Source organism: Cupressus sempervirens, chromosome 5 (assembly GCF_028749045.1).
Source record: "Cupressus sempervirens isolate cs-2001-9-10 chromosome 5, ASM2874904v1, whole genome shotgun sequence".
Taxonomy (NCBI): Eukaryota; Viridiplantae; Streptophyta; class Pinopsida; order Cupressales; family Cupressaceae; genus Cupressus; species Cupressus sempervirens.
The window spans coordinates 648,173,606-648,245,694 of NC_143122.1; positions in this window are offsets into that span (position 1 = coordinate 648,173,606).

Consider the following 72,089-nt stretch of genomic DNA (forward strand, 5'->3'; position numbering starts at 1 on the left):
TATGGAGAATGCTAAAGCTATCAGCACACCTTTACCTAGTAATTTGAAGTCTAAGGAGATGTATCCCAAGACACAATAAGAGGAGGATAAAATGTCCAAGTTACCCTATGCTTCAGCTATACGAAGCTTGATGTATGTTATGGCATGTACTAGGCTAGATATTGCACATGTAGTGGGAGTTGTTAGTAGGTATATGAGTCATCTAGGAACCGAGCATTGGAATGCAGTCAAATGGATTCTTAGATATTTGAGAGGAACATCCAATAAGTGTTTACACTTTGGGGGCTCTACTACTGATTTACAGGGCTATGTTGACTCAGATTTGGTAGAGGATATTGATACCAGGTGGAGTACTACAAGTTACATCTTTACTATTGGTGGGGCAGCCATGAGCTAGATTTCTAGATTAAAAAAGGTTAATTCTTTATCCACTAATAAGACAAAGTATGTAGCTACTACAAAGGTAGGCAAGGAGATGATATGGCTTTAGTTCTTCTTGCAAGAATTTGGACATCCTCAGAAGGATAATTATTTGTTCATAGATAGCCAGAGTGCCATTTATCTTGCAAAGAATTTAGCTCTGCATTCAAAGACCAAACATATACAGTTGTAGCACCATTTTATTTGGTTAGTTTTGGAGGATGGACAATTAAAGCTAGACAAGATACATACAAATGATAATCTAGCAGATATGTTAACCAAGGTAGTAACAAGGGAGAAGTTGCACTCCTCTTCAGCTTCGATTGGTCTTCTAGACTAAATATGAACACAAGAATAGCAGAGTCCAAGGTGGTTTGATCTAGTGGGAGCTTCATGGAGTAGCGACAGAACTATAAGATTAGTCTCCAAGTGGGAGATTGTTGTTTAGTGTAGATCCTGATCAGTCTCTAAGTGGGAGATGAAAAGATAAATTTTGGGGCCCTATTTTATCAAGATTTTGGGCCAACATGTAATTATTAATTATAACCCTAAAGTAGTTAAAATACTTGGATAAAAGGGCTTAGGGTTAGGGATTGTTTTATAAGGTGTGATGTGAAATTGGTTCTTGTGGAAATATTGAGTTGTAAGGGATTATGAATTGTAATTAGGTTGTAATCACTAGATCATAAAAATATTGGACTTGTTTTTTGGTGGACGTAGCCTAAGGATTGGTTGAATGAGGTTAAATCTTGATGTCTTGTGTTCTTTTCTATGTGATCTATTATTTTCTGTTATTAGTTATGTTTGCATGTAATTTTTATTTCTGTCCATGGTTTAATCTTAACACTTAATACTAGGAAGCAAAAGATAGGGACAAACCTAAGGATCAACTAAATCCTATAATCAATAGGGCTAAATCTTAGTTCTAAGCCAACATTAGTAGATTCCTTAGGACTAACTTAACTTTGGGCTCTACTAGGCCAAGGCAAGAAAACCTTAGGGATTAATCTTGTTAATTTCATATACTTTTCCTTCAAAGATTATTCTCTATAGCAGAAATGGTCAATATTCTTGTATGATTTGCTAAATAAAATTCCTAGACATAGTAGCTAACTGTAACCAAAAGGGTAAAAACACAAACCTATGTCACCTTTTATAAAGAAATGTGATATTAGAATGTGATAGTTCAACATTAATGACAAAAAAAATGTTATTTGTGTTTAAAATATGAAGATGATGTAAACTAATGAAATGTGTAGAATTGTATGAATTTTATGCCTATAATTTTTTATAATTTTTTTGACTAATAATTTATTCATTTTATTTTATTTTGAAGTCCCTTTTTTAACTGTAAAAAATATAGGATGTAGTTCCCATCAAACAAGTATGTGCAAATCACCTTTTTTTGTTCTAATTTGAAAATATTTTATAGATGGCATATATAGCTAGTGCACAAAAAAAGAAATAATTAATTTTGATGTATATTTTCTTTGTTATAAGTACTCAAGTTCGACCTTGTTAGAATCCAACAGTTTTTTCCTCTTGTCAAAACTTCCCTATCAAATCTATACCTTCTTGAAAATAAATTACATATTCGTGAAGAGGATTCTCTCCTCTAGTGATAAATATATATTTTTTATTTTTTTGATATGATTTACTATTTTTTTATCATTTTTTGAGAGAGCATCTTCTAAAATGTTGAAATATCGACTTATAATATTTTGAGATTATAACATATTATAACTAATCAAAACACTCAAAAATTTATATAATGATGATATTGAATCTGAAATCTATAAAAGAGTATTTTTAGTTTTTTTTAAAAATTGAGTTTTGATAGAGAAATGAGATTTGACCAAAATAGGTTTTTGTATCACAAATGGTGACACAGATCTATGCTTTTACCCAAAAACTAAATGCAAATAAGTAATGACTAGGAATTTTAGTTATTATTACATAAAAATGATAAATTGATTTCTTTTGTTATGTATTTCCTGCACTTAGGTGAATCATCAACTTGTTCTTGCTCTCTAATATGATCAATGTCTTATCCATGGATATATAGACTCAATAATCAATCATTTTGGACATATTTAATTAACTTGTAATTAAATTTGTCAACAATAAGCTTTGAATTTCATTCTTACCATATCCTTTTTATAAACCCTAAACCTTATCAATTATAGAGAGTGATTATTTGATTATTTGAATCAACAATAAACAGTAAGAGATATACAATTTGCATGAATTGGATTAAAATGAATGAAATTTGTTCATTTCAATCTCAAAATTATAGATATATAAGAAAGGAGACAAATGTGTGTGTGTGTGTGTGTGTGTGTGTGTCTATATATATATATATATAGAAAATTCTTCTTTTATTGATTTCCTGTAAAATTTTCTTTAAAAAACTAACAAAGACTCAATGAATACTCAGAGACTAGCCATTGATACTAGGTATTCACCATATGTATTCATGTATTCAAGAAATGATTACTTTCACTAGATAAAAGAAAAAATAATGGACAAAACTGTAAAAAGGCATAAGAAAAATAAAAGTCTATAGATAGCCAACCTCCACTTTACATCTTCAAAATCCATTTATAGGATTGCAAACAAGCTACAGATGGGAGGAGGAAAGATGTCTAAATGAGAATGGATACCAAAGGTGGCAAGATAGGAACAAAAGATATACAAAAATATTCTTCAGATGTTCAATTAGAAAAGGTGAGGTAGTTGAGAAAGTCAACAAGTGAAAATTGAAGTCATGCTCTTTGACTTTACTCCCTTTTTTCTTTATCTATTCTCAATGAGTAATGTCTTAGCTACTTCCTACTAGAGAGGCTTTGATCTCTCCCACCACTTTCCAAACATAAATTTCTCTTTTTGTGGGACACTTAGTATTTTTAACCTCTTCTAAGTCCTGAGTGGCCTTAGCATCCAATGTGGCTTTAGATTCAACAAAAAACTTTTTAAAGTCTACTTCTACCTTAAAAAGGGAATCAATCAATTTATTATATGGGACATCAGAAGTATCTTCAAAAACTTCCACTGTTTATCAAAGGAATTAGATCATTCCTGCCAATCTATCATTGTATTAGTGGCATCTAGAATTGATTGTATACAGGGCTATATTCCTTGAGATAAAACTTTCAATTTTCCTTGCATAACTTGTAACTTCCTGGTGAAGAAGCCAATCATTTCTTTGACTATATCCAAACTCTCCTTCACTAAGATTAGTTTATCAAGAAAATTTGACTTTTTAGCCATAAGTACAATGAGTCTCTCCAAAAATTGTGTATATGGCCCCTAAAGATTAAAAGTGGGTGATAGCCATGAAAGCAACTCATTGAAAAATTGCTCAGCACTTTGTAAGGCAATAAAAGAAGTATGAGCTTGTTGTGAAATATTCTTCAAAATTTCAATCCTATGGCTCATCGAACTCTTAAGGATAGCTGTCCTTACCTCACCTCACTACTGAGTAGATTGAGCACCAATGCTCATCCTCCTAGGTTCTAATTCTTCCTCTTCCCCCAAATCTTCTATTTGTGTTGGGGCTTTAGTTGTGTCCTTAGTTGGTTTTTGTTGGTCTTCATGTTCTTCTCCTTGTTCTATAACAATCACCTATTCTGCCTATGTAAGTTGCTCCCTGAGAGATGCAACTTCATATTCAAGTGCTTGGAACTTGGCCTCAAGCTCTACTGTCATTTTCTTGTATACATGGCTTTTTCTTAGCTCATCTTCATAGAGCTTTCCCACATCTATGTAATCATAAATGGATTTAGCAAGTCTAGTTTCCATCTCCTCTACCTTGAACTCATTGATAAATGAAAGATGTTTCAATTCCTTAGAAATTTCTATGCCACAGAAGCCTTGTAGAGTCCACACAATCATGTTACCTTGCTCAATGCTCTGTACATCCATTAATTTTGGCTCATTGGATGAAGGATCCATACTCCAAACCACAAAAGATTTGGTTTCTATGTTGAAACTAGTTCTTCTCTATAATCCATCTACACTAGATGCCTCATATGAAATGGAATTTTCCTACCTACTTATCTTATCAAGCATAAATGCTTGTTCTAAGTCCCATCTAGGCATGAATAGCATGCCACTCCTTTGTACAAGATCTCTGGCCTCCTCTAAATTCATGACCTCACTCTCAGGATCATAGGCTTGCAAATTTTCAACCAATTCTATTTTTTGCTCATCAGATTCTCCTAGTTTCATTTTCAATACTAGCTCATTTTGTTTTATTTTGTACAAAAAGCTCTTGAATTTAGTGGATTTGATGAATTCATTATCTTCTAGGAAGTATTGGGTTTGAATTATTCTATCATCAAGACTTGCTGCTACTAACTCCATGTCAATAAGTGTACTCTCAGCTGCATTTATTTTGTCTTGGAGGTAACTTTGCCTTTAGTTAGCAAAATACTAACTATTGCCAGGTAAGATTTGCAATGTCCTCTATTTTACCTCAGTAGGGATATGGAAAACCTTCTATCCCTTATGTCCCTTTGTGATCCATGATGCTTTAGGAACATCAACTTCTTCTATTTCTAGGGTCATAATAGGCTTAGGGCTATCTAAACACACCCTTTCTTCCTCCCCCATTGGTTCTTATAGCATCTTAGCCATAGTCTTAGCATGATCTATGATCATCTTCCTAATCCTATGAGGATAGGGGATATCCATATAAAATCCCATAAATTGGGGATTTACTCTTTTTAGTTCTCTCTCCACCCTCAAAACATCATCTAGCTTTGCTAGCTTATAAGATGCCTCACCCTTTGCAACTATGTTTGGAATGAAATCCTCATGGGATAATTCATTAGTACTAGGTAGCACATAATTTCTCATTTCTTTAAGGGTGACCCTCATCCAATTGTCATGGTCATACATCCTATAAGGACTAGTTGACAAATTGAAATGATGGAGGAAAGAATGGATTTGGTCCAGGGCTTCTTTCCCAATTGTAAAATCTCCAATCTTAAAATATCTAGACAAGAAAGTTCCCTTATGCACTTTGGACCCTAAGTACTCCCTACTAACCATGAACAACTACCATGTGAATTCAATTATTCCCAATCTAGGAGGGATAAACTTTGGTAGTATGTGGGGTGGTTGAGGATAACCATAAAATCTCATCAAAGATAAGGTTGGGAACAAGAAAATATCCCCCTAGTTATGGTCTAATCTTTTACCCTCAAGAAGTAGGGCATGTCTCAAAAGGATTTAAAATATCAAGCGTCCTAAAGTAACTTGGATCTAGCATTTTCATTATAACAACACTAAAATTATTGAAAAATGAGATAGAATCAGAAAAATGATAATTACTATCCCATACCTATGTCCATAGCTGAACTAGTAGAACTCCATTTGCATCAGATGCGTGGTTAATCAAATCAGAATTCACATACCCTACATTCTTGTAGATGATCAAGTGCATCAATAGTGAATAGTGATGGAATTTGAAGTCCTTTAATTCTCCACTTTGAAACCTAGCAATATTATCTTTCATCACATCCAGAATGTAGTTCACATATTCATACTCCCCACCATAGCAGGATTCTTCCACATCTTTGGCAATTATAAATTCATCTCCATAAACCATATTAGTTCTATCCTTGCCAACCACCTTATGGACACCATAGACTTTTTTTACAAAGTAATTTTGAAATTTGTCCAAAGGCATCATTTTTTCCACCTATTTTGGGGAATCATTGACTTCCTTTAAATCCATGGGAATATGTTGTAGCATAGATTTCCTAGTGTAGGCCTTGGTATTTATCTCAAATTTCCTCTACAAATATTTTAAATCTACAAGCTGACCCATAGCTCCATCCAATCCAAAAGTATCAATGAATGATTCATGGTTTAGAGTATACAAGATGGTTCTATCTTTCCTATGGAAGGATTTAGTGGCTAGATTGTAGCAATGTGTGTGCTAGAAAATGTGACCTGTTGAGAGCATGAATCAACAAGAAAACATTAGTTCAAATCAAAACATGTAACAAGAATTCATCAAAATGAAAAACTAAACTAATGCTTGCTTGAGTTTTGCAACTCAAAACAACCAACAAATCAAGTCTTCCAACCACCTCTACAGCTCAACAAAGGCACCCATAAGAGGCCTTGTTGGTGTGTTAAGATGGGGGGTATGTTTGGTGTAATCTCCCAAACACAAAAAAATGATGAATCTCTTGAGTGAATGTGAAAATGTGAGTGAGGATGCAATATGATCCTAAACTACATGAAATGAAGAATACTTCAAGAAATGGCTATGGAGAAAGCCATACTTGAAAGCATTCAATGTTGAAAATATGAAATGCAACAAGGAGACTAATTAGATATGAAAGCCAAACTAAGATGTAAATGAAATGGAGATGAGAAAATGCATGTAAACTAAACTAATAATTCAAATGCAATGCTAAACTAGCTACCAAATGGTTAGTATTCACCTAAAAATATCTATGAAAACTCAAACTATAATGGAAACCCTAGCATGAAAACTCAAGACTCAAAATGGCATGGTAACAATGCAATAATGGGAGATGAAAATGCTTGAGACAAGCCCTCTATTTATAGGCTTGAGGGAGGGCTTGGTGAGGTGGCATCCATGTAGATGACATGCAAGCCATTCAAATAGTCAAAAATTCAAAGTTTGCTCACACATGTGTGAGAAAACTTGAGAAGAAGAGTGGGAGACAAGAGTGCAAAGGGGAGTGTGTAGGCATGCCATCTCACACATGTGTGAGCACACTCTTGGGCTAATGAGAGGGATTAGGAAAGAGATTAAGAATGATTAAGTGGGATTAGAGAAGACGTAGGCTTAAGAGGATGAAAATGATGGTTATAGGCTAGGCTTCTAGGTTAGGCTTAAGATTAAATTAAATAAAATTTAATTTAATCATGGGTTTAGAGGAATTAATAGGATGTGAGGATTAAATAAACAAAATTTATTTAAAAAAGGGGATGATGGAGGATCATGTGTTAAATTAATTTAACACATTAAGGCTAGAAGTATTTAAATTAGATTTAAATACTTAATAGAATGAACTCATTTAATTAATTAATTAAATTAAATAAGTAGAAGAATGTGAGAAATATAATTAATCAATTAATAATTAATTATGATGTCACAGGCAATATTAAAATTAATTAATATAGTGTATAGGGATGATTTTAAGAATCTACATTTTGTCCCTCTTTGATGTGATGTCGGGACAACATCATATCAAAGAAAAGAAAATATAGGTTGCCCCAGAGAAGGATAGGAGTCCTAAGAGTTGTGCTGAAGTGACGACAAGGGAGGAGGGTACCCCCTCGAGGAAATGGGGTGAAAATGAATATATTTTGCCCCATTTTCTTGAAAAATAGACATGGGAAGGAAAAGGGAAAGAGAAAAGGCTTAAAAGATGACCTTGCATGACTTGTTGGTAAGCTTGACATGAAGCAGGGTGAAGTGGATAATGATTAATATAAATGCAACTTAACTACATGAATGCTTGAGATTCAGTTATGTTCATATGGGAGAGCACACCTTATTTTGATATTGCAAGAGGAGTTATGCATCAAATGCTATAGTAGCATAGATGACAATATTCCTTTGCATGGACTAGATTCTCAACACAATGGATGTAGGTTTCAGAGTCATGATGGAACAAATAACATATACACACTAGAGAGGTTTGGGCACACCCAAAGTCTTGTTAGGGATCTTGGTGGAAAGTGTGCTCACCTGTTGCCCCTTGTGAGAAATGCATAATCATAACTTGAAATTGATATAAATGTGCTAAAGAATCATGGAAATAGATCATATTGCAAAATGACACATGTAATCAAGTTAAGCCATGCAAATGATACCAAGATATTAAAGATCGAGGCAAAAATGGGGAGGCTATTGCTGACACACAGAGATAAAATCAACAAAAAGACCTTATGACCAAGTAGTCATTCAATCCACTGTGTTTGACATGAACTTGATTTTGATAGTGAAATTTGTTAAGCTTATGTAGGAAGGATTCATCCTGTAAGGCAAAAATTGATTGTTCGATTGAATTGTATTGAAATGTATGTGATTGTTTGTTGGCAATAGTGTGAAAGGAACAATGTTCTTAAATCATTTAGTCTCACTGTAAATTTGTGTAAGTTTGTTTGCAATCACTATTTGATAAGCTCAGTTTGATGGGTTAAAGCTCAATGTCATGAGAGAAATAGAAGAATGTGGATAAGATAATATAATGGATGAATTGAATTGGAATGGAAGGGAAATGCAAGGGAGAAAGTGATAAATGTTTTATAGAGGAAAGTGTGTTGAATGGAAGACTAGAAATTTGATCAAGGTATATGCAAATAGATGGAAAATGAACGAATTGATTATGGAAATGATTTGAATGAAATGATTAGAAGAAGGGAATATGATTAAAGTAGAGGAGAAATGAATTAATTGAATGGATTGGAAAAGGTAAAAATTGATGGAAGGTGGAATGGATTAGAACCAATGACAAGGGATAACCAAGGGATGGTAAATGGAGGAAAAGCAATGTGAGTTGGTGGATGAAAGGAATGGTGATAGGATATGAGGGAAGCCAAGAACCATGTTTCAAAGGAGCTCAAATGCCCCATACCCAGGATAGGAAAATGGAAGGAAATATGGTGGGACAAGATGCATGAAAATGGAAAGATGGTACAAAGGCTAGCATATGGAGGAAAAGAAGGCATGTACTCTTCCAAATCATGTATGAACCTTTTGGTATTATGCCTCTAATACTGATCACAAGCATGGGGATGAAAATGAATGAATAAGGGATATGGGAGGGAGGGTATAAAAAAAGGCTAATGATATGAAGGGTATGGATGAAGTGTGCGATATGAAGGTGATGGGATGGAAGGGGTGACCAAGATCAAGGAAATATGGAAGAAGGATGGAAGTATATAGGAGTATGGATGGAAAATGGAAGAAATGAACATGACAAGGACTATGGGATGCAAGATATGGATAGCATGTCAAGTTCAAAGATGTGAAAGTGGATGGAAATATGTAAGATAATGGATGGAGGATTCGCAAGGGATATGGAAAGTGCATGTGGATGGATGAAACGAAAGTGAAAGTCAAGATCAAAGATGGAAAAGGATAATGAACGGTGCATGGAAGCATGGAAGATATGTATGTAAGTGTAGTATGGCTAGAGCTTACCCCCAGTGTAGAGTGCAAGTGGAAGAGGAAAAGTGAATGAAGGGATAAGTGTAATTGGAAGACAATGGATACACGATAGGAGAATAAAGGGAGGACTCAAGCATCTATTTTTCATGGATGGTATCCCTTGATTATTTTTTCTTTTCTTTTTTATTTTCAAAGAATTTTTACTATTTTCTCATAGATGTTTGTAGGATAGTGAATGGAGGAAAATGGCTTATGGAAAGGTTTGGATTAAGGGAGTGGAGTGGGTGGGAGGAAGACATGGTTGATGGATGCTAGGTTGGAAGACTTGTGAAGGAAGTGAAAAGATCGTCATTGGCACACACCTTGAAGGGTGATGGAAAGGAGGAAATTGTGGGGGATAGGTAAGAGAAAGTTTGGATTTTGGGATATATGGACCCAAAATGGATGAAGGAGATGATGGATTTAGGATGGTGGATTTGAGTATATAAGGATCCAAAATGGATTTAGAAAATGGAAGCTTGGAGGATTTATGAATGAGGGAAGCCTTTGGATTAGCAAAATTGGATGTCATTCGGAATATTTCTTTGAGATTCATTGCTACATTAAGTAGCTTTGGGATTGAAATTTTTTTAGCATTTTGTATTTTCAGCCTTTGTGGCCTTTTGATTTTGTTTTAGATCATATTTTTCTTTTCTTGGAGATGTCTTTTAGAGGGGACATGTTGATCCTTGGGCTTTTGTGGATTTTTGGCTTTATGCTCTTTTTCTTTGGCATTCAATTTGCTTCCATTGGCCATGGTATGGGTGCATGAAGATAAATGGGGTGGAGAGCATATGGATGGTGAACATTGGAAGGATTTCAAGGATGTGTGCCTTTGTTGATCTTTAATAGGAGCATAAGGGGATGAAATGGAAAACATGGATATGGTGGAGGGATGTACGTAAGGACCCAAAATGGAAGGAAGGGATGAAGGGTTGGGAATGTGGATATAAGGTCCTAAAATGGACTTGGAGGATGAATGATGGGAAGCTTTACGTTGGGATGGAGGAAGTTTAGGTTTGGAAGGAGTGGAAGGTGTACCAACATCTTGAGACATTGTTTCTTCAATGGGATGCCTATTATTTTTAATACAAGATGCGAGTCCATGTGTATGGGGTTCATGAGTGGAGTGAATAGGCGTGAGAGGATAATGAGGGATACAGAGATTAGAATGAACTAGCGTTTGCAGTTCTATTACAATCACCTTGTTAGTATTGCTTAGATTAAAACACTATTTGAGTTGAGGCCATGATTTCCAAGTGATGTTTGTAGAGTCCCAAAGGTCTCTGAATACTTGAATGCCTTTCTTAAAGAAGAATTTAGCTTTGAACCTGGGTATCCTCGCCAAAGGGCTACCATTGTGTTGGATTAATCTATTCCACCAAATTGAATATGTGGAAAAACTAGATCCGTGATTGAAAGACTGATCATACAAAGATAACTTACTTGTTGCCAAGCATTCCAAATACAATTAAGAGTAGCTAAGCCATGAAGTTTGAAGAATGGGACAAGGAGAAGCTTATCGTTCCAATGAATTGTGCTCCAAGACTTACCAGCAGTGGTTGTTTCAATTCTATATTTGATTAAACTCTTCCAAGGAGCAGTCCCATCCAAGGCTTTGCTGATCCATTTCGCTAATAAGAAAATCCCTTGAGTGTAAGGGTCTATGATATCCAACCCTCCCTCACCCTTTGCAAGGATACAATGAGACAATGATGTAGTAGGCATACCTTTTTTATTACCCCATTTGGACAAAAAACAATTATGAATGAGCTGAGTCATTTGATTATAACAAGCCTTAGATAGTAGCCAACATGAAGATATATAAACATGGCTAGCTAAGAGAATTTTATTAGCCACCTGGATACAACCAACCATGGATGAATAACGGTTTGACCAAGTCAACAGTTTGGATTTGAACTTACATAAGAACCATCTTGATGCAGAGACCTAGGTGGACTTTTTAGTTATTTATAATCAGAGGGGCTTCCTTTAGTGTTCTCACAACACAAACAAGCTTCTTTAGGATTATTCTCCTTGATCCAATCAACTTCAAACCTTATCAGAGTGCACATACCATTCTCTTGTGCCACCATAGGCTCTACATCTTAGAAAACATCCCCAATGTCCTTCAATCCTTCAAATGGATTCATTTAAGCAATCTTGTCAACAAACTATCAAATGCCCTCAATCATCATTTCCTCTTCATTCAGAGATCTTTTTCATCATTATCTTGACATCCCTACATGAAAAAATTTAATGAAACATATAAAATATGAATTAGGTCTCTCCCACAAGACACAGTCACCACAGAAAGTGGGAGAGCCTAGGGCATCATGAAAAATCCAAACCAATTTGGTGATTGCACACAGTATTGTACAGGGACAGTCAGCAAATGACTCAAATTCTTGCTTTTATACCTCACAAAACAAAAAAATATTGCATGGAATTAAAAGTAATCTAATCCTCCATCAATTTAATGCATTCTTGATCACGTTTTCATTGAAAAAAAAGAGTTTTAACAACCTGAAAGGAGGACTATCCCCTCAGGATAGCAACTTGGCAGTTTTCAGAGAATTAAAATTTTATTGCATGAAACTTTGTTACATGTCTTCTTTTCAACTCAAAATTACCACCAACTCCCCTCTCTTTTAAAATGATTGATTACAATGTTTTTATAAACTCCTTTTCCCCTTTCCAAATTGTCCAACTCCCAAGAACCGATTACAACTCCCTAATTGTCTGTGATAGTTTTGAATAACCTTTAATTAATTTTTTAAAACCACTCTTTATTGCTTATTTCAGACTTCTAAGACTCAAACATTCATGAAACTTTTGAAACTAATGTAAATGGATGTTCCTATGCTTAAAAGACTTATAAACCCTTACTTAACCCTTGACTCCATCATAGTGCCCTATGTGGCCTATTACTAACATTTTGACAATTTGACATATTTTTCCAATTACATTGTAATTATTTGCATTTGATATACACTTTATGACTCTTTGATCCCATTTATCAACCTAGTACATTCTAGGACTCTATCCCCATGACACTTTATTACATCACATTAATGATCCTTAGGTACCTTCATTGTCCTTTCATCATGCCATTAATGACTTAAAATTTTGAACTTTAACAAAATGAGTAAAAAACATATTAAAAAGGACCTTTACAAGGTCTTATTACATTTAATGACCCAATATGGTCATGTTGCCATCTTGTGAACTTAATGTCTTCTCATGCCTCCAACCTTGGCCTTGATGCTTCTAATACCAATCTGATGAGGAGCAATCACAAACTTGATGATAAAACATACCATACTGAACCAAAAGCATAGGGAACCTAACAAGAATTGATAAGAAGACTGATTCACCATTAAAAACAACACATATTTTCACTACATATAATTATCTGCAGATTGCAAAATGGATGGCTCTCTAGCGGCAGCCAAAAAGCCACTTACATTTCCTTCTATTCACTCATTCTCTATCAAAATATTATCTTTTTTCCCTTATCGATTCTCCTCTCTATCCCTTTAATATCTTCCTCTTATAACATTTGAGGTAGTTATGAAGTCTTACAGGATGGTTCAGATTCTTGACAGTTACAAAACAAACTCATCAACTTCCCTATGGTAATTTATCGATAACATTGGTGGCCGAAATCCTTCTATTTTGGATACATTACATTGCAATTTTAAACAATAAAAATTTGTCATTGTATAAGGGAATTTTGAAGGCCTTAAATATTTATAAAACTTTGAACAAAAGATTCAAATGACGAGGTGCCTCTGCACCATACTTCTGCACTTCAAAAATTTCCATGTCCCACGAAAATGTATTGGTGAGATTCTGGAACATCTTGATCTCTTCATCTACATCGATGCCTTTGCTATTCTACTTTCCTTACCTCTTTCAGCTTTAACTCCTATTCATGGAGTTTGCAGTGGTTTCCATCCATGGTGCTTTACCAAACATCTCAAGTCCACCCTCCAATGCCGCTTCCTTGTGCCTCACCCAGGAGTCCTTTCTTACCTCTCACCCTAGGTCTTTTGGCAAACCTCGAACCACCCATCTCACCCAATAGTGGATTCTGGAAGATGCCTCACCTTCTTTGTGCCTTGCACCTTCTACCCAGCCTCATCCCTATTTGAGAATGGTCATGACAGACCTCTCATGTCTGCCCACACAAAAACTAACACCAACCTGTAACTTGATGGACAAGCACCTGCAACCATGAAGCTTACCAACAAGAATCAACATACCCAACATTGCTTGGTGTAGATTTTATTCCATCTACATGCTCAGAATCTTTTGAGCTCTGATGCCAATCTAATGAGGAACAATCTCAAACTTGATGATAAAACATACCGTACTGAACCAAAAGCATAGGGAACCTAACAAGAATCGATAAGAAGACTCATTCACCATTAAAAACAAAACATATTTTCAATACATATAACTATCTGCAGATTGCAAAATGGATGGCTCTCTAGTGACAGCCAGAGAGCCACTTACATTTCCTTCTATTCACTCACTCTCTATCAAAATATTATCTTTTTTCCCTTATCGATTCTCCTCTCTATCCCTTCAATCTCTTCCTCTTATAACATTTGAGGTATTTATGAAGTCTTACAGGATGGTTCAGATCATGAAAGATCATGAAATGGGCATCAAAGTTGAAAAATCACAGGTGTCTCAGAAGCTGCCATTACCAATGTTGCAGATGGTTTCTTCTTGTGTTGGAAACCAAACCATTAGAAGAGAACAGAGAAGATTACATGTTATCTATGAAGATGAAGAGGAGGAAGAGGAAGAGCCAATTAAAAGAAGAAAAACATCTCATGAGACCAAATCACAAATTTCTACCATTTCTTTTCATAGAGAAGAATAGGCAGGTAAAAATAATTGTTCTTCTTTTTTGGATTCTCACAAAGAAGAAGAAGAAATCATGTGGGGGCTGGTTTCAGGATTAGAGCTTGAAACAAATATTGACACCATTAACAAATGGAAAGAAGAGGAGGTTGCTCTAGAGGTTGAAAAATTCTTAGGAGGGCTTGAACTTGCAGCAAAGATTGATAATGAATTAATGAGAGAAGCTTGGTTTGGATGCAATAAGCTCAAATTGCTACCCACGCTGGTCAAGCTTCTTTTAACGCCAAAGTGCAAATTATTGCTAGAGTTGCTTCTTTCTAGAGGAATTCTTGGCCTCCTAAAGAATTGGCTAGGAGACACAGCATTGAGCACTGAGATTATGAAAATGTTGCTGAAGATGGGAGTTGTAGATGATAATAAAATGCTTTTCATGGAGGAAATGAAAAAGAGTGGTTTGGAAAGGAATGTGATGCTGCTCTTAGCATCACATTCTGATGGAGAGACTGAATTGAATAGAAGACTTGCAAAATCACTCCTTAATTCATATCTGTTGTAACTTATTTTATTTGCATGGATGAAGAAATGTGCCCAATTCAATTGAATTTATGTATTGGAAACATAAATGTTCATTCATGTGAGATTGCATTCAATTCTTTATATTTACTAATTTTTATACAATCATAAATGTTTATTCATATTAGATTTGTTTACTACTATCTATAGTTTAAGAGTGTGCTTTTTTCTTCTTTTTTATTTTTTTCTTTCAGTTGTAGCTAATACTTCTCAATTCAAGTGACATATTTATTGAATTAGAAATAATTTATTTTTGATTTATTAAGATTTGTATTCATTTTAGATAACTTGAAATTTAATAGAACCATAAATGTTCAATCTTATTGGATTTGCATTTATATCTATTCTAAAATATTGTCATGGTTGAAAACTATATTTGTTTGCCCTTATGAAATGTGGAAATTATATTTATTTGATCTTATGAATTGGTTTGATATTCTTAATATCTGTATATTTTCATGGAAGTAATAAATATTTGTTTGAATCTATTTGTTTTTGTTTATATTTGCATCGATTCATTTTTTTAAAACAAAGTATACTTTTCTATCAGTAATTAAATATTAAATAAAATTACAAGTATAAAGTTTTTACACTTCATGGTAAATGTTCAATGATTTATGAAGTTAATTGTGTTTTAGCTGATTTTTTAATTTCACTATGTAATTAATTTTTAATCAATGAATATTATTCCATTAATGTTTAACAGTGCTTAATTTGATTCAGTTATCAATTTTTTTATCAATACATCATAGTCTGGATCATTGTTCAATTGTTTCTAAGAAATGGTAAGTGTTCATTTATATTGAATTTGTTTATCATATATTCTATACATTTATTATGACTTTCTGCTTTAAATCATTCTTCTCAGTTAGATAAATATGTATTTAATGAAATGAAAACATAATATGTTTGTTTATATAAGGTTGTTCATTTCCAATTGATTGCTTTCATTTTTATTAGTATATTTTTTAATTTTAAAATAGAATTTTCTACCTATATTTAAATATTAAATAAAATATTTATGAATTTTATAAATTTAACTTTTAAACAAATGTTTATAAATAGAAAAACAATAAATATTTATTAAAATTATATTGTTTATTTTGTTATACAATACTTATTTGCATAATTTAATTTTTTTTAAAAATCTACAATGATATTCAAACATTAAATAAAACAATCATTTGCAGTATCAGGAAAATGCAAACACCCAAAACCCATATGATAAACCAAAATGCTCATGACACGCTAAATGTAGCAGTATTAGAATTATGCTATGTCAAAAACAATATCAACATTTTTTTTTCTTTATTCATATTGTAGTTCGATCACATCAATGAATAAATGCACCAATAAAAAAATTATAAGCAAAGAGCTTACAAATTTTGCAGTGGACCATTTTTTTAATTTTATTTTACTAATCTTCAATTTACAAGATAAATTTAAACTCAAACTACAAATTACCTGATTAAAATTGTGAAACCAGAAATTGCCTAGTTGAAATTGTGATTCTTAAAAGTGATACTTTCTTCGTGTATATTTCTAATAAAACTTGTCTTATTATGTAATTCACCATCTACCTTTAATCTAATCATTATTCAATTAAAAATATTAAATTTCAACCCTATTTTATCTTTTATTCTAACTTGCTTAAGTTTGAACAATTATTGAGTTCTTGAAGTTGAACCTAGGGCTCCAAACCACAAGTTACCTATCATATGATGTGATAAATTACATCATATTCTATTCTTAATCTATGAATCTTACATTCATTTCCTTAACATTACATTCTCTATTTAATTATGATTAATTTTTATATATGATCAAATTCTCTATTAAAACTTTAAATTCTTATATATTATTAGTGTCATCTATAGTGATTATCATATTACCCATTAAAGTCACAATTTAATAAATGAATAACACAAAATGCTAATGATATCCCTTAATTTTCTTTGAAGGCTCCATTAAAATGAAGCTTGGTGGGGACCAATTACATTGATTTCTTCTGTTCCTATTGCTCTCTCCACCTTTGCCAATAAAAGAAGGCATCCTTATGCCAATCTAGTAATTTTCCATTCTATCATCTCAATTGGTGAATTTCATTTCTTATGATAGAAACAATGGAATCTACAATTTTCCGCTTCAACTATAGCAACTTCAATTGTATTACTCAAAATTATCCAATCTAGCTTATTCTCTTGAAAGATTTTATTATTTCTTTTCTTCGGGGATGTAACCTAAAGACTTGCAAATAGACTTGAAGAACATAACCTTGACCATCCTCAGAATAGTACCATGACATTATTGGGAAGAAGTTTAAAGAATAACTCTAGTTTAGCACATAGCCATTTCCAACATTGATGTGCATAAAAACAATTAAGGAAGACAATGATTAATAGATTCTTCATAGCCCCACATAGCAAGCCTATTGATGGTCCATGAAATCCAATATTTAAACACCATTCTAAAGTTAGAGTCCTTCCTTGTAGAGATGCTTAAGTAAACATTCTTGCCTTTGGGTATGTGCATGATCATGGTGTGCCAAAAAGTGGTGATCTGAAAATTATGTAGTCTTGAAATGCCTCAGAGTATTTCAAAATCTATTCCAACTTCTTTCCCACCCATCATGATACTATACAAAAATAATTAATACCTTTATAAGGCTTGTTATATCTTTTGATACCAACCCAAAAATGTGTTTTTGGCCTGTTCTTGTGTGTTTTTTACTTCAAACATGTAGAAAATGACATTATTTCATGAAATGAAAAGGGTTTATTAAGAATGTTCTTAGCTTTCCATAAATGTAATTTTTTTCAAATTAAAAGTTTAGTAAGTAATTATTACTTATTTTCTAATGGAGTTACGTATAAAGTGTTGACTGACACACTACTTGAAAAACAACTATAACTTTCAAATCGTACAACATTTTTTGAATTCAAAAGATACATCATATTCTATGCTTCTATTATGAGGAAAAATAAAAGAAAAATTAAGTTTTGTAGAGTTTACAATTAGTTAAGGTGGTCAGACATGAGAGTTTTTTTATTCCAAAAATACAAAAGTAGAAAATTAATAATTATTTATTTATTTAAAATAAAAAATACACAAAAATATGTGTCACATCCAAGCATGAGTCTAATTCTTCTATCTAGAATATTATTTAAAAATATTCTCATTTGATTTTGATTAAGGTGGTTAGACATACGTCTACTTCTTATTTTTGTCCTAAACTTATTTTACTATTGCATCAGAATTTAAAATTTTGATCAATCATTTTTTAATTTATTTTTAGATAAGGCCTAGTAATTTAGAAACAAAATTAATTTTCCTAGAGATTCTTTTCTCTCAACATTTTGATATAAAGTTTATAACAAGTAGAAAATTGCACGTCAAGTTCACATAACCCTGATTTGTTAATTTTCTATTGCCACTTAAGAGCATAGTTTGGTTGACCATGATCCTGCACATACCCCTTTAAAAGAAACAACTTATTTCAACATAAAAAAATTGGATTTTTATCTATATTTTAGAATTCCTTCTTCTCAAATGTGGCTCTATATCCATATGTGGAATTATAATATCATATTTTGATCCCCTTTCATATGACTTGATCATTTCTTTCTTGAAATTTAGTTGACCTATTTTACAATATTGTACTTAGTTGGGCCATATCTTCTTGTAGAAGGCGACACTAGTACATTTGAGGTAATTTTGTGACCAAAATTTGTGACCATTTATTAAAATTTTTTAGATTGGTCCCAATATGGAAGGAAAAATATCTTTTTTTCTAAATCCATGCCCGTGTTGGTCAAAATTTTGACCAACACTTAGTTGAACATGTCAAAATGAAAAAGAGTTGCACCCACCCATTTCATTGTTTTGTTAAATAAGGGTTTGGCCGCCTGTTACATTGCATTTTGTTAAATTGAGAGGAGATTAGTGCAGAGGGTGGGAGGTATATCACTCGTAGGGCATCTCGATTTGGATATGAATACGCTTGGGATACGGATGTGAACACCATCTTTCTCATCTCCGCTGGTTTGAAAGATTCTACAGAGCGCGCACGGGGGAGCTGCACAAGTAATTTAGGAGAAGAGGCAAAAATCAAGGAAGAGGCAAGGAATCAAGGTGATTATCACATTTTTCTACCATTTTTTGCTCAATCTTAGCCATGGAACCAGGCAGTTGGATTCAACCTTTCAATTATGAAGGGATCCCCTTCATATGTAGAAATTTCTTTAAAATATGTCACATTGTTGCTAATTATGATCTTGTGAAGTCTAAATAATCTGTTTCTTAGTGGGAAGATTACTCTTTCCAACATTATACTATTGAGAAAAATTTATCCATGCTGAGATTGTCTTAGATGGTTGCTCATGATTATCCAATTTCTTCTCCTCTGGTAGGTGCAGTTGGGATATATTCTTCCTAGATGGGGGATGATGCTATTGTTGGTGTTTATGAGAATTTTCTTTCTAGTCATTCTCATTTTTTTGGCTTAGCATACACTATTGTCCTTGTTGGCACTATTGGTTATGTTGTTGCTTCTTTGGTTTTTCCTACTAGTTCTTTTCTTTCTGTAGGCTCAACAAGTAATAGTGTTCCATTTCAAATTTATGGTTTTGCTAATATTTTTTATAAGGCCTCAATTAGTGCTTCTTCTATGCTTCTTGAAGGTGTTTCTAGTGCTATCTATTTAGTGGATGTTGGTTCCTTTTCTATTGGTGCTTTTGTTTCCTTAGTTTTTGTTGGCTCTTTGATTTGTGTGGGGACTCCATTACTAGATTCCATTTTCTAGCAAGTTGAGGCTACAAAGGTGAAAGAGGATTGGATTATTGTAAAAAGGAAAAAAACTCTAAATTTGTCTTCTCTTTTGATATGACTATTCGATCTCATATATGGGAAAGAAGAATGGTAGCTCTTAGTGTCTTTTTGTTGGTGGTAGGACTTGACTAGCTTTTTTTCTAGTCTATCCTTCTTTTATTTGGATGGATATGGTCTTTCAAAATCTTGTCTCTTGTCATGAAAATCTATTTTTTTGGTCCATTTCAAACATGAAAGATGAATTAGCATTTCAAACACCTGAAGTATTGATAGTAGGGAGTCCATTTCATCCAGTGATGAACCTTTAACTGGGACACCAAGAACAATAAGTTTAGTCATCGAACCTATCATACCTATGGTATAAATTAATTGTTTCATTAATAAAGATTCAAGAACCTATCAAATATTTTTTTTCTTTTCAGAGATGTGAACCACAAATGACTTTATACATTATTATTTCATTCATTAGAGGTCCACTCACCAGGCAGGGGTGTTGCTCCACCTGCACTTGCTTTTATGACTTTGATTCCTTTTCCATGGGCCTCTTTAGCATATTCTGCCATTCCATCAGGTGTTCAATGAGCAGATTCAATGGTTATCTACAACACAACCAGAATTCAAATATCTTATCAAAATGTGTGGTACCAAATATTGTTGGATTCCATTCACTTAAGCATTTCTTAAAATTATTCTTTAAGAAATTGTGTGCAATTCAAATAGGCTTCACAAACCAACCTCATATGAGACACTAAATGATTTGAGAATTTCTACAGCAGCTGTCATGACTAGTAGATTAGAATCTAAGCCAATTATAATACCCACTTCTGGGCTACTTGTAAGAAATAGACAAAAGGAAGAAATCTTAAGACAATAGTCTATGTATGTATAGAAACAAATCATAGAATGAAAAATAAGATAAAAAATAGTAATGCAGAAGAATAGAGATATTGGAACTACAAAATCAATTGGGACAGATGCTTAAAAATATTGAATAAATAATAAATAGTCAATGCGCAAAATTGCAAGCATATGTCATGATCAATGAGTTGATATTGTTGTACATCAAGGGTGTAATACACCAAGATGATGGAAATGAACTTAAACATATTCATCTATCAATTGGAATTGCTCCATTTTGCTGATCTATGTGCTGATAATCCTATGTATTCAAGGTATGATACATTGAGATGTTAGAAGGGAACTCAAGCTTGATGGACTGTGAAGTCTGATTTGCGGTCTCTGTGAGCTATTATCATCCAAAAAATATACCCCCTTTCATTCATCTATCCATGGGCTATTTCTTGTGATTGTGATTGTGATTGACCTACTTTGGTTGCTAGTGTAGTTTTAGTCTTTTGCTTACTTAGATTCACTCCTCTATCACAATGTAATGTCCCAAATCTTATTTGATATACTAAAAGATTAGATCTAACAGAGTAAATATTATTCTAAATAGAATAGGAAAAGGTGGATTATAATTAAGGAGGACTGTCATCAACATTTATTTTCAAAATATAATTTGCAAGCCTCTTGGAGCATGCAGGGGAAGAAGCTGACATAGCTTATGAAATTATGCTATGCTCTTATTCTATGGAACCAATTTTTGTTGAGGTTGGACACCAAACATATTACCTCACAACCATGTTCATGGTTGATAAGGCACTGTTAGAAAAGATTTCTCAACATATTCATTTTGTTAGAAAAGAGTCAATGCACAAAAAAAATTCATCAATGCACATAAAAATTCAAAAATCATTCCTAATGGATATAGAAAATTAATGAAATAAGGGGGATATGATCATATTGTGTGACTTATAAAGATAGATATTGGAACCCTTAACATGAACTAATATACTACTATAACCTTGTTAACATGTTTATTTTTTTACAGCAAATGATCTATGATGCAGCCACATTGTTCTTCGGCATTGAGATCTCGGTCATGTTTGGAGATTTCATAGATCAAAATTTACAATTATTTTTGACTGATCTTTGAAGGATTCATAGATTAATTTACAATATTTTCAGTAATCTTCAAGGGCTTCAAAAAAAAATTCACTTTGTGTGATCTGTGAAGGCATCAAAGATAAAGTCATGATATTTTCAGTTATCTTTGAAGACTTCATAGATAGATATGTCAAATTTTCCTAAGTTCAAAGATTTCAGAATTTATGTATTTCATAGAAGGATAAATCCCACGGCTTAATTATATTATTAGTATCTCTTTTCTCAGAAACTAATTAGAGAGGAGTATATCATTGAATATATAGATTTTAGTGGCTTAAAATGAAATTCCATGTGGATGCATGGCCATGATTGATATAATGCCTAGATATCGAAAACATCTCGGGAACAGGGGTATTTCCCATCAATGTTATTATGATCAATCCTATCAATGAATTTCAATCTTATGACATTTACAATGTCTATTAAATGTCACACATCCTTAATCCATGTCATATATCCATCACAAAGTCAAACATTTTATCCTACATTTTATCCTACATCCTTAATCATCACATTTTATCCTACATTTACCTAATCAAATTGGCCAATCATTTACTAACCTTCCCTATAGGGTTAGATAACCCATTATTTAATCCTATATCATTATAATCCTTTACATCTCCCATTATTATTCTCACCAATGAGCATTCTCAATTAATTGATATTTATTATTTAATTGATTCATCCTTCACAAACTATGAAAATCTTCAATTTCCTAAGTCCTTTTTTCCACCTCTAATTTCTAAATTACTAATTTCTATTTGTGTGTAATAATGAATTTTTAATTCAAATATTGCACATAATCTTGACACATGGACTATAGTGCTGTCATGTTTGCAGTTTATACCTTGTCTATTTTGATTTGAGAGATACTTGATACTCTTATTTTATGTACTTTGAGATGACCTGAGGGTCAGATGTTATACTTTTATTCACCATCATAGATGCTTTACTACTATGTTGTTTAGTTTATCATATTTGTATGTTGATACCATTTTGAGATGATAGTAGATTTATCATGATATTTGATTATATGTTATTTGGACAGACTTTTTGATTATGTTATGTGATGGATTTTGTGCTATAGTTATTTACTTCATTCTTGTATCTCTATGCTTTTTCTGAATGTGAGTGATGTAAATGGATTAATTAGTCATTTAATGAATTATTGCTTCAGCTATTTTATTATATGTCATTGTAGTTGATCGTGTATTTTAGTGTGCAAGAATTATTTCCCTAACAGTGGCACATGGAGTTAGTGATTTAGCTATTCATATTTTACCAATGTTGTCCGTATATGGTCGACGTATCCGTATTTTAATTGTTTAAGTTAAAACCTTTCGGTGATTATTAAATTTAAACTCATTTACATTATGTGATTGGACTAGTAAACATGTCTATGCATTTAGAGGTTCACATTGTCGTGAAAGTTGTTAGTGATTTTCTATGATTTTAGATTTTCAGGCTTTAAATCTTCCCAAATTTAATTTCTGGAAACTTTTTCTTAGGTGAATTCCCTTTACAAGGAATAACCATTTTTCATTTGGATTGATTTGGAGTCTGGCTAGTCTAACTGACTACTTGCCCTAATCAACTATTCACTCGAAAAGTGAATAAGTATTGAAAAAGGGATTTTATTATTTACTTCACTTTTTGGAAATAGAAATTTGGAGAGATTTTCTAGAATCCTCTTTTGAAGGATTTGATTTTTTTTCATTCCCAAAGTTGTGAGTGTGGGATTTTTGCAAGATCAATCTCATTGGATCTAGCTCAGGTGGACCTTTCTTTTTTGTGATTTTTGCTAGATTCAATGAGCATTTTATTTTATTGTGTGGGTTTGAGTTTCTACCCCTTCTGTTGTCAAGTGGGGCTTTCCTATTTTATCACTTCTACTCTGTTTCAGCTTCTATTTTTGGTAGCCATTTATTGGGAGGTTGAGAACTAGTGTTCCCCTCCATTTTTGTTTGCTGGTTTTGCCCTATTGGTTGGGTATGAACATTTTCCCTATTTTTGGGATGGGGGTTTGTGGTTTTGCACCCTTATGCTGGTCATTTTTGCATACGATGTCTAAACTCAATTATTTTTAGATTTTTGGGGTTTTTGTACCCAAAGAAAAAATGGGTTTTAATTTCAAAGTTTTCCAATTTTTGGGGTTTTCACCTCATTTTGTGTGCCACCCTATTGTCTTAGGTTTTCTTGACATGAGTTTGGTCATGAACTTGGATTATTTGTTTGGATGTCATTTGAACCTTTGTTGCACTTTTGTGTTGCATTGGGATGCATTCTGCATCTATCCTCTTGAGTCTATCTTTGGATGGGTGACTTTCTACTTTTTGTTCTCAACCAATCCTTGTTTTATGATCTTTGTGATGGTGATGCACCACACATGAGTATGTGCTTGTACATTTTTCAAGTGACTTACGAGTCTCAATCTTTTGTAGTACTTCTAGAAGTTATGATCATTGGGGTTGGGTTGGGAATTTTCATGTCTACAGACACTCATCATTGGATGAGCATGGGTAGGGTAGGGTAGCATATGGAGGGGGCTTCTATTTTGCATCCTGGTGATCATTGTACCTGGAGGGTTGGTTAAAGAAGTTTTAATCAAGTGATAACTCAATAAAATACTAGGTGGTGATAAAACTTAAGATAATAATCTATGCTAGAGCCTTTCCATTGAGGGAGTTGAATTTGCATGTTCCTAGCTTGGGCTTGTTGATGTCAAGTGACTCTCCATGATGTCAGCCCCTACTTAGTAGTCCATTGAGTGTCTGACTAGGACCTGTAGTTTATGCATTGTCTATGTCTTGGTTTCAGTCATTATGTTATCTGGCATGCATGTTAGCCATGGACGTTGTGCTTGTGTGTGTTTGTAGTTGGATCATTATTTGCATCTGCATAGTAGGAGTGGACCTATGGGTGCCACATGGTTGGGAGGCATAGCTACCTATATCACTGCTAGGAATCAGTGTATAGAGATGATCTTTTGTCCTAGTGCGGTTGTTGCTGGATGCTTTCACTTGGTGTTTCAAGTTCTAGAGTATGATTTCTTATGATTTATGCTTTCATTAGGATGCTTGTATATCATGTTTAGATGATGTTATTTATTGATGCATTTCGTTATTATGATGAGTAGAATATGATAGATGATGTTATCTAGTTTTATAGGATTATCTTATGCTTTACTTGTAGTATGCTAGATTTCCTTATACTTATGTTGTAGCATGTCTTAGTAGTGATGTCCTTCTTATGATAGTACTGACAATCTATTTGATAGCTTGGGATATTATGCATGGGGGATGGCTAGGGCCCACGATGGTCTTATGATGCTATTATGGTTGGAAGGAACGACATACTTAGTTTGGTTGTGTTGTTCATTGTGATGTTATTTCTATTTATTACAATGTTGTTTTAGCACACTGTGATGTTTCCTTATGTACTTTCCCTTCACTTCTTGTTAGATGGTTAATTGTTATTTTCATCTTTCAATATTTGTTTGAGTGTCTTTCCCTCGATGTGGATGTGGTACTCCCTAGTGTCAATGAATTTATTTTCTATTTTTCTTCCTTTATTGTTTTATGGCTTGCTATTCTAGATTATCATTTGAAATTGTAGTTTCTCGTGCAAGAATGCAAGTCCTTGCATGGTGTGTTGGGTTTTCTCGCACAACTTTGTACTTCTTTTCACGAAACCAAACACCAATTTTAGCTATTGGGCTAGGTACTTTCTCATGTAGATGATAGGTTCTTGTGGGGTGTGTTCCACTTCCTCACACACGAATCTATCTTTGTGGGTCTTGCACAAAAGATGCATCCACTTTAGCTTCCAATAAAATCTGTGGTGGATCCATTTACCACTCAAATTTTCTATTTAGTCATGCATTAGATTTTTCCTTGGGTTCAATTTTTTCATTCTCTTAAATATTAAGAAATTATATATGATATACTACTATCGGTGTACATAGTGCTAGTTATTATTTTTGCTTTCAATCAATTTAAACTTGAATAGAAACAAGAAGTTAATTAGAAATCAAAAGGACACATTTGAATGTAAATTGAATATTTATTTGAATTATGACTATATTTCTAAAATTAGACACTCAAAAATTAAAATAAGAGAGAATAGAGATAACCTTCAATATCTAGAAACCCAATCAAGATGGAACACAAATAAGATTATAAACTGGAAATATTTAAAATGAAAACTAATATTAGTTGAATTACAAATCATTTGTTTTGTTATTTATAATTGTAAATTTTGATAAACTAAATAAAATTTTAAATATTTTAAAATATAAATCTATATTTGTTTATTTTTTTTTTATTGGAATAAGAATCTAAGAATTACAAAGCATTTAAAACATTAACATTATAGCATAAAACAACATAATTACAACATAATCACTAGAATATGCTCATGACATGATCAGACTTAACCATCGCTACATCAATGCTAGATAAACATGAGTCAATCAATAATGTAGAATGATATGGTGCTATGTTCATGACATCAGACTCAACCATCACTACAAAAATGCTGGATAAACATGAGTTGGACAACAATTCAGTATGATATGGTGGTCTCCAAATCACGATCGGCCAATGGGCTATAACTCCCAACTTGTTGTGTCATCTCTACACATGTTGCAAAGTCGAGTCTAGAATGGATGGGGAGGCTGTCTTGATTCTATTTTGTAGCAGCTCATGGAGTTTTTTAGCATGTATAGTAGATGTAATGTTCTGAATAGAGGAGACAAGCCAAGTTGTTAAAGTTAACAAATTAGAGCATATAATTTGCATTTCTATTTTCAATGGGAGAACAGAGTGGGAAAAGGTAGCTTGACATCGAATTTTCCAAATATTTTTTATATTAATCTGCCTGCAAGAGTTAGCAATCATGTTATGAGTGGGCGAGGATCCAAGAAGAGCATATTTCCATGAGAGTAGAGCTAAAAATAGTGGATTAATGATTCATCTTTACCACAAAAGGGACAGTGTGGCAGCTGAATGAGGAATTTAAGACGAGAGCCCACTAGAAGCTTGGCATGGAGAAGTTTCCAGGCAGTAAATTGTGATTGAGCATCAACTCTTTAGTTTTCCAAATTTGAAGAGAGAGCTTGTTCCATTAAGACTGACTTTGTTTACATTTCCAAATAGTGTTGAGATGATGAGAAATGGCCAGGTTAGGTAGAAGCTTCCTGTACAAAACTTTGAGAGGGAAAGCATGAATGCTACTACCATTAGGCCACCTCCAGTCCTTTAGGAAACTAGAGTGACTACTAGAAGAAAGAAGGATACAGAGATTAGAATGAACTAGCATTTGGAGTTCTATTACAATCACCTTGTTAGTATTGCTTAGATTAAAACACTATTTGAGTTGAGGCCATGATTTCCAAGTGATGTTTGTAGAGTCCCAAAGGTGTCTGAATTTTATTAGCCACATGGATACAACCAACCATGGATGAATAATGGTTTGACCAAGTCAACAATTTGGATTTGAACTTACATAAGAACCATCTTGATGTAGAGACATAGGTGGACTTTTTAGTTATTTATAATCAGAGGGACTTCCTTTAGTGTTCTCACAACACAAACAAGCTTCTTCATAGGATCATTCTCCTTGATCCAATCAACTCCAAACCTTATCAGAGTGCACATACCATTCTCTTGTGCCACCATAGGCTCTACATCTTAGAAAACATCCCCAATGTCCCTCAATCCTTCAAATGGATTCATTTAAGCAATCTTGTGAACAAACTATCAAATGCCCTCAATCATCATTTCCTCTTCATTCAGAGATCTTTTTCATCATTATCTTGACATCCCTACATGAAAAAATTTAATGGAACATATAAAATATGAATTAGGTCTCTCCCACAAGACACAGTCACCACAGAAAGTGGGAGAGCCTAGGGCATCATGAAAACTCCAAACCAATTTTGTGATTGCACACAGTATTGTACAGGGACAGTCAGCAAATGACTCAAATTCTTGCTTTTATACCTCACAAAACAAAAAAATATTGCATGTAATTAAAATTAATCTAATCCTCCATCAATTTAATGCATTCCTAATCACGTTTTCATTGAAAAAAAAGAGGTTTAAGAACTCGAAAAGAGGACTGTCTCCTCAGGAAAGCAACCTGGCAGTTTTAGGAGAATTAAAATTTTATTGCATGAAACTTTGTTACATGTCTTCCTTTTGACTCAAAATTACCACCAACTCCCCTCTCTTTTAAAATGATTGATTACAATGTTTTTATAAACTCCTTTTCCCCTTTCCAAACTATCCAACTTCCAAGAACTGACTACAACTCCCTAATTGTCTATGACAGTTTTGAATAACCTTTAATTAATTTTTTAAAACCACTCTTTATTGCTTATTTCAGACTTCTAAAACTCAAACATTCATGAAACTCTTGAAACTAATGTAAATAAATGTTCCTATGCTCAAAAGACTTATAAACCCTTACTTAACCCTTGACTCCATCATAGTGCCCTATGTGGCCTATTACTAACATTTTGACAATTTGACATATTTTTCCAATTACATTGTAATTATTTGCATTTGATATGCACTTTATGACTCTTTGATCCCATTTATCAACCTAGTACATTCAAGGACTCTATCCCCATGACACTTCATTACATCACATTAATGACCCTTAGGTACCTTCCTTGTCCTTTCATCATGCCATTAATGACTTACAAATTTTGAACTTTAACAAAATGAGTACAAAACATACTAAAAAGGACCTTTACAAGGTCTTATTACATTTAATGACCCAATATGGTCATGTCGCCATCTTGTGACCTTAATGTCTTCTCATGCCTTCAACCTTGGCCTTGATGCTTCTGATACCAATCTGATGAGGAGCAATCACAAACTTGATGATAAAACATACCATACTGAACCAAAAGCATAGGGAACCTAACAAGAATCGATAAGAAGACTGATTCACCATTAAAAAAAACACATATTTTCACTACATATAATTATCTGCAGATTGCAAAATGGATGGCTCTCTAGCGGCAGTCAGAAAGCCACTTACATTTCCTTCTATTCACTCATTCTCTATCAAAATATTATGTTTTTTCCCTTATCGATTCTCCTCTCTATCCCTTCAATCTCTTCCTCTTATAACATTTGAGGTAGTTATGAAGTCTTACAAGATGGTTCAGATTCTTGACAGTTACAAAACAAACTCATCAACTTCCCTATGGTAATTTATCGATAACATTGGTGGCCGAAATCCTTCTATTTTGGATACATTACATTGCAATTTTAAACAATAAAAATTTGTCATTGTATAAGGGAATTTTGAAGGCCTTAAATATTTATAAAACTTTGAACAAAAGATTCAAATGACGAGGTGCCTCTGCACCACACTTCTGCACTTCAAAAATTTCCATGTCCCATGGAAATGTATTGGTGAGATTCTGCAACATCTTGGTCTCTTCATCTACACTGATGCCTATGCTATTTTTCTTTCCATACCTCTTTCAGCTTTAACTCCTATTCATGGAGTTTGCAGTAGTTTCCATCCATGGTGCTTTACCAAACATCTCAAGTCCACCCTCCAATGTCACTTCCTTGTACCTCACCCAGCAGTCCTTTCTTGCCTCTCACCCTAGGTCTTTTGGCAAAACTCAGACCACCCATCTCACCCAATAGTGGATTCTGGAAGATGCCTCACCTTCTTTGTGCCTTGCACCTTCTACCCAGCCTCATCCCTATTGGAGAATGGTCATGACAGACCTCTCATGTCTGCCCACACAAAAACTAACACCAACCTGCAGCTTGATGGACAAGCACCTGCAACCATGAAGCTTACCAACAAGAATCAACATACCCAACATTGCCTGGTGTAGATTTTCTTCCATCTACACGCTCAAAATATTCTAAGCTCTGATACCAATATGATGAGGAGCAATCACAAACTTGATGATAAAACATACCGTACCGAACCAAAAGCATAGGGAACCTAACAAGAATCGATAAGAATACTCATTCACCATTAAAAACAACACATATTTTCACTACATATAACTATCTATAGATTGCAAAATGGATGGCTCTCTAGCGGCAGCCAGAGAGCCACTTATATTTCCTTCTATTCACTCACTCTCTATCAAAATATTATCTTTTTTCCCTTATCGATTCTCCTCTCTATCCCTTCAATCTCTTCCTCTTATAACATTTGAGGTAGTTATGAAGTCTTATAGGATGGTTCAGATTCTTGACAGTTACAAAACAAACTCATCAACTTCCCTGTGGTAATTTATCGATAACATTGGTGGCCGAAATCCTTCTATTTTGGATACATTACATTGCAATTTTAAACAATAAAAAATTGTCATTGTATAAGCGAATTTTGAAGACCTTAAATATTTATAAAACTTTGAACAAAAGATTCAAATGACGAGGTGCCTCTGCACCACATCTCCACATATCTTTCAATGAAACTCCAATTCCAAAGGGGATACCAAGATATCTAGTAATGACTCCATGTTTTATCTCTTTCCAATCATTGGGAATCCATGGGTGCTAAGAGTTGGGATGAGTCTTCCAAAATTCTGTTTTGTGAGTAGCAATTTTTGAACCTGAAATTGTGCAATAGAAATTGATGACATCCAACAGATTATTGACATCCTCAATTGAGTTTTGGAGAAAAATCATGCTGTCATCGACAAAATGGGAGTTGAGGGCTGTCCTGTGGCCAAGAAGGGAGATGGCATGAATAAGGTGAGTCTCTTGAGCATGTTGAAGGACATAACCAAGGGCATCAGTAGAGAGGACATAAATAAATTTTGTTAAAACTTAAATAAGATATTTACTTGAAACTTCAACAAACAAATATGAACTCGTGGGGTGATCTTGAATCCCAGCCCCTTTTTTAATAAATAAGTATTATTTTTAAAATTTAAACTCTCAAAAATTGCAAAACATAGTTAAAAATTATAACATTAAAAAAATATACTATTAACTAAAAATTAAATAAATTTTTATCTTACATTTTCTACTATCAAGAAAGTGGACATCTGGCCTTTCAAAATTAAAAATCTACAAATTATTGAACTATTTCTTAAAAGCCAATTAATATTTATGGACTCTTAAATTAAATATTTAACGAAACGATATTGCCATTTCTAAATATAGATGTGCAAAACTTTAAAAAAACAACACGACAATTTAATGTAAGAGTTTCCAAGAGTAAACATGACAATTTAATGTAAGAGTTTCCAAAAGTAATCTCGAAGCTACCGTTTCAATTTTGGAAAAAGACCGCTAAATTACAGGAGTTCATAATAGAAACCAACCATGCGGCCCTTTAAACCCAACGTTTCAAGGGAAACAACAATCTGCAATTATCAAATTATCTCTCCAAATCAAGAAAGTGCAGATATCATTAGAAATTGGGTCTGGAAAAAGCTGGCCATAGGGAATTTGGTGCTCTCTCATGGGAAGGGAATAGTATTGAAGAAGAAAATACAACATTCAGCAACAGGGGCTATGAAGAAAGGTGGGGATGTGGGTATGAAGCCCATCAAATTGAAAATATCAAAAGTGTCTCAGAAGCCGCCATTGTTACAGTTGCAGGAGGAGGGTTGCGTTGTGAAGAAAGATAACGAGATGGGCATAAAACCCATTAATATCCAAATAAAAAGATCAGAAGCTCTTCAGAAGCGGCCATTGTCACAAGTGCAGGAGGAGGGTTTTGAGAAAACAAAACAATTGAAGAAAGATCATGAGATGGGCATAAAGGTTTTCAAAATCAATATGAAAAAACCAGAAGTTTCTCTCAAGCAGCCATTGCCACAGTTGCATGTGGGTTGTGAGAAAACACAACACCCAGTAACTGGGGTGGAAAAAGATCATGAGGTGGGCGGCATAAAGCCCATTAAGGTCAAGATTAAAAGATCAGAGGCTCCTCATAAGTCCTCATTGTCACAGTTGCAGGTGGATTCTATTTGTGCTGAAAGAATGAAGGAGAAAAATCAGAGCCCAAGATATTTTATGATGAAAGATCATGAAATGGGCATCAAAGTTGAAAAATCACAGGCGTCTCAGAAGCCGCCATTACCAAAGTTACAGATGGTTTCTTCTTGTGTTGGAAACCAAACCATTAGAAGAGAACGGAGAAGATTACATGTTATCTATGAAGATGAAGAGGAGGAAGAGGAAGAGCCAATTAAAAGAAGCAAAACATCTCATGAGACCAAATCACAAATTTCTACCATTTCTTTTCATAGAGAAGAACAGGCAGGTAAAAATAATTGTTCTTCTTTTTTGGATTCTCACAAAGAAGAAGAAGAAATCATGTGGGGGCTGGTTTCAGGATTAGAGCTTGAAAATAATATTGACACCATTAACAAATGGAAAGAAGAGGAGGTTGCTCTAGAGGTTGAAAAATTCTTGGGAGGGCTTGAACTTGCAGCAAAGATTGATGATGAATTAATGAGAGAAGCTCGGCTTGGATGCAATAAGCTCAAATTGCTACCCACCCTGGTCAAGCTTCTTTTAACGCCAAAGTGCAAATTATTGCCAGAGTTGCTTCTTTCTAGAGGAATTCTTGGCCTCCTAAAGAATTGGATAGGAGACACAGCATTGAGCACTGAGATTATGAAAATGTTGCTGAAGATGGGAGTTGTAGATGATAATAAAATGCTTTTCATGGAGGAAATGAAAAAGAGTGGTTTAGAAAGGAATGTGATGCTGCTCTCAGCATCTGATGGAGAGACTGAATTGAATAGAAGACTTGCAAAATCACTCCTTAATTCATATCTGTTGTAACTTATTTTATTTGCATGGATGAAGAAATGTGCCGAATTCAATTGAATTTATGTATTGGAAACATAAATATTTATTCATATGAGATTGTATTCAATTCTTTATATTTATTAATTTTTATACAATCATAATAAATGTTCATTCATACCAGATTTGTTTACTACTTATCTGTCTGTTATAAATTATAGTCTAAGAATGCAGTTTTTTTGTTTTTTCCAGTTGTAGCTCATACTTCTCAATTCAAGTGATATGTATCTACATATTTATTGAATTAGCAATAATTTATTTTTGATTTATTAGGGTTAGTTTTACTTTTTGATAACTTAATTTTTTTTTGAAGAAATCATAAATGCTCATTCTTGTACGATTTGTATTTATATCTATTGTAAAATATTGTCACCGTTGAAAAGATGTATAGATATGAAAATCATTTATGTTTGTCCTTATGAACTATGGAAACCATATATGTTTGATCTTATAAATTGGTTTGCTATTCTTATATCTATATATTTTCATGGAAATAATAAATATTTATTTGAATTTATTTGTTTTTGTTGATATTTGTATAGATTCATTTTTTTGAACAAAGTATATTTTTCTATCAAAAATTAAATATTTAATACAATTACAAGTATAAAGTTTTCACATTTCATGATAAATGTTCAATGATTTATGAAGTTAATTGTGTTTTTTCTAATTTTTTAATTTCAATATGTTCTCAATTATTTTATCAATGAATCCTCCTCTATTAATGTTCAATAGTGCTAAATTTGATTCAGTAATCAATTTTTTTATCAATAGATCATAGTCCATCATTGTTTAATTTAGTACATATTTTCACAGAAATGTAAGTGTTCATTTATATTGAATTTTTTCATCATATTTATTATAAATTTGGTATGACATTATGCTTTAAAGCATTCTTCTCAATCAGATAAATATATATTTAATAAAATGAAAACATAATTTATGTTTCTTCATATAGAATTGTTCATTCCATTTATTTTCTTTCATTTTTATTAGAATATTTTTAAATTTTAAAACTTAGTTTTCTACCTATATTTAAATATTAAATAAAATATTATGAATTTTATAAATTGAACTTTCAAACAAATGTTTATATATAGAAGAACAATAAATGTTTATTAAAATTTTATTGTTTTTTTTCTTATATTTTCTTATTTACATTGTTAAAAAAATTTAAAAAATCTACAATAAGATTCAAACATTAAATAAAATAATCATTTGCAATATCAAAAAAAATTCAAACACCCAAAACCCATATGATAACCCAAAATGGTAACGATGGAGCCAACAGCTAAACCAAATCACATGCAAAATGGAAGAACGCTAAAATATAGTAGTATAGCTCAATATTAGACCACTATCTAATAAAACACATATTAGACCACTATGTAATAACACATTGGTTCTTGCAACAAATACTTGATAAGGCTATATTTCCTTTTTCAATCTCATGCATCCAAAATACAGATGCAATACTCTTTCATTGATTTCTCTTTTCTTATGTGACATGCTATAATCTTTTCCAATGAATCTCATGAAGATTTAGTATCATAATCTATGTGTTACACATGCAAATGCATCGCTTGTATACATAAAACATATTTTCATCAATTAAACCGCAAGCCGTTTCTTCATTATGGAAAGCACATAATGAAACCATATAGATTTATTTATTTTCTTCACACGAGCAGAAAAATTAGGCATATAACTTTAGTGCCAAGTGTACTGTAAGTAGGATGATGAGCATAATACTTGTGATATTGAACTACGAAAAAGTAACATTCCTGCTATTGATAAGGTTATAGATGTTTACATCTAAGGTACTCCTACAATTGATGCTAAAACTAATAAGAAAGATGTTGAAGATGAGAAGAGAGATGGCGAGGAAGAAAATAAATATGAAGGAGAGAAATTTCAAAATGAGAAGGTTACATTTTAGACATAATTAGTTGTGATAGAAATTAGATAGAGAAGGTGACTGAGGAGAAGGTCACCTAGTTGAAGGTTGATGCAAGAGACACTCATGTTGAGGTAGTTTAAGAGTTCCTTGATAAGGAAAAGATGGAATTATATAAAGTATAACTAATCAAATGTCTAGTTAGTATTAATGCACTTAGTCCTATACAAATGACGAATATTGTATCACTAATACAAGAAAATAGTAGGAAAGAGATATTGATACTACACATCAAGGATAATGAACTTTTGAAATTTTCATCTAATGTGTTGAAGAAGATTAAATATAAAAATGAAACTCTATCTTGCCTACTAAAGAGTCTTATTAGTGATACAAGTTGGATTTATTTTTGTGTTGGATGGGAGAGATGGAGGTGCCCTAGCTTGTCTGCAGGTTTGCATGCAAGAGTTTTGTGGAAGTGTTTTAGCAATGGAGTAGTTTTTTGTTTACTGCAATGGATTTTGTTTCTTTTTGGCGTCTGTGGGGACTTTTTCAATTTGCTGACATCTGTTCTGATTTTTGCTTGTTTTCTTGGCTTCCATCTTTGCATGGTACAAATTTTTATGGCATTAGTTGTGGATCTTCTTTCATGGACAAGGCTCATAATGGGTCCTCTTCAAGCATGCATTCACAACAAGTAGATACATTTTATACAAGTGTTGGCCCTAATATGAAGAAGGTTAATGGGTGTCTTCCTAGAACCCATGATCACCCAATTTTGTTCATTTGTCCTGATTTGGTGGAAGAAGATGTCTCATATTGGAGTAGACATGCTCTAATTTGTAAGTTTCTTGGTATTCGCATTCCTTTGTCCACTCTCGAGGCTTGGATATGGCATTACTGACAGATTGAAGGAGATATGGACATTATGCTTGCAACAAATAATTATTTTATGGTTATTTTCTCGAATATGGCAAATCACAATAGATTTTTTGAAGGTGACCCATATTTTTAAAATTAGGTTTGATTATTTATTAAACCATAGCATGTAGGTTTTAATTTAGCTAAAGAGATGCCTTCTTGAGTTCCTATTAGGGTTTGTCTACCTCGGCTCCCCTTGGAGTTTTGGCGAGAAGACATTTTACATAAAATTGCTAGTCTCTTGGGAAAGCTTGTGGTAGTTGCTACACAAACATAAAGTAATAAGGTGATTTCTTTTGCTTAGACTTATGTTGGGATAGATGTAAATAATCCCCTATTGGATTCGATGGAAATTTTTTTGGGATCTTCATCATGTATTCAACAATTAGATTATGATTCTCTACCTTTTTTATGTCGATTTTGTCATGAGTATGGCCATCTCCTATGACATTACCCTAAAATTCATAAGGAAGCTCATTCCTCCTCTTCGACACCTCCTCCTCTAAGTAAAGAGGATAAAGGGAAAGTTCCCATGATGGCTAAACCTTAGGGAAAGGACAAGGAAGGATTTGTACTTGTTAAAACTAAGGCTAAAGGATGTCATTAGAAGAGGCCATTCAAGGATATAAAGACAGATTGAGGCTCTAGCAGGTTTGAGATGCTAGAGAAGTTAGCTTTGGAAGAAGGGGTCCTACATGTGGTCACTTCTAATAATGTTGGGATCGGTATGGAGGTTGTACCAGCTCTTGAACTAGAACTAGTTCAAGCTATTCAGGGACAACAAGTGGCTCAGGTGACTTTAAATAATTCCATAGAGGATGACATTATTTTGGAAGATTTAGTTAGAGAAGTTTTAGTTTCATCTCAAAATGAGGGTTCATCTCATAGATTGGGAGTACAACAATGACCCCTTAAGAAAGGTCTTGCTAATAGCTCCTCAAAAGGGTGGAAGATAGACCTTGAAAATATAAAAATGACTAGAGATTTGTTGATGGAATCTGGGCTTGTTAAACCTATTGATGCTCACTTTTCTCAAATCCCTCAATGATCATTCTCTCTTGGAATGTGAGGGGTTTGAATAACACCTGTCGTCAAAAAGCTATTCATGATTTGATTGCAATTCATTCTCTAGATGTCTTTTGTGTTCAAGAGACTAAGGTTTCTATTGAGATTATGTGTCAGCATGCTCCACTCATTTGGTATGCTGGTCACTGTCAAAGTATTAGTTCACAAGGGAATTTTGGAGGTTTGGCTTTGTTTTGAGACCCTCAAAAGATTTCTCCCCTTTGGTGGATTTCTAGTCATTACTCAATCTTTATGGTGGCTACTTCCTTGGACTCTGGTGAGACTATTCTTGTGACAAATATTTATGCCCCTATTGACATTCATGGGAAGATTCATCTCTGGGATCACATTAGGTATGTGCTTTCTTGTGCTCCTTATTTTCCTTGGATTTTAGGAGTCAATTTTAATTCTATTTTAAGTCTTGAGAAGAAAAGAGGAGGTTGGCCTAGGCTTGGCCTTGCTTTTGATCTTTTTCAAGCCAGGGTGGATATTCTTTCTATTATTGATGTTAAGCCTTCAAATGGGGTTTTCACATGGAACAATAGATGGAGTGATCAGGAAGCTATCTCAGACTATTTGGATAGGTTTCTTGTTTCATGTTATTGGGTTAGCGGTGGCCTAATTATGAGTTCTAAAATTCTTGATTGGAGACATTTTGGTCATTGGCCAATTAAGTTCTCTTTTTCTCCTATTGCACTACCTAAGAACCCTTCTTCTAGATTTCATCTTATGTGGCTCCAAGACTTGTCCCTTTATGATTTGGTGGCTAAGTGGTGAAGAGTGGGTGGCCCCAACTTATGGCATGGCTATGTTTGTCTTTGAGAAGAAACTTAAATATGTCAAATATCATCTTAAGAGATGGAATACTTATTTCTTTTTGAACCTTTAGTCTAGAAAGAGGAATTCTCTAGATCATTTTGTAGTGATTACTCGCCAAATTAGAGACTCTAGGATTACAAAGGCTCTTAGCAAGGAAAAATCCCAAGCTATGTGGGATGTGGAATAATAGGAACTTTGGGAAGAGATTTATTGGAAACAAAAGGCTCGCATTGATTGGCTGCAAGAAGGGAATAGAAATACTGGTCTTTTTCATTATTCTATTCAAGCTCATTGTAATAAGGGGTAATTTTATTCTCTTGTTACTACTGAAAGACTTCAGATTTCTTCTCAGTCTACTATGAGCCTAGAAACCCTTCAGTTTTATTCTAACCTTTTTACTAAGGATTCTCATCCTTTAATTGAGGAGGAGAACTTAATTCTTTCATGCATTCCTTCTCTTATCACCAATTCTATGAATTATTCTCTTCTTCATCCAATTTTGATAGCTAAACTTGAAGAGGTTGTGTTTGGGATGAATAAAGATACAGCTCCAGGCCCAGAAGGCTTCCCTATGGAATTCTTTCAGAAATTTTGGGAAATTATTAATATGGATCTCTTGAAGGTGGTTAAGGAATCCCTTCAGAATAAGAAAATGTTTTTGTCCATTGAACTGTACTTTACTGACTCTTATCCCTAAGAAAGAAGGTTCTAACAATCTTGACTCCTTTCATCCCATTGCTCTTTGTAATGTTGTATCCAAAATTATCACCAAATAGATTGCTGAAAGACTCAAGATAATCCTTCTAGTTGTGATTTCAGAGGAACAAGGCAATTTTTTGGTTGGTAAGAAAATTCTTGATGGAATTGTTATTGCTTTTGAATTTATTCATTCTATGCATACATCAAAAGAGCGAGCTATGTTCATTAAGTTGGATATGGGTAAGGCTTGTGATAGAGTCAAATGGAGTTTTCTCCAAAAGATCCTCTTTGGCCTTTGGTTTCTACCAACAGTGGGTGAACTGGATTATGAGTTGTGTTACTTTAGCTTCTTTTTCTGTTTTGGTGAATGGTGTTCCTTTAGAGCTCTTTGGTGCCTCTAGAGGACTTCACCAAGGGGATCCTATTTCATTTTATCTCTTTATCATTATAGCTAAGGGTTTGTGCCACTTTCTTAAGCTTTGTGCTCACTAGGGTTTGATTCATGGGTGGAAATGGGGTGTTGGCTTGCCTCCTATTTGACATCTTCAATTTGTGAATGATAATTCATTTATGGGACATGCATGTCTTTACGAAGCTACTTCTTTTAGGCATGCTTTGGACGTGTATCTTGCAGCTTTGGGATAGAAAGTTAATGAGAACAAATTCTCCATTTTTTTCTTCCATACTCTCGAGGCTCTTTAGTGGTGTATTGGTTCTATTTTGAGGATTCTGATTGGGTCTCTTCCCTTTGTTTATTTGGGTATTCCTTTTACTGTTGGTAGACATCCTAGATCTTCCTAGCAAGTTTTTCTTGATAAACTATGGCAAAAGGTTAATTGTTGGACTCACTGATGCCTATCAATTGCTACTCACTTGACTCTATTAAAATTGGTGCACCACACACAAGTACGTCTGCGTACATTTGTCGAGTGACTTGTGAGGCTCAATCTTCTGTGGTACTTTCGAAAGTTATGATCATTGGGGTTGGGATGGGAGTATGCATGCCCACGGGCACTTGTCGTAGGATGAGCATGGGTAGGGTAGGGTAGCATATGGAGGGGGTTTCTATCTCACAACCTGGTGACCTTAGTCCCATAGTGTTGGCAAAGGAAGTTTTAAATAAGTGATAATTAAAGAAAATGTGTGACTGGTAATAAAACTTAAGATAATAAAATGTGTGTGCGGGGCCCTCTGTTGAGGAGTTGAAACAGACGATCCAAGCTTGGGCTTGTCAATGCCAAGTGATTCTCCATGATGTTAGCCCCTACTTAGTAGCCTATTGAGTGTCTGACTAGGACTTGTACTCCTTGCATTGTCTTAGGTTCTTAGTTGCAGCCATCATACTGTCTGGCGTGAGTGTTAGCCTTGGTTGTTGTTTGGTGTGTTTTGTGGTTGGATTATTATCTCCATCAGCACAACGGGTGTGGACCTATGGGTGCCATGTGGTTGGGAGGCATAGCTACCTTCACCACTACTAAGGATCGGTGTACAGAGATGATCTTTGTTCTAGTGTGACTATTGTTGGATGCTTTCACTTGGTACTTTGGGTTTCGAAGTATGCTTCCTTGTGATTTATACTTTCATTGGAATGCTTGGATATCATGTTTAGATGGTGTTAGTTTATTTGATGCATTCCCTTATCATGATGTTTAGCATATGATTAGATGATGTGATTTGCTTTAGTAGTATATTTATTGCTTATTGTTGTTTAGCATGTGATAGGTGATGTTATCTACTATAGGATTATCTTATGCGTTATCTCCAGCATGTTAGATTTTCTTATGTTGTTCTTATGCATGTTTTAGTAGTGACATCCCTATTACGACAGTACTGATGATCAGGTCAGTGGCTTGGGATGTTACACGCGAGGGATGGCTAGGACCCACGATGGTCTTATGATGCTATTGACAGTTGGGAAAAACCGCACACTTTTTGGTTGTTTAGTTCTAAAATGTATTTCTGTTCATTGCAATGTTTATTTCAGTATGCTCTTTGTTATTATGGTTTAGATGGATAGATGTTCCTCTTTCCTTTCTATTATTGCTCTCGAGTGTTCATTCCTCGATTTGCGTTGATTTGGTATTCTCCAGTGTGGAGGTTTCCTTTATTTTAAGCTTTTCATTTGCGTTTTGTGTTGTGCTGATTTGTTTCCTCATGCAAGAATGTATTTTCCTCGCGCGAGAGAATAAACTTCCTACGCGAAAATGTAAATCTTCACACGATGCATAGGGAATCCTCGCATGAGAACGTGAATCCTCACGCAAAGCTCAATAGTCCTCGCGCGAAGCGGTGAAAGATCTCGCGTGAAACTTGAGACCAGTTTTCTTTCTCGCGCGAGAAACAAGGGCTATCTAGGCTTGTTGGATGAAAGTTTCAAAGTTGGTTTTGGACACCCTTGTGATTTTTACACCTTCGTAGTTCAAAACAAATTTCTTAGGGGTTTAAAATATATCGTTTTAATTCCTTATACTTAAGATATATTTTAATATATGCGACAAATCTTTTGAGATAGGTTTTAGACCTCTCGAAGACAAGTTAAGGATTCTAGGAAATTCCAGAGCTTCAGAAATCAAGACTTAGCCAATTTTCAGGGTTTCAAAATTTTAGGATTAGCTGAATTTTAGGATTCTGTATTATACCCCAGCTTGGTGTTTTGTTGATGAGTGGTTGTTCCTTGAGCCCTCATCTAGTTTGTGGTGGTGGTTGGCTTTTGTTCGCGTGTGTCGTTTAGAAGTGGTGTTCGAAGATCTATTGGTTGCTAGGATTGTGGTGAAGTCTTCCGTTGTGATCGTTGTGATCCCTGTATGATGTTGTCCTGTGCATTCATACTTGAAAAAAAAAAATTCTTGGCTTGTATTTCATCCTTGTTTCCAAGGATCTCCGGGTGGGGCATTACACATGCATCATGCAATCTTAAAACTTTCAATAAATTAATGTCTTTTTCACCACTTAATTTATTTTGAATGTTTAATTTATAAAAGATTTATTAACTTGAATTATAATATTATTTAGCATTTATTTAAAAATGAACTTTAAATATATTATTATTAAATTAAATATTATCATGTTCTAAAATTATCTTTATAACTTTTATCTTTAAATTTAATTCTTTTTATTTAATTAATTAATTAATTAATTAAATATAATTAAATATTAAAATATAATAATAATTTTCATTAAATTAAATCATTAATTTAATCTTTTAATTAGACTTAATTACTAGAAAATTTCACCAAGGACTCATAAAATAAAGTACGAAAACCCATCATAGCAAAACACATTCAAAATCAAACTAAAGGGTTTGGTATATGTGCAACTCTTTGCTATTATCATTGTGTTTTAATGGTGAAAAAGACCAGACAAAAAATTTGTTGCTAACTCACTCGATTCCCTTTTTAACTGAGATCTCCTTGTGTTAACTTGGTTAGTATATGTTTGTGTTGTTCCTACTAAGTCATAGTAGCGTCCATTGAGTCCTTTCCTTGTGTGTACCGAGCTCACTCAATTTCTACTCTTACTAAGCTCACTCGGTCCCTTCCTAATCGAGTTCACTGAGCTCACTCAGTATAGTGTTATCCATGCCCAATTTCACTGAGCTCTTTCCTTTGGAGATTGAGTCACTTGCGTTGCATTGTTGTTGAGAAACATGACATTGCCTATGACTCAGCTACTTAAGGTGTTGTGCAACTTGGTACTCATTGTGGTTCTTGTTTGTTGTGCAAAATTTGTTGTGAATTTTTTCACAACCCCTTTATAGGAGAATCATTTGTTTGAGAAAAATCATTGGTAACAATTGAAGGTAACAATGAAGAATCAAAGATGTAGGTAAAACATCAATAGCCACATAATTTAAAGAATTAAGTTGCATAGTCCCAATCTCACCTTACTTCTAAAAAAATGACTTGAAGTGGAAAAGATGATATAGAAATTAGTTGAGAAAAAATTTGATCAGATCTATGCTCTCATTCAAGCTCCATGGAAGCCTATCCCTAGATTAACTTCTTGTGTTATGCTAGCTACCTTCTATAGAACAAGAATTAGTATGCAAAGAACATTAACAAATAAAGTAAACATTCACAAACCAAAAACTAAATTCACATATATGCTTAGACAAAGAAAGCAAACAAGAAGTGCAAACCTCACAAGAGAAAACACTCCATGCTTTCTTGATTCTGTAGATGTGTCCTTTTGCTGTGGATGTATGCTCAAGATGCTCAAAAGCTGCTTCAATGGAGATGGGTAATGGCAAATTGGTAGCTTTTTGAGCTCTCAATTTGGCATTATAAGGGTATGGGTATGGCTTTTGGCTCTCAAAAGGGCATGGTAACTTTAGCTCAAAGATTGTTGATGAAATGGCTTGGGATGGGATTCAATTTATAGGCTAAGGGGTAGAGGTATGGAGGGCTTAGATGCAAGGATGGATGAAGGCTTAAGGAGGGCTAGGATGCACTCAAAGGAGAGCACATGGATTGTGCTTGTTTAGCACTAATGGGAAGGTGACACTTGTCACAAGGAGGATGAGTGTGAGAGGGTAGGGTAAAGGGTTGGTTAAAGGCATGATGAGTGAGGTTGAGTATGTAAGAGGGATGTAAGAGGAATGAGTGTGGAAGAGGGAAGAGTGTGGAAGATGGGTGTAAGAGTCATGAGTGGGCTTGTAAGAGTCTTTTATGTTTTGTAAGAGCACTCATGACTTAGTGGTTGGGTTTTTTGAGGGGAGACTTTGGTTTGGATTAGGAAAGTCTTAAACTTGTTTAAGGAATGTGACAACATTAGGGGGTGGATTAGGCTTGGGTTTAGGATTAGATTAGGGATGTTAGAGATGTGCAAGTGGATGGCATTAATGAGGGTGGGTGAGTTAGTGGCTAAGCTTGGTTAGTATGGGTGGATGGGGTGGATTAGGCTAAATGGAGGATTAGAGATAGGTTAGGGGTTTTTGAATTTGAGGATTTCATTTATCAAATAGATTTATTTAATAAATGGGGATTTTGGAATTAGATAGGAGAAAAGGATTTAATTGATAAATAATAGATTATTTGATTCATCAATTAGGACTATAGATGATTAATTAAATTAATCAACTAGGGATGGCAAAGGATTAATTAAATAAGAATTTAATTAATGTTGCCTTTAGAAATGGCTAAATTAGATTACCAAAGCAGTGTAATCAAATTTAGGTGTCTACACCTTCCTTGGATTTTGGGATCCAAAGAAAATAATTTTGATTGTTGGGATTAGGGTTTTGGAATGAAATATTATTTTTTGGAAGCTCTTTCATACCCATATGTATCCTAGTTAGTTGTTATCGATTTTATTTTTGGATTAGGCTACTATTATGAAAAGTCATTCCTTTGTCATTCATCACTTGATTTAATCTACAATGCTATATTATACTTTATAATAAACCATTATTATGTTAAAAATATTTTCAGTCATGAAGCATGATTGTTCTTTTCACTTTCTGAATTATTGGTTATTTTGATGTTAACATTTCTCTACTCTGAGGTGTTTTCATTAATTGGTTCAAAATTTCTTCAGTTTAATTTTCCAGTTACCAAAACAACATATATTTCTCAATTAGATTTTTGCGTATTTGGTTTCAAAAATTACTAATTTTGGCAGCATGTTTCCATATCAACTATTGCATCATTTGGGGTTATTTAAGCCAAACTCTTGCTCTGTTTACAAATATAGTGTAGAGGAAGTAAACAATTTGTCTTGTTTTTCACAAAAAGGAGGAAAATGAATCTTCTTAAATATGAAGGTTTTTATAGATTTCATCTTTTACTTAAAATTTGTTACTTGTAGGCAAGAGCCTATGACACAATTGGCTTCAAATCTACTTGAACTTAATAATCATAATAATTAATTATAACAATTACTAATAATTAACCTTGGTTTCGGCCGATCAAATTTTTTTTTGCTACCTGTACCAAAAAAATACATTCACAAACATATTAGTGAAAATGTAAATAACATTTTAAAATATTCTAAACTTTAAATGGCAGTCTAAGTGCCTTTATTTGTATTTAGTGTAGGTTGTATTTTCTATTAAGTTATCAATATTATAATCTATGTTTCTCAACTATTGAAAGTTTGTGTGATCATATTTAGTTTATACTGATTTCTTGATTGTAGACGTTGCATTTAGTTGAGAATAAATTTATCAATATATAACAATGTTTGTATTTTTGATTTAAGAGTAGATCCATCTATGCTCTATCTATCCTAGCTTCTTATGTGTACTAGCACAAATGGAAGGTATACCAAATGGATGTGAAGTCTACCTTCTTGAATGGTGAATTGAAAGAAGAGGTATATGCAGAGAAACCACCTAGTTATGAAGTTGCAGGTGAGGAATACAAAGTATATAGATTGAAGAGAGCTCTATATGGGCTCAAGAAAGCTCCAGGGCATGGTATAGCAGGATTGATTCATACTTCATGAGCAATGGTTTTGGAAAAAGTGATGGTGAGCCCACACTCTACATCAAGGCAACAAATAGTAAAGTTTTGATTATTGTCTTGTATGTAGATGACTTAATCTTCACTGGAAATGATCAGTTCCTAATTGGTGAGTTCAAAGAGGCCATGAAGAATGAATTTTAAATGAAAAACCTAGGTCTCTTGAAGTTTTTTCTAGGCATATAAGTAAAACATATGCATGATGGCATCTTCATCTCTCAATAAAAATATGCAAATCAGATCTTGGAGAGACTCAAAATGTAGAATAGTAAGGAAACCCCAACACCAACAACAGTAGGTCTAAAGTTGAGTAAGGAAGATTACAATAGAAGTGTAAATCTAAAATTATACAAGAGTATGGTTGGAAGCTTGATGTATTTGACAACAACTCGGCTTGACATGATGGATGCAATGAGTTTGATTTCAAGATTTATGGAAACACCAAAGGATTCCCATTGGCAATTGGGAAAGAGGATCCTAAGGTATGTGAATAGTACCAAGGGATTTGGCATTTTGTACACTATTGATAATGATTTTAGGTTGGTTGGGTACACTGATAGTGATTGGGCTAGAAGCCTAGATGATAGGAAGTGCACTTCCAGATATATTTTTCATATGGGCTTGGGCACAATTTCATGGGCATCCAAGAAGAAAACTACTGTTGCTCAATGTATAGTAGAGGTTGAATACATAGTAGTGAATGCAACATGTCAAGCTATTTGGTTAAGGAGAATTTTGACAGATTTGAATGAAAAGCAAGAGGATGGAACCACAATCATTCGTGAAAACATTTCCTCAATTGCATTGTCAAAGAATTTAGTCTTCTATGGGAGAAGCAAACACATTGAGATCAAATATCACTTAATTAGAGAGCTAGTGGAGAATGGAGAAATCAAGATGGAATTTGGCAAGTTTGAGTAGCAACTAGCAAACATATTTACTAAGCCATTGGGCATAGTAACTTATGTGAGCCTAAGAAGCAATCTTGGCTTAGTTAATTTGCATCAAGTGTGATACTTACTTTGTTGGCTTAGGACTAAGGGGGAGTGTTGAAATCTATTGGTTGCCCCTTGAGCCAACTACCCACCTACCCGTCAGTAGCATTAAACTTGGTTGGTGAGTTTGAATTTCAAAAAGAGGGGGAAAGTTTTCAAGATAAGTCAAAACACAAATATGCTCATTCTTTTGATAAGTAGTAGCAGAGAGAGTAGAAGCAAGAAGGATAGAGAATATCATAGCAGAGAAAAGTGAATTCAAAGGACAAAAGAAACAAGAAGAGGATCAGAGTTGCAGCATCAAAAGATCAGTACTCTTTTTCTCTATAAGTTTATTTTGTTTGTCCTGTTGAAGCAGTGATTGCTCTAGGTTTTATTGTATGAAACTTTTTAGTGCTTCAAGTTAATATCATAGATAGAAGATTTTAAGTTAATATATTTTGGTTTTGGTTGAAGCCCTATGCTCCCAGATTTGTAGCAATCGAATATGTTTTTGAATAGAAAGAAAACAAGTAGGCATATTAGTAAATCTCTAGGTATTTGGCTTGTTGTGGTCTTCATTTCTATCTATTCCATATTGGGTTTGGTATTTGTGCAACTCTATGTTATTATCTTTGAGTTTTAACTGTGAAAAAGACCAGAGAACAAATTTGTTGCTAACTCACTCAGTTCCCTTGTTAACCGAGCTCTCCTTGTGTTAACTCGATCAATATATGTTTGTGTTGTTCCTACTGAGTCACAATAGAGTCCATCAAGTCCTTTCCTTATGGGTATCGAGCTCACTTAGTTTCTACTCTTACTGAGCTCACTCGGTCCCTTCCTAGCTGAGTTCACTGAGCTCACTCAGTTCTTGTGCATCCCAAGCTCACTCAATAGAGTGTTACCTAGGCCCATTGTCACCGAGCTCTTTCCTTTGGAGACCGAGTCACTTGGGTTGCATTGTTGCCTAGCAACTTGACATTGGCTATGATTCGGCTACTTAAGGTGTCATGCAACTCGGCACTCACTGTGGTTCTTGTTGGTTCTTGTTTGTCGTGCAAAATTTTTTGTGAAGTTTTTCACAACCCTTTCATAGGAGAATCATTTTTTCGGGAAAGATCATTGGTAACAATTGAAGGTAACAATGAAGAATCAAGTAAAAGATCAATAGCCACATAATTTAAAGAATTAAGATGCATACTCCCAATCTCACCTTGCTTTTAAAAAATGCCTTGAAGTGGAAAAGATGACACAAAAATTAGTTGAGCAAAAACTTGTTCAGATCTATGCTCTCATTCAAGCTCCACAGAAGCCTATCCCTAGACTAACTTCTTGTGGTTATACTAGCTACCTTCCTTGGATTTTTGGATCCAAAGAAAATAATTTTGATTGTTGGGATTAGGGTTTTGGAATGAAATATTATCTTCTAGAAGCTCTTTCATACGCATCTATAAACTAGTTATATCGATTTTCTTTTTGGATTAGGCTATTCTTATGAAAATTCATTCCTTTGTCATTGAGCACTTGATTTAATCTGCAATACTATATTATACTTTATATTAAACCATTATTATGTTAAAAATATTTTCAGTCATGAAGCATGTTTGTTCTTTTCACTTTTAGAATTGTTGGTTATTTTGATGTAAACATTTCTCTACTCTGAGGTGTTTTGATTAATTGGTTCAAAATTTCTTCAATTTAATTTTCCAGTTACCAAAACCACATAGATTTCTCATTAGATTTTTGCGTATTTGGTTTCAAAAATTACTAGTTTTGGCTTCATGTTTCCATATCAATTGTTGCATCATTTGGGGTTATTTGAGCCAAACTCTTGCCCTATTTACAAATATAGCGTAGAGGAAGTAAACAATTTGTCTTGTTTTTCACAGAAAGGAGGAAAAATAATCTTCTTAAATATGAACGTTTTTATAGATTTCATCTTTTACTTAAAATTTGCTACCTATAGGCAAGAGCTTATGACACAATTGGCTTTGAATCTAACTGAGCTTAATAATCATAATAATTAATTATACCAATTAATAATAATTCACCTTGGTTTCGGCCAATCAAAAAAAAAATTGCTACCTGTACCAAAAAAATATGTTCACAAACATATTAGTAAAAATGTAAATATCATTTTTAAGTATTCCAAATTTTAAATGATAGTCTAAGTGCCTTTGATTTGCATCTGGTGCAGGTTGTATTTTTTATTTAGTTATCAATTTTATAATCTATGTTTCTAAACTATTGAAAGTTTGTGTGATTATATTTATTAGTTTATACTGATTTCTTGCTTGTAGACATTTCATTTAGCTGAGAATAAATTTATCAATATATAACAATGTTTGTATTTTTGACTTAAGAGCAGATCCATCTATGCTCTATCTATCCTAGCTTTTTATGATTGAAATTAGTAGACTGTCAATATTATTTGAGTGGAGGCTAAAACAAAAGTGTATAAAATTAAGCTAGGCAAAATGATAGAAAACACAATTGGCTTAAGTTAATTGGCAATTTTTCCCTAGGTTTTCCATCTTCTTCTTGTACCTGATGGTGAAAACTAGTCTTTCTATTTATAGATAATTCATCACCACAGATGTATATCTATATCAAAACACTAATCAAAACAAGAAACATGTTGACCTATGCATAAGTGATTCTACTGAAATCATAAGTGATTCTACTGAAATCAGAAAAAGTTAGAATTTTCAAATCAGTTGACTAACTTAACTGTTGTACTGTCTGGACATGACCTTTAATGCTTGAAAAGAATCGATTGCCAAACAAGACAAAATTAATTGGCTTGTAATATTTGATTCTAAAGCAATAGATAATGAGTTCTCTGTCTTTTCAGCTGCCTCTCGCATCTCTTTTGTTTCTACATAATTCAGCCCCACAAAGCATTTTGGAGCTGCAATAGTATTACTTATGTACTATACCAAATCATTTTTTTTTGTGGCTAGGCAGCCTTGTCTGCCTTTGCAATATTAATTTAATTTAATCATCCCATTTGAATGCAATTGTACATACGTATCCATATTCTTTACAGACATGGTATAAACAAGTGTATATCCATATACATTGAACTGCGTCGAACGGACTCATCTGCCAATTCCACACCATATGTCTTTTCTTGTAGTCATCGACCAAGTGATTAGAGAGAGCACCCAGAGATAGATAGGTCCTCCATCGATAAGATTAGTATACAGGATTAAGGAGTGGTGGCTTACATCCAGATTTCAGACAAGTCACGGTAGAAATGGACATTAGAGGATATGATCAACACGTAATATTGTTACAAAATTACAAATACAGAACAAAGATCCTAGTCAAGTTATAAATTCTGACTATGATTATCATACTGCAATAAGGATGCTGACTCTGCAAGCGGAACACAACATGAAATACTAATTCAATACTCGTATCATGATTTCGATTAGAGTGAAATTTTCATTCAAAAGCATAATCAAGCGGTACCAATGATAATTTTCACGCAGACGTTCGATGAGGAAAATATATGATTATTGTAGATCAATTATCGTTGCATATTAAAGAATGATCGCACTAGTGATTGTTATCTTTACTTTATGTTGGGCATACAATAAAACATGTTGATTCTTGAAATCAAACAAGCCTATCGATGCAATATACCCAACATGGAAATTTATGAAAAAATACACAAACCCTCAAAATAATTGAAGGGATGATGCCGAATTTGAGGTGACGAGCAAGATATGAGAAATTAGCTTGTAGCAATGGAGTATTCTGATAATACATCACAGAATGTAAATGGAAGCATTGATGATAAAAACTTAGTAAAATCAAATCTAAAAATTATATAATATTATAATATATTGTTTATTTCATTAACAGAGCTCTATTTTCTTCATTAGAAGTGGCTGGAGCACAAAATTGTTGAGTATGGAGAAGAGTAATACGGCTTCATGTTGTAGGGCCAAAATGAAGCAATTATGTAACTTTCAAGGAAAAAATAAAGCCAAGGTTGCTCGAACAGAGGAAGCCTGCAAGAGAATGTGACAGTTGATGATATTTCTTATGGCGGCCCACAAACTCTACGACAGTTAATTTTCAATCCTCCCTCAAATGGTGTGCACCCACCAATTCCAACTTCCCACTAGGCAAAGTTCAAATGACAATTATCAACCGTATGTATGCCGACATTAGCGGCAATTTGATTGAGCTTGACTATGATATCATTAGGTACTTATTGGAAGTTAGTTGTGTTGATTTTTCCTTTATTGTGCAACGTACTGACAGTGGTGTTGAGTTGGGTAGATTCATTTATTGTTGTGCAATGTTGGAATCGATTTCATACCATGCTTTGATTCTTGACTTGTCTTTCCAGTTTCATATCGACCTTCAGTTGTTTTTTTAAGTGCTGTAGACAGATCTGTCATCCAATGTGACATGTGAGAAATAAACATTTGAGTTTGAAAAGCATAAACGAAATATAACTTTTCAAAGGAATGAGTCCAGAAGAGTAATAACCAAAGTTTGAAAATTAGAAGACATGTTGGATAGAAATATGAAGAGTAACCCCCTTAATGACCTCTGTCTTCTTTGCTGCGCCACAAAACGTTTTTTGGTCAGTTGAAAGGTTTTGTTTTTACGTGTTAGTAGTAGTTTCTTTTGGAGAACAGTGATATCTTTATAATTGAATTCGGAAACTATAAAGCTGCTATCTTTCAGTTTCTATAATGAATGATTCATAAATAGTAATAATTATTGAAAGTGGGTTTAATATTAGAAAAATTTCTATGGTTAAACATATTTGAGCTAGAGTAAAATTAAAATGGTTTACTTTTTGGGAAGGCATAATGTTTCACCTATGTGAATATCACCTAATATACAATGAGTGATAAATATACCATTTGTTTTCATCATAGATGGAGCTCTTGTGAACCACTGGGGGAGACAACCCAGGCGCTGCCCATGTTCCAATGATCACGATGTCTATTGTTATAGATCCCCCCAAAATTACTGCCCATAAAAAGCCCCAAAAAATGATAGCGCATGTACTAATAGCCAATCACACATGTATTAGTAGTTGATCATTGTTTTAGCTTTCTTGGTTGTTGATTGGTCCATTTGTGCAAAAAGTACTATTTTTTGGTGAGCAACTATTGGGGGGTGGGCATAAGGGGTTTCGGACAAACATTTTAACATGACACTTTTAGACCACCTCACGAGCTCCATAAATGCGGAAAAGCCGAAAGATTAGCTTTAAGCTCTTCACTCACCTATGGAGGTTCACCAAAAAAATTGAAAATTTTTGACATACAGATTAATAGTTCTATGTGCTTGATGTTAGCCTAGGCAACTACTAGGTTATCTCCCCTACTCATGAAACATAAGATAATGAATTTGACTCAAAAACTTTGTAATTGAATCTTTGAAGCATTATCATGGTTGTTGAGTTGTCGTTCATATACTTCAATATATGACCTTCCCTATTTTATTGTAGGGCTCCACCTTTATCTTGCAATGCGTATTTGATTTGAGTGACCTATTTTTAACACCTCTTGTAAGGTGCATTGTAGGTGTTTAGGATCCTAGTCTAGATTAGCTTTAATATTTTGTTAAATTGTATCTTATAAACTAGCTAGGTAGGACCTTCCATTTGCTACTAGAGTGCTCTTCCAGTGAACTAATTTGAACAAATAGACACTTTTGTGACTAATTTAAGATTTAGGTATAACTTATTTCCAACACAACTCTCTAATTGAGCATGGTAAAAATGTTTGAACTACAGAAAAATAAAACTCACTACATTCAAGTATAAACATGGACAATACCAAATGATCTTGGGCTTCTTAAGAAGTTAGAGGAAATAAAGGCTCTATACTATCATTGCACATATCTTCCACATCATTGAAAGAAAAAATCATTTTGACTAGATTGAGAGCACCAATAAATTGAAGATATAGCTTGGATGGCAATGAGACACAACACCCTTACAAACGTACCAAGAATCATCAAGGAGAGAAGTTAGAGAACATTGTACTAATCATATAAAGCACCAAACCAACACCAAAAGCAATACAATTCATATAGGGGTGATTAAGAGTACGAAAGAATGGGAGAAAAGTGAATGTAACAATACTTTAAGATGATGGAAGGAAAATCTTCAAAACCAAGAAGTATGTGTGTGCCACCAAATCTTGCTAAAACAACTTCTAATTGGGATGGTTATATTTGTTCTAAGGCTACATAAAATGTTGTTATTATTATTATAAGTATTAATTTTAATATTTAAATTTGAGTACATGTATCTCTAAAAGAAGGGAAGCTCTATTTTCTTTTTTATAGGTAAAAGGCCATAAGGCCCAAAGTTAGAAATAAATTTGATATCCAATTTTGTGAGGTATCCAAGATTAGGGATGGATAATTATTTTTAGTTAAAGCTTAACTAATTTAATCATTTGATGCCAACTTTTTAACTTCCATATTTGTAGTACTCCTTTTTTGATATCCTTATTATGTACCTATCAAAATAAAAAAAGCTAAGATCAAGTTGTTAGAAGCGCGATTAATACATTATCAAGTAAAAGTAAATATTTTCTAATCTATTGTACAATCAAAATATACTTTAGAGAATTATTTTGATTATGCATAGTTATATTTTATTTTATTTTTCTTTTGATTGTTTTAGAACATCTATATTTATTCTTTATTCTAGATTATATCCCAAATAAACTTTTATCCTTCTACAATTATAAATATCTAAGCACAATTGTTTATCTAATTGTTAACATATTAGATTGATCTTATTGCTATCTCTTCTCCATCTGCTCCTTTATTAGAAAGGTTATCTACTTCTTTATTACCTTCTCTATAGATATGTTTGATTATTGTTTCTTCAAAATTATCAACTATATCTAAGGCATACCCAATTTTAGAATTTAGGATTCAATTAGGCATTTCTCTTTTCTTAATGCATTTAAAATAATATGTAAATTGGTACGACTACAATTGGAACAATTGTTATGTTGTCATTGATGTCAAATCTTATTGTTGAGATAGTTGCTATCTGAGTAGAGTGCAATATCAAGATGATTAATGAAGAGGATTTGAGAAGAAGAGATAACAAAAGGAATTCAAGGAAAGGTTGAGTTATGTGAAACTACAATGGGCACTTGATCAGTTAGACCTTGGCAAGATAATGTGATTGTTTAATCATAACACTAAGTGGAGAAGATAGTTGTATTGAAACCTAGAAGAAATGGTCAAAGGAAGACCAAATGCATAGGCTTCACTGAGCAAAAGAGCAAAAAATTAAGGAACTAGAAGTATATGCCGAGTGATGCTAGTGTTGACCACATTATAGTATAAGTCGAGCATAATACAATGTTGACCAAGTATCACTATCGTTCGAGTATTTGAAAGTATGTCGAACAAAAAAATTAGTATTACTGAGTAATTTAGTGGTGACCGAGTGAACTAGAAGATAGTGATTTTTAAGCGGCAAAAGATCAAAGCTATCTATTTAAGAAGGCATAAAGGTAACCTAAAAGGTTACAGACATTTGTTGATGCTATTGATTGACAAACTTAAGTAGGACACTGAGAAGAGTTGTGAAGAGGTGAAGTCTGATTGCTTGAAGGATTTCCAAGCATATCAAAGACAAAGATGATAATGGAGGTCAATCAATGGAACAACATATGAGTTACATTGTGATCTATATTTGCAAAGTGAGTTGTATTTATTAGATCAACTTGTTGTTAGTTTCTAACCATTGTATCAGTTAAAATCCTTTAATCAAGGTTGACGTAATAATCATTTTTAAATCCTTTAACCAAGATAACATTCTAATGGAATTTTTTAAAATCCCTCTAACCATACCACTCCTAACAGGGTGATTAAATTCTTTAATAGGGTCACATCTAACAATGTGTATTGTAACCTTTAAAAAGGTTGGCTCCCCATAGAGCTCACTTCAGAAGAGTGAAAATTTGGTAACATGTTACTAGTGGTTTTTCTCAAATTGGGTTTCCATGTTAAATCCTAGTGTCATACTTATGTGGATGTTATTTGAGATATATTATTATTAATGTTTTACATTCCACAAGTTTTTTACTATTAGGAAAATGGACTCCAAGTTTTACATTATTGATTATTTTCTATAGAGATCAAGCTACGTAATGATTTGATTTGAAGTATTTGAAATGATTAGAAGTTGAATTGGTACATTTGGACTTGAGGATAACTGATTCACTCCCGCGCAGTTATTCTAAATCATTCTAACAATTGATATGAGAACTATTGGTGCTTGTAAGGAAAAGTTTGAAGGTACTTGAAGCTTAAATCAAGATGTACAAAAAGGATGTGTCAAGGTTGAACAAGGAGAACTTCCCTACATGGAAAAGTACGATGAAGCTGCATATGATTTTTGTTATGTTGGTTGAGTTTGGGAGATGGTTTTATATTAGGCATTTTCCTTGGATTAGGAATGATTATTCCTTGGTTTAGGAATAGTTTATGAGTTTGATATTCTTGTGAGAGGCTTACATCCATGATTAGTTATATGGCATGGTTTGGGTCTTGTTGTGGCTTCTTGGTTGGTGTTTTATGGAGGAGATCTTACTTAGCACAATTTACATCTAGAGGTGTGTGTAGAAGGACATGATACAAGTTATTATTTGCATGGTTTCTATTTGATCTTGGTTATCTTCCTGGATGTTCAATTTCACTTACATTGGATTTGAGATTGGTTGGTGATTATGATCACTAGTTTCTGTTCATGTATATCATGTGAGAGATGACATGGTTATTCCTTTATCTCTTTCCTTTGTTGGTTGTGGAGAATTTGGGAGAGTGTTGGAGACTTGTTATGAGATTTGTTCTTGCATGTTATGTGTTTATATATTGCGGATGTCCTTGATACTACATGGATATACTTCATTGAGATTTTGTGAGCGGAATGGTTATAGATTTGACATTATCTTTCGATGTGGGAGCTTATTAGTATATATGTGGTAAGTATTGTTTTTGAGGCTTGTGATTGTAGGTTACAGATTGGATATGTTGATGATGTAAGATTTCTTTGGTATATCTTTGGAGGTATGGATAGTTGGATGGGTTGGCACTTGTTGTGGGTGCTATTTCATCTTTGGATATTTTGACAACTACGAATACATGTGATTACCTTTGGATCAGGTTTTTGGGTGCTTGACATTTTAGTAGATACAAAATTTTATGATTCTTATGTGATAGGTTGGGTGGCTTTCTCTTTGGATGACTTCTATGTATGCTTGGTGGAAGTGGTATAATAGGATGTGAGACCATTCATGTTTGAGATGTTGTATACTTTGATTTTGTTGTGGGTATCGGGATTGAGCACTTAGTGTACTTTGATCCATGATGGTGGATGTGCTAAGAGGGATTGTTTCCTTGTTCATTTATGTGGCTATGGATTGACCCTAAAGAATGTATACAAAAAGTGGGAGATTGCTGAGATAATGGGTATTACACACATTGCATAATATTGTTATATTGTATTATTTTATTTTATTATGTAATGTTGCACCTCAGAGCACCTAGATGGACAAGCAACATGTAAGGATTTCTATGGGATATACTTGATGAGGTGTATTATAACATTGTGATTATATTTGATGTAATTATTTAATATTGGGGAAAAGGAATTAAATGTCTAATATTAAATATAGGTTGAATGAGTTAGATAGCACATGGTTTATGTAATACCACTTGGTAGTTTTGTGGGACTTGCTACTATATAAGTAGCCACAAGTTTAGTTGTAGAGACAAGACAAAAGAGAAAAAAAAAAGGGAAAAAGAGAAAAATGATAGTCAAGCAAGAAAAGGCTTGACAGGTTAACCAAACGGAGTATTTGTGTCGAAGGTTGGAAACATGGCATTCAATGTGTGGATTCATGCTTGACCACATGGATTGCTTGGTGTTGGCTATGGCTTTAAAGGCTTCCATGGCTGTATTGAAATGGTATTTTTGCTCAATAATACATGGTGATGGATTTTTTTGGAGGCTAGGTTTTTCCCTCAATGAGGGTTTCCTAGGCTTTATCTTGTGTCACATTTTGTGGGTATGTTGTCTATCATCTTGCATGTAGATTTTTATTGCATATTTATTTCAGATATATTATGGGTTATGTGGAAACCATTATATTTTTTTTGTAAGTTTCCTTACAACCATCCACACTGAAATTAGCAAGTTCATCTTCCTTACCATCACATTTTCTATAGATATGGTTATTTTCTATATTCTCAAAGTTTTTGATTAATTTCTAGGGTCCTTCTACCTCTATTCTTTTTAATCCCACCTCTACACATAGAACCAAATCCTCTATTAAAACTTAAAATTATTCTATATCCTTGAATGGATTATTGTTTGTATCAATGGTAAATGGCACTCCAACAATGTACACATCTATTTGTGTAACAATGCTTATAAATTGTTATGTGTTCTCATCCTCTCCTATAGGTCCTTTAGTTATTTTTTTCTTCTACTTCAATCTTCAAGACATCAGACCCACATAACACATTTTGTACTTCTTTAGCCGTCTCTTCCCATATTTACTCATATTGTCCTAGAATGATTTGAATTGGTCTCATTTTCCTCCTCAAATGATGCTCCATTTTCTTCATGATAGTCTTCAATTGTTCCTCATTCTCAATTTCACATAAGTTTTTCATTATAATGTCTCTCAATTTCTTGTCCTTCTCTACTACTCTAGGCCTTTTAGCTTCCAATTTATTGTAAAGATCCTCTAGTATACTTCAATGCATAGTAATAAGATATTGCTTGAATTTCAACATATACTTGATTAATACAATTTCAAGTTGTCTCTGTTGATTTGCATCTTACATGTCATAATATTTTCTCAACTAATCAAGTTTTCCATCATGCATAATCATATTATTTAACCTTCCTAACTCAGGTTTCCATCCCTTTCTCTTCTTTCCAAAGCTTGACTCAAGTTGCTCTTATGGTTTTGCAATTTACCTCTCATTTTCGACATTTCTTTTCCTTCCTCTTGATTCTTCTTGCTTTTCCTTACAATCTAAGCAATCTTAGGTTTCTATTGTCTAAGGTCTTGTTCCATTTCCTTAACTCTCTTTGGTTTTTTCAGTGACTCCTCTAACTTTTCTTTCTTAAGCACTATTGCCATACTCACTATTGGCTTTCTTTTTGTCATGGATGGTCAAGTTCTAGTTCATCTCCTTGTAGTCATTGACTATGGTGTAGCCTAAATATATGGAATCTTTACTTCTTCCTTATAGATATGTGTTGTTTTTCTAATAATTTTGCTACTGGTGCACTTGATGATGCTTCAATAGCAAGTGGCTTAACCATAAGTATATTTAATTATCCACTAACATGCATTTCTACTACTATCTACTTAGCTTTATTCCATTCTTCTTTGTCATTTGAAAATCTTTAATCATTTGATCCACCAATTTACTTACCTTTATTTTCCTTGCTCTATTGATTAGTTGCTCACGTATTTCACTTCATTTTTCTTCATAGGTACCCCATCTAGGGCACTCTCCATCCCTCTTTGAATTTAGAATTGTGCTTGCATATCCTACCAACATCTCTTCTGTTACCTCATAACCCATAGGTTCAATGTAACGTTCTCTATGTTCCATGCTTCCACACAAGTCTAATCGATTTCTACTATAAAACAAATACCATCCTTGTATTTCTCCATGATTAACTTAAGAATTTTGAACCTCTTCTTCATCTCAGTCTAAAATATTTTATCATTCTAGTAATATCCTTTGTAATTCTATTTGTAGGTTGCTTCCTATAGTTATGTGTGCATCTTCCACTAGTCCACTCATAACTAGGAATACTTGTAAAACCATTCATAACTTTTTTTTTTAATTTGAAAGCTTCTTGCTAAAAGAATTGTATGCCACCATTAAGATGCTTTTATGAAAAAAAATTGAGAGATTTTCTTACTCTGAATTTGTATGATAGTTTTTGGAGAGATTTTAGTTCTATAAAGAAGAATTTGTGAATATTGAATATATCATTCTCCTATATATATATATATATATATATATATATATATAAAACTAGAATTACTAGAAATTGAGTTCATCTACATTTAAACTACTATTTAAATATTATCTATTTGATCAAATTCCCAAATTTATGTTTTCTTTCTGCAATTCAACATTTTTTAAAATTGCAACCCAAGTTGAAATCCCTAAAGAGTTTGAAATCCTAAATTCCTCTGCAAAGCCTCCTTGATTGAACTCTTGACCTTCCTCCTCTTCGTCAAGGATGTGATGATTCCTTCTTCTTGAAATACATTTAAGAGTAGATTTAAAATTTAAATATATTTATGAATATTTTTCTATACATTTGATATCACTTTCCTTTGTTTGAAATACAGTTGTATTTCAGCCTCATTAATCTGTTATGGCTTGTAGTGAACACTAATATTAATTTAGAATTATGTTTATGATTCTACAACATGATCTATCATTTGATATATTCTTTCATATACTTCCTTAACTATAGTTTGGTAGATTTTAGGAGACTTGAACACTCATGTTTCGGTGAAGTACCATTAAATATTCATGTTCAATTTTTTATTATTATTTAAATATAGAATTAACTATAGTTTTGGTGGTTTCTTATTATTTAAATATAGAAGATGAAAATAATGGATATATTGTAGGAAATGGAAATAAGAATTAGGATCAGCTTACCCTCTAACTCGTTTAATCAATTTAATTCTAGTTTTGCTAGTAACCATTGTTAGTCTTCACATGAGTAAGAATTTGTTTTGATGATGCCACAAGTATAAAAATTAGTATAAAAGAAGGTAGGCTATGTGTTTCATAGTTTCTTGTTAGTTCAATTTTCTAATAGTTTTTTATAATATAAATTTAGAACCTTTTTTATTTAAAATTATGAGTCTATTATTCTTTTTATTAGAAAATAATTTTTTTTATTTAATTATTTTTAAAAACTAGTATCTTATTTAATAAAATTATTAAATAATAATAGTTCAACAATTAAATATCTATATAGTGAATTTAATTGAATCTCTCTTCTAAGAAGATAAGCTCAAAGAATGGTCAAGAATAAGGAGTATTGATTTGTTATAAAGGAACAAACTTTCTACTAGATTTATAAAACATTTTTCACTTGTGAATATAAAATTTGTTGAAGTATTGGATATTTTTTATAAGATACATTTATTTTTGATAAAAATTATCTTCAAGATCTAATAAAATATCTCAATCTAAAAGACTAACAATAACCCATGCTAATGTTGTTGCAAAAATAGTTTAAGCTTTGTCAATATCTAGCTTGTCACATACCTTTGCAATTATTTAAAATTCTTTACTAATTTGATAAATCTTTACTAATCTGACATTATTTAGCAAGAACTTCTGTGCACAAAACCTTTTTTTTTTATAATTTAGTGGTATTCTTGAAAAAATATTATACATATCAAAATTTGTCATTGTCTTATTTTTTAAATTTCAGAGAGTCACTTCATAAGAAAATCATAATTTATTTAATAATATTCTTAAAATATGACTATATATCAAAATGCATCAATCTCCATTTCATACTTTCTACAAATCTAGTAAATTCAAATTGTTGGCATTTATATAACTAAATATTTAGGAAAATAAAAATAAAAATACTTCATCAATCAATTAAAGTTGAAGAGAATCAAGAATGTGCATTTGAAATATATTAAAATGGTAATTGTTATTATTAAAATTTGAAATTGGATATTCTATTTGACCTAAGTAATTCACTAACCCAATCAATATTGACAAGTAATAAAATTATAACTTGAAATATTTTAAAATATAAATTATATAGATTGACTCTAATTAAATTGGATTTAGTTCAATCTTGAACAAACAAAAGGTAGATTTTTTTTTGATGTTTTTTTTAAGCTATTTGATACATGTAAATTCATAATTTATGTAATGGCCTCATTTAAAATTTAAAATTAAAGTGGTCCCCATGCGGTTGCTAAGAAGATGTCATTTTTTTCAATAAGCAACACCTGTTTATTCTTCTTATCCAACCCCTCCCTAATTGGAAAATGACATGGGAACACTACTCAAAGTTTATCAATGATATTTGAAAAAAAACTATATCTATTAAAATTCATTTAATACATTTCATTAATCTAAAATTATAAAATTATTTGCATTTGACTTTTGAAATTTTAATCAAATTATAAATAATTAAGTCGATAGGCATTTATTGTGGCACGCAATATCGAAACTAAAAACATTGTGAAGTTGTGGAGGTGTCGCTTAATAGGAGTTTCTAGCTCCATTGAATGCACCAATCTAAGAAAATTTGGCCACAATAGAAGAGAGAAAAAGGAGGACCATTCAATATTCAAACGCCATGGGAGCCCATTAATGATTGTGAAGAGTTTTTTGATCTAGTTTGAGCATATATGGTGGATGTTTTGATAAGGAGGAGTAGTTTATAGGAGTTGGGTACTAGATAGATTGAGCTTAAAACCCTTGAAAGCAACTGGGTTTTATTAGGAGCATATGAAAATATAAGAGTTAAGGTTTTGTTGTTGAGTTATTTTTTGTGTTGACGTTATAGTCATGTTTGTTATTAGTTGAATTTCATAGTATTCATCGAGTCACTAGTGCAAACCGAGTTCAGACTACTTGGAAGTGATCAATATGGACATAGCTTCTACGTTTACTGAGTGAATGATGATGTTGAGCATTGAAAGTGGATGTTGAGTATCAGAACCTCACTGAGCTAGTCTTTAGAACGCAAGTTCTAGTAGTTTGGTTGACTTTGTGTATTTTGTGTAAACTTGTATTGAAGCTGACTTTGATAATCTGTAAATTGGATTGGTATATGTGTAATGTATTGTATCACATCCAAAATATAGAATAGAAGGAATATAACAAGAAGAAAAGAGCAGAAGTGCAAAATACAAGGCTACAACAATATAAGGAGCATCAAAGATTTATCTATTATAGCAAGGTGATCATTAGACTTAAAGGAATCTCATTCAACAAACCAAGTTGCAGATCAAAGATCAAACACTATTTCATCCTAACAAGTAGATCAGTTAAATCCTTTCACAAGGTAGACTTAGCAATCTTTTGCAAATCTCTTTACCAAGTGCATACTTCAGTGTATGTTTGTAAATTCTTTTGCAAGGTGGACCTAGCAGTCCTTATTGCTCCTAAAAGAGTAGATCATCAAAAGTGATCATTGTAAGCCTTAATGGGCCAAATTTATACTACAGTACTAAAGCTTGTGGGTATCATCCCCACCCCATTTTTACTTTCTATTTGGAAGGTTTCTAGGTCACCATATCGTGTGTCAAAGTGTTAAATGTTTTAATGCTTTCAGTTATTCATGCATGCAAATAGATCAGAATACAAATGAAGGATTAATTGGTAAATAAGGATTAAGTTTTATTGATTACTGATTCACCCCTCTCCTCTCAGTAACTTAGCCCATCATATATATTTCCAACAATTTGTATCAGAGCTTTGTGGTTCTTAGAGAAAATTTTAAAAGCTTGAGCAAAGATCAAAGGCTATGGAGGTATTCAGACTTGACAAGGCTATAGATAGCAATATATACCAAGTTTAGACTACTTGTCACTGAACTAATATTTAGAACCCAAGTTCTAGTAGTTTGGTTGACTTTGTGTATTTTGTGTAAACTTATATTGTAGCCAATTTTGTTGATTTGTAAATTTGATTGGTATATATGTAATATATTGTATCACATCCAAAATATAGAATAGAAAGAATATAAAAAGAAAAAAAGAGCAGAAGTGAGAAATACAGTGCTACAACAGTATAAGAAGAAACAAAGATTTATCTATCACAATAGGGTGATCATTACACTTAAAGGAATCTTGTTTAGAAAACCAAGTTGTAGATCAGAGATCAACCACTATTTCATCCTAACAAGAGGATTACTTAAATCCTTTCACAAGGTAGAGTTTACAGTCTTTTGTAAATTTCTGTACTTAGTGCATACTTCATTGTATGTTTGTAAATCCTTTTGCAAGGTGGACCTAGTAGTCCTTATTGCTCCTAATAGGGTAGATCATTAGAAGTGGTCATTGTAAGCCTTAACAGGCCAAATTTATACTACAATACTAAAGCTTATGGGTATCATCCCCACCCTAGTTTTACTTTCTATTTGGAAGGTTTCTAGGTCACCATATTGTGTGTCAAAGTGTTATGGATGTTTTAATGCTTTTAGTTATTAATGCATGCAAATAGATCATAATACACATGAATGATTATTTGGTAAAGAAGGAATAAGTTTTATTGGTTATTGATTTACCCCTCCCCTCTCAGCAACTTAGCCTATCATATATATTTCCAACAATTGGTATTAGAGCTTTGTGGTTCTCAAAGAAAGGTTTAAAAACTTGAGCAAAGATCAGAGGCTATGGAGGTATTCAGACTTGACAAGGATATAGACACCAGTGCAGACCAAGTTTAGACAACTTGGAAGTGATCAGTATGAATCGAGCTTCTATGTCTACCAAGTGCATGATGATGTTGAGCATTGAAAGTGGATGCTGAGTATTAGAACCTCACCGAGCTAGTCTTTGGAACTTGAGTTCCAGTAGTTTGGCTGACTTTGTGTATTTTGTGTAAACTTGTATTGTAGCCAACTTTGTTGATTTGTAAATTGAATTGGTATATATGTAATGTATTGTATCACATCCAAAATATAGAATAGAAGGAATATAACAAGAAAAAAAGAGTAGAAGTGTGAAATACAAGGCTACACTAGTATAAGGAGCAGAAAAGATTTATCTATCACAGTAGGGTGATCATTACACTCAAAGGAATCTCATTCAGCAAACCAAGTTGTAGATTAGAGACCAGCCACTGTTTCATCCTAACATGTGGATCAATTAAGTCCTTTCACAAGGTACACTTTACCGTCTTTTGTAAATATCTTTACCAATTGCATACTCCATTGTATGTTTGTAAGTCATTTTGCAAGGTGGACCTAGTAGTCCTTATTGATCCTAACAAGGCAGATCATTAGAAGTGATCATTGTAAGCCTTAATAGGCCAAATTTATACTACAGTACTAAAGCTTGTGGGTATCATCCCCACCCTAGTTTTACTTTCTATTTGGAAGGTTTTTGGGTCACAATATTGTGTGTCAAAGTGTTATAAATGTTTTAATGCTTTTAGTTATTCATGCATGCAAATAGATCAAAATACACATGAAGGATTAATTGGTAAATAAGGATTAAGTTTTACTAGTTACTGATTCACTCCTTCCCACTCAGTAACTTAGCCTATCATATATATTTCCAACAATTGGTATCAGAGCTTTGTGGTTCTTAGAGAAAAGTTTAAAAGCTTGAGCAAAGATCAAAGGCTATGGAGGTATTCAGACTTGACAAGGCTATAGACACTAGTGCAAACTGAGTTCAAACTACTTGGAAGTGATTAGTATGGACCGAGCTTCTATGTCTACCGAATGCATGACAATGCCAAGCATTGAAAGTGGATGTCGAGTATTAGAACCTTATCGAGCTAGTCTTCATAACTGGAGTTCCAGTAGTTTGGCTGACTTTGTGTATTTTGTGTAAACTTGTATTGTCATCAACTTTGTTGATTTGTAAATTGGATTGGTATATATGTAATGTATTGCATCACATCCAAAATAGAGAATAGAAGGAATATAATAAGAAGAAAAGAGTAGAAGTGTGAAATACAAGGCTAAAATAGTATAATCAGAAAAAAAAGATTTATCTATTACAGCAGGGTGATCATTACACTCGAAGGAATCTCATTCAGCAAACCAAGTTGCAGATCAAAGATCAATCCTAATAGGTGAATCAGTTAAATCATTTCACAAGTTAGACTTAATAGTCTTTTGTAAATCTCTTTGTCGAGTGCATACTTCATTGTATGTTTGTAAATCCTTTTGCAAGGTGGAACTAGTAGTCTTTATTGCTCCTAACAAGGAAGATCATCAGAAGTGATCATTGCAATTCTTAATAGGCCAAATTTATACTGCATTACTAAATCTTGTGGGTATCATCCCCATCCCAGTTTTACTTTCTATTTGGAAGGTTTTTGGGTCACCATATTTTGTATCAAAGTGTTATGAATGTTTTAATACTTTCAATTATTCATGCATGCAAATAGATCAGAATACACATGAAGGATTAATTGGTAAATAAGGATTAAGTTTTATTGGTTATTGATTCACCCCTCCCCTCTGAGTAACTTAGTCTATCATATATATTTCCAAAAATTGGTATCAATTTTTTGTGGTTCTCAGAGAAAAGTTTAAAAGCTTGAGCAAAAATTAGAGCTATGGAGGTATTCATACTTGAAAATGCTATAGACAATGAGAAGCTAGATTTGGAATTGGCTATTGGACAACTAAAGAAAGCAAAGGAACAACTCTCTCAATCCTTGAAAAGAAGAAAAGATATTTCAGTACAAATGAATGACCAACTCTACATTGAAGAAATAATTGAAGACATCCATTCAAGTAATTCAGATGAAGCTAATGAGGTAGTCAAAGAACTATTGGAACAGAATGGTACACTTCAAGAAGAAGTAAGAAAACTAAGAAGAGAGCAAGAAATCCAGTCAATAAGATTGTGTAAAATCATGGAAAAGAAAAATAAGATAAAAGAAGAGATAAAAGGAAAGAACAATGAAATTCAACATCTATCCCTTTAGCAAGCAAACTTCAATAATCAATTCACCAATACAAATGAAGAAATCATGAATCTAAGATCTGAGAATGAAAGATTGCAGAATGATCTAAATACTAAAAAGAAAACCAACGAGAGGATGATGAAATCTCAAGCAGACATGAATCAATTGAATGAGAAAAGTCATTATAGACAAAAAGTTAAAGAAGGAATTAGATATACAGAAGAAGGTGAATCATCCAAGCAAGGAGTTCAAAAGAATTAAAGACCTACTTGCAATCACTGTGGTAAGATAGGACATACATCAAACAAATGTTGGTGCAATGGGAAAGCTAAATTCAATGGAAAATGCTACAATTGCAATTAGCATGGACATAGAGCTAATGAATGCAAAGAGAAACCTGAGTTTGAAGGCAAATGCCACAAATGCAAGAAGCATGGGCACAAATCCTCAAAATGCAAAACTAAGATATTGAACCCAACAGAGCATATTATAAAAGCTATATTTGGTTGGGACTATAACACTTGGTGCAGATGTCATTACTATTGAGAATTTAGACACATTGGAATGAATTGTGTAAAACATCACATGAGGACAAGAGACACCACCATAAGATGTTTTATCTGTATAGAACTTGGTCATCTTGCTAAGAACTATATGAATACTAGAAGAATTGAAGATGAAAAGAGAGGCAAGGCTAATAACATTAGAAAGAAAATGAGATAGCAATGAATTCCAAAATCTTTTGAGAATTCAAGTCCAAGCAATAATGAATATGTCACTCAAGAATTGGGTGACTCCAACAATTCCAATTGATCTCTTGCAAGGAGAACTGGAACTAGGATTCTAAAGAATACATCTCACATTAGTTCCAATTAGTAGAATGAAAGATCCATATCAGCATTCAAGATGCAAAGGGATCACCGAGAAATCAAGAAGGTGTTAGTCATTACCTAGTAAGGTCAGGTTATAGTCCTTACTGAGCGAGGTTGGATCACAAGAATCTATCGAACAAGGTCATGAGTAACTAAGTTTTGTATGGTTACCGAGTCATGGATGACTCTATGAGCATTCAATGCAAGCAAGGTGGATGCTAGTCTATCATTTGAGCGAACAATTGTACCAAAAATTTATGGTGATCGAAAGGTTAAATTTGATAAAAGGATGAAATCGAATTCATTTCTCATTGTAAATTTTTGAGAGCTATCTATGTAGAGAAATGTTTAGGGCACTCAAGCAATTTGAGTGAATTAATATTGAGAATTTCCATGTTCTCTCAAACCCTACCGAGAAATATGGCATCCACCAGCAGCAAATCAATAAAAGGATCTGATATGTTGGTTCAAGGCATGGAATGGAAGGCACTAGACTTTAAGCTAAGTCCTGCCATCACAAAAACCCTAGATTTGAGCAGAGCTCAATCGCAAACACCATCAAAGGTACTATTGATTAATGAAATTCATTCACATTTTTTTTGTGCTATTCAAGATATTGGAACATTGGAAATAGATGAAACCCTACAGAAGTTGTCTGTGAATGGTGTGTTAAAATAGGAGCATCAACATCTTGAAGCAGAGGGTTTGACTCACATTTTGCATATGCCACAATATTTTCAGATCAAATGGATAAGATTCATTCTTAGTAATGTCCATAATGGTCAGTTATGGTTAGAACAACCAATTTTGATAACCAAGAAGATGATCCATAGGATTACTGGTCTTCTTATGTTGGCAAAAGCTAAAACAACCAAAACCCTAAGTCAGGTTGAGCTTGAAAAGAAAACCCTTGCCGAGTGGGATGGAAGGGGAATGAAAATCAGCTATGTTATAGATATGGAACTAAACTTTGGGATACATATCATCATGCACAAAATATATAGCTCAAGCAGACTCAACAGTGTGTCATGCGAAGCAGTGGATCTCACATACAAAGTGGTCAAGAATAACATGTCACTTGACCTTGCCAAGTTGATGTTGAACCACTTCAACAAGAATATGGAGAGTATAATAACTTCAAAGAACAATCCTTGTAAGTTCAGTTCACTCTTAACTTGTCTATTTTTCTATGTGCAAAAGTTCTTTCCATCTAAAGGTACAGTCGTATGGAGAAAGGATGTACCTATTCTTTATTAGATTAATGAATATATAGCTGAAATGGGAGAAAACTATGTGAATATTATGGAAAATTGCTTTGATACATTCAAAGATAACATGAATAATAGATTTAGGATCCCAAATAAACTTGTTGATGATTACAAAGATGATATTTGTTTCATGGTTGATAGTGATAAAGTGTATATACAAGAATCATATGGGTCAAACCTCTAGGTTATGAGGTAAACATAGATGAAACCAAGGACATTATTAAAGCACTAATTAATGAGCCCATTGAACCAAAAGCTACATACTTTAGCACCTATGATGAAGCAAAGGCTAGAATTGAACTTGAAATTAAACTCCCTTTGGCAGTCAACAAAGGGAAGAAGAGAATTGCAAAATTGAAAACCAACACCACTCTTCTATTGAATGAAGGAAAAGGTGATGATATTGATGAAGATGAAGCAACAAATGAAAAGAAATCAAGGGAAGAAGAGCCATTAAAGAAGAAAGGTAAGGTTATTATAACCAAGCCCGCCAAACCATCTATTGTTGTGTTCACGAGGAGGACATCTAGGAAGAAATTTGACAAAGAAGGAGGAGATGTGATCTTTAAAAGGACTCCACCCACCTTTCAAGAAAGCTTAATAGAAATAGAGTTAGGAGTAGGCATAACAAAATTCAAATCACTAAGGTATGAGACTAGGATTGTAGAAGAGCAGAAGCAAATAGAAGACATGATAATGTCTAAAATCGGTAAGTGGAAGTATTCCCCAGACCAGCTTGCTTAGCAGATTTTGAGTGATCTCATGGAGAAAATCAAACCAAGATGGGAGAATACTATGAAAAATGCTAAAGACATATATGAGAAGACCCTGAGGCAACTCATGTCGAGCTTGAGTGATAAGGAAGTAAAAGAATCTCTAAAGAAGAATGAAGAAAGCCTTACTTTGAGATTCAACACTTGTCTTATATTGATGAATGACATTTAACATGTGGTAAGGAATGCCACCAACACAAGGAAGAACATTTATGCCCTTCACAAGCAAAGTGATTTTTTTGTCAATGTTAGTGACAAGGATGATGATGAACATGAAAAAGATGAGGAAAATAATGATGAAGAAGTAACATATTATGAAAATGTAGATGATGAGGAAGAGGAGCAAGGATAGGAAGCTATCAAGGAAGATTTACCTAATATTTAGAACACTAAGGAGACTAACCCAGAGAAAATTGCAGCAGAGGTCATAGCCTCACTTCCTCATTCTCTGAGCGACGCACTAAAAACATCAAGCCCAGAGAAAGCTACTATAGGATTGATTGTGTCAAAAATTGAAAGTACAAGAACTCAATCAATTTTTGGACCTATGCAGCTCAGTACTTCATTGATAGAAGTGACAAGCACTTCATCTACCAAGCAAGCAACACTTCCCTCTACATAAATTTTGGTTACACCAAGTATTTAAAAAATAAGTGCAGTATCTACTTTTTTAGCTATTCCTACTATTTCTACCATTATTTCCATTCCTAGCATGCATATAATAAGTGCAAGGACAGTTGAGACAAAGCCTCAACCGAGTAAAAACTTTTTGAATAAAGGCAAAGAGAAAGAAGAAGAAATAGATCTTGATGAGGAGATTGTTATTGCAAATTGGGACATCTCCAATCTTAATCTTGATCAAATGCATATATTTGGAGAACTTCTTTAACAGAAAGATAAGAAATAGAGGCTTAGAGATGAAAGAAATAAAGAATTTTAATAAATTGAAGATGCAAAGAATATCCTAGTAGAGGCACTAAACATAGAGGTTGACATTTCTCAACTAATTTTTGTTCAATTAGCAGAGGTAGTCCAAAAATTAAACAAAGATTTGAATGGATAGGAGAAATTATTGTAGAGAGCTGAGAAGAAATTTGAGAATAAAGTATTGGAGCTAATTGCTAAAAAGATTGCAATTCATCAAGTAGATCTATCTATTATCCTAAGCTTATTGTAGACCTCTTGCAACAATGTGTCTTTATTATTTGGTAAACTCTATGATATTTCAATTTTTACCAAAGAAATTAAAGAAAAACTATCAAATATTGATGAAGATCTATAGGCAAGTACACAACAATTGCAACTTGACTCGAGTTACAGCTTTGTCCACTAAACAAAGATTAGATTCTTAACTGATATGTAGGTAAAATTGGTAAGAGAAGAAGCCAGAATAAGAGCTACACTAATAAACATACAAGGCATGATTCTCCCAAACATGGATACATTGTAGAAACATATTGCACATGCCAAAATGGTCATCCATGATAACAACTTCTCAATTGTAGATCACATAATAGAACTTTCAATAGAAGTTCAGATTACATTGCACATATGCAAGGTGTTGCAAGAAAATTCGGACAAGACAATGGTACTAATTTTAAAGGTACGTAAAAAGTTCTTATCTTGTTTTGGCATTACTGTATAATATATAGCATACATTTTTGGCATTAATGTCAAAAATGGGGAGAAGATTGTATATTGTAAAGAGGAAGCATACATAAAGGGGGAGAAAATGTATATATCAGATGTGAAAAAATGTAAAGTATATTGTATAGATGTATGGGGGAGCATTATATATGTATAGATACTCAGAGATACATCTCTTACTAAAACAATTTTTGAAAAATTTCAAAAACATAGTACTTTACCAAGTTGGAGACACAAGGTGATGAATAAAAGGTGTTCTTGAAATTCTGTTTTGACTAATAACTGTTTTTATAACTAATGCCAAAGGGGGAGATTGTTGACATTATAGTCATGTTTGTTATTAGTGATACACACTTATTCAAATTATAAGTATCTACTGAGTGTATTGAATAGTTAACAGAGTTAACCAAGCATTTCAAACTCTACCGATTTCTACAGTTGCTACTAAGTCCAAGGAACAGTATTCAGTTTGTGCTGAGCATTTTCTACCATGATGGTGATCAACAGTGTATATCAAGCTTCATAAGGTTTACCGAGTTTCTTCGTGCAAACTGAGGGTTGCAGTGCTTACCAAGTTCATAGTTACAACAATGTGAATCCAATGTTGACTGAGCCACTCAGTGTTAACCAAGTGATTCGGTTTATACCGATCTCATAATGATAGTATTTATCGAGCTATGCAGTATGAATCAAGTGACTCAATTTATATTTTGAGTTTTGTAGTATTCACTGAGTCACCAGTGCAGACTGAGTTTATACTACTTGGAAGTGATAATTATGGACCAAGCTTCTACGTCTATCGAGTGTATTACAATGCCAAGCATTGATAGTGGATGTTGAGTATCAGAAGCTCACCGAGCTAGTCTTCAGAACCCAAGTTCTAGTAGTTTGGCCCACTTTGTGTAAAATTGTATTGTAGCTGACTTTGTTGATTTTAAATTGGATTGGTATACATGTAATGTATTGTATCACATCCAAAATATAGAATAGAAGGAAAATAACAAGAAGAAAAGAGAAGAAGTGTGAAATAAAAGGCTACAATAGTATAAGGAGCAACAAAGATTTATCTATCACAACAAGGTGATCATTACAATCAAAGGAATCTCATTCAACAAACCAAGTTTCATATCAGAGATCAACCACTGTTTCATCCTAACATGTGGATAAGTTAAATCCTTTCACAAGGTAGACTTAACAGTCTTTTGTAAATCTCTTTATCGAGTGCATACTTCACTGTATGTTTGTAAATGCTTTTACAAAGTGGACCTAGCAGTCCTTATTGCTCCTAATAGGGCATATCATCAGAAGTGATCATTGTAAGCCTTAACAAGCCAAATTTATGTTGCAGTACTAAAGATTCTGGGTATCATCCCCACCCTAGTTTTACTTTCTATTTGGAAGGTTTTTGGGTCAACATATTGTGTGTCAAAGTGTTATGAATGTTTTAATGCTTTCAGTTATTCATGCATGCAAATAGATCAGAATACACATGAAGGATTAATTGGTAAATAAGGATTAAGTTTTATTGGTTATTGATTCACCCCTCCCCTCTTAGTAACTTAGCCTATCATATATATTTCCAACAATTTGGACTATTTTGTTTTTGTCATTTCATCAGATTAACTAGGTTGTAGAATGGCTGATATGGAGGTAGCAACTCTTGATGTCTATAAGTTCTTCTTTGTCAAGCCTTGTTAAGGACGACCTAGTTATGTCCACATGGAACAAGAAGCTTAGGGCTTTGAAGAAGAATTATAACCAAGTATTGCAAATTAAAGATAGCTGAAATCAAGGTAAAAAGGTCAACAAAGAGTAGGAGGATGTGCTCAAGTCTAAGGTTAGTGTTGCTATATTGATTGAGTAGTATGAAAAACTTAGGAAACAACTTTGTGTTGCTGTCAAGGAAGAGCTTGGTGAGAGGGAGAAGGAGCTACAGTCAACAGAGGACAATGAGAACGAGAGAGGCTCTAAGACAACTGCTAAAGAGGAAGACACATATAAGCATGCAGATGAGAGATGAACCTCAACCTTAGATAGCTAGGAGAGCAGGGAGGTTAAAGTTGGGGAAGCAAAGGTAGTACATAAGAGGATTTCATTGCTTAAGTGTTGAAAATATTGTACTTCGGGTGCTTCTTCAATGTGGTTGAACAGAGTGATTCGTCATCGATTATTTGGTCAAAAATGCATGAGCATAACTCCTATCTCTCATATGATTTTGTCACAGAAGACACCAATAAGCCTCTACAGGAAGAAGATCTGGACCAACTTTCCTTTTTTGGGGTCTTTACAAATGTATCACAGTTGGGGAAAGCTTAGAAATTTGTCTGTAGGAGGTTTCTCAGTAAAAAAAACAAATTATATTCATAATTTACTATTGTATTATAAACTCTTATATTTTTATTGTTTTTCTAAATTTGATTGTCATAGATTATTTTTATCAACATTTCAAATCACACCCATCATAAGAATTATAAAGATCTTAGGAAATAGAAAAAAATGAACTATAGATATTTTTCACGATTCTTTATTAGTTCACTTAAATTTTTTTAGATTTGAGGTATCTATAAGTGTAAGGAAGCCAAAACTTGTGGACAATAAATAGGTTTTTTTCATTTGATGATGTGTGTAAAATTTTTCAACTTCGAATTTATTTTAGCTAAAAGAGAAGCTAAGTACAACAATACATGCATCCACTTTAGCTTCCAATAAAATCCATGGTGGATCCATTTACCACTCAAATTTTCTATTCAGTTATGCATTAGCTTTTTCCTTGGGTTCAAATTTTTCATTCTCTTAAATATTAAGAAATTATATATTTAAATCTTTACATCGATACATGTGTTAGTTTTAATATCTAAAAAGATTTTGTTCAATTTTTGTATTCACATTTGTATCCACACTATTTTTTTCATAAGAAAGATTTTGGTATTAATTTTTATAAAGATTTGAATTCTTTTTTCTATAATATATTAATATTATAAAAATATATGAAAATTAGATAATAGACTAGTTTCACTGGATCTATGTTAGACAGATATGTCAGCAGATTTAAATGACTAAAGTGTTTGACAGTCTTAAATGTGATTACATATGACCACTTGTATCTGAAGGGTGTATGCTGATAGTAGTGTTGAGAATATGGAAATATATCAAGAATACAATCAACACAACTTTTAGTTACAACAAAAAAAAGTATTTCCAACAAAAAAAGAAGTCTTTCCCTTCTTGTCACATTTAAGAAACTATACATGATATACTACTATCGAT